This window comes from Eumetopias jubatus, unplaced genomic scaffold (assembly GCF_037043125.1).
Source record: "Eumetopias jubatus isolate StellerSeaLion01/CBP00866 unplaced genomic scaffold, mEumJub1_p1.0 scaffold_11, whole genome shotgun sequence".
NCBI lineage: Eukaryota > Metazoa > Chordata > Mammalia > Carnivora > Otariidae > Eumetopias > Eumetopias jubatus.
In genome coordinates, this window is record NW_028274817.1 from 27,680,609 (window position 1) to 27,752,697 (window position 72,089).

The window sequence follows — 72,089 nt, forward strand, 5'->3', positions numbered from 1 at the left end:
TGTTCACGTGCGTGCACGCTCTCTCTCAAATAAATAAATAAAATCTTTAAAAAAAAATAGAAGAGGGAACATTTCCCAACTCATTCTATGAGTCCCTTATTACACTGATACTAAAATCAGATGACAACATGATGTGAAAAAGTATCTACATACCAATATCTCTTAAAAATATAGACTCAAAACTCTTCAACAGAATACTAGCAAACCAAATCCATCAACATATAGAAAGAATTATACACCATGACTAGCTGCGATTTATCCCACAAACATAAGGATATATATTAAATTTAAAAAAAAAATCAATGAATATAATACACCATATGAATGGAATTAAAAAACAAAAAATACATGGATCATCTCAATAGATGCAGATAAAACATCCGACAACCTCCAGCACCTTTTCATGTCAGTAACACTCAAACTAGGAAGAGAAGGAAAACCTCAGTCTGATAAAAAGCATCTACAAAACACCCATAGCTACCATCCTACTTAGTGGTGAGAGATGGATGTTTTCCCTTTAAGACTGGTAACAAGAATGTCTGCTCTCACCACTTCTTTTTTTTTTCTCACCACTCCTATTCAAAATTTTTATTGGAGGTTCTAACCAGGACACTTAGGAAAATTAAATAAAAGGTATCTAGATTGGAAAGGATAAGGTACAACTATCTCTATTCACACATTACATGATCTGCTATGTAGAAAATCCTTAGGAATCCATTTTTTTCAGTAGGCTCCACACCCAATGTGGATGGGGCTTGAACTCACAACCCTGAGATCAAGAGTCACATGTCCTATTGACTGAACCAGCCAGGCATTCCAAAAGAATCCATTTTCTTATTCCTTTTTTTTTTTTTTTTAAGATTTTATTTATTTATTTGACAGAGAAATACAGCAAGAGAGGGAACACAAGCAGGGGGAGTGGGAGAGGGAGGAGCAGGCTTCCCGCGGAGCAGGGAGCCCGACTCGGGGCTCAATCCCAGCACCCTGGGATCATGACCTGAGCTGAAGGCAGCCGCTTAACGACTGAGCCACCCAGGCGCCCCTTATTCTTTTTTTTAAAGACTTTATTTATTTGTCAGAGAGAGAGCGCACAGAAGCAGGGGGATGGGTAGGCAGAGGGAGAAGCAGGCTCCTCGCTGAGCAAGGAGCCAGACGTGGGACTCGATCCCAGCACCCTGGGATCATGACCTGAGCCGAAGGCAGATGCTTAACCAACTGAGCCACCCAGACGTCCCGAAAAGAATCCATTTTTTTAAAAACTGTAAGAATAGGGGCGTCTGGGTGGCTCAATCAGTTAAGCGTCGCCTTTGGCTCACGTCATGGTCTCAGGGTCCTGGGATCAAGCCCTGCGCCAGGCTCCCTGCTCAACATGGATGAACCTTGAAAACATGCTAAGGAAAGGCAGTCACAAAAGATCACATATTATATGATCCCATTCATGAAATGCCCCCAAATAGGCATATATATATAGAGAGAGAGAGAGAGAGAAAGTGGTTGCTTAGAGGGTTACAAGGTTTCTTTTGGGGTGATAAAGATTGTGGTGGTGATTGCACAACTCAGTATACTAAAAACCATCGAATTATGTACTTTAAGTGGCTGAATTGTTTGGTATGTGACATATGTCTCAACAAAGCTGGAAAAAAATACACACAAATCAAAATGGAATTCTAAAGAAGGTAAATCAAAAGAATGAAGGAAAAATAAACACAAAAGTGAAGAACAGAGAGAATAGAAAACAAAAAATGTTACACTTAAGCCCTAACATATCAATAATTTCATTAAATGTATACAGTCTAAATACACAAATTAAAAGACATAGTGGTAGAATAGTTTCAAAATATGACACAATGATAAGCTTATAACAGAAACTTCAAATAACAATATATGTGGGTTGGAAGTAAAAGAATAGAAAAAGTTATATCATGAGAATATTAAACAAAGGAAAGCAAGGGTAGCTATATTAATGTCAAATAAAGTAGACCAGAGAAATGAAAATTATTAGAGATAATGAGGGAGAGAACATTATATAATGAAATGTGTCAGTCCACCAAGACGACATAACACAATTTCAATGTTTATGCCCCAAACAACAGAGCTGCAAAATATATGAAGCAAATACTGATAGAATGAAAGGAGAAACAGACAAAAAAAAGGGTAATTGAAGACTTCAACACACTTGTCTCAGAAACTGACAGAACTAGACAGAAAATCAGCAAGGATATAGAAGAATTCAACAGCACCATCAACCAACAGGATCTAATTGGCATTTATAGAACAGACCAGTCAACAACAGCAGAATACATTCTTTCACATGTACATGGAACATATATACCAAGATGAACCAAATCAATAACAGAAAGATAACAGGAAAATCTCCAAACAATTGGAAACAAATCAAAATCTAAATAATCCTTAAGGCAAAGAAAAAGTCTCAAAGAAAATAAAATAATACTTTGAATTAAATGAAAATAAAAATAAACACATCAAACTTTGAAGGATGTGGCTAAAGACGTGCTGAGAGGAAATTTATAGCACTAAATGCTTATATTAGAAAAAAGAAAATGTCTCAAATTAATAACCTAAAGTTCTGGCTTAAGAAAGTAGAAACAAAATAAACCCAAAGCAAACAAAGGGAAGGAAATAAAGAGTGGAAGTCAATGACATTGAAAACAGAAATGCTAGAAGTTGAGTTTATGAGTCTTGGGATGCCTGGCTGGCTCAGTTGGTAGAGCTTGTGACTCTTGATCTTGGAGTTGTGAGTTCGAGCCCCACACTGGGTGTAGAGTTCACTTATTTAAAAAAAGTTGAGTTTATGAGTCTATACTTCACAGAATTTACCTTCTTCCATTTTGAAAACCAGGACAATATCTGTTCCTCTCCCAGCTTCTTTATGGACCTAGTCCATTTTCATGATCCCTTAAAGATTCCTTCTATTTTTTTTTAATTTTTTACTTATTTCTTTGAGAAAGCACACAAGCATGAGGGGGCTGTGCAGAGGGAGAAGCAGACTCCCCACTGAGCAGCGACTCAATGCAGGGCTATATGCCAGCTCTCTGGGATCATGACCTGAGGCAAGGCAGGTTCTTAACCAGCTGAGCCACCCAGACACCCCCTCCTTAAAGATTCCTAAACAACAGTGCTATAATCCCATCTGTGATCAATCCCCTGGGATATAAACTATCATCTGTGCCAAGAGACTTGAGGTCACAAGCTCAACCTAACTTGACATTGGATTCATTCTTACCATGCTTAGTTCTACCTTTTGTGATGCAGGCAGAAGCCAAATCAAATCTGAATACTTCTCTCGTACAACAGTATCAGCCATAACCACCAGACCCTTGCTCTCAGTGGCCATCAGAGTAATTCTATAGAGCCCTAAGACAGTGGAAAACAGTTTGAAAGTCACTTGACTAAACTATGCTGCCTCTCCTATAGAAATAGAAAAACCAAATCTGCATAAACTCAATTTTCAGCCAGATTATAATCTCATTGCCTGACCATGGCTTATTAACCTGTGCCTAAGGTTTGCCCTCCTTTAAAAAATGTAGATATTATACTCATTCTTGCATGAACATGTTAATGAGAGAGTGACTCTGGAACCATCGTCTTATCTTAAACCTTGATAAGTATAATGTCATAATCACTAGGAAACCTTAATGCAACCTCTAGGTATACTTTGGTGCTGGGGTTTCTTTTCCAATAGCCTAGGAGTATACTATTTCAGCATACAGATAAAGCTCCTTCAAGAGCAACAAAACATGAAATACAACCCTGGATAAAAATTTGAAAACCACAGCACTGAATAAATTGATTCCTGAAATATTTACAAATAGCAGCCGGTATCCTGTAGTATATCACCGAATACCTTCTTGCCGCGAGAGATTCTGAGCCAAAGAGGTTTTTATCTTCAATGTATTTTTGGAACCTATATTTATGAACCAAATCTGAGTTGTTCATTGAAAAGTAGTTGTTTGGGAATTTGTTATGCTCTACTAAATGAGAATATAAAGGACAAGAAATATGCTCCATTATGAGCATAAACACTCTTTTCTGCCTCTTCCTGTTGTTTTTTTCTGCCTGCTCAGTACTGAGCAAGGCCTTTGGGAGATACCAAAAGGTAAAGGAATGGACCCTATCCTGAGGGAGTTTATGGTCTGGTTGAGATAACAGACATGTCTAAGAAGTACAGTAATGCAATAAACATGACAAGGTTGTTGATGAGTACTCTGGGAGTGTGAAGGCTATGGGCTGTTGGGTCAGAGAAGGCACCAAGAAAGAGACTAAACCTGAATTCGAACTTAAGGAATAGCAAAGATTTGGAGAGACAGTAAGGAGAGGAAGGGCATTTCAGCCAGACGGAGCAAAGTGATCAAAGGTTCTACAGAGTCAAGAAGGGGTAGAGCATGCTTAGGGAACAATGGCTAGAATGGAGGGTCTATGTTGAAGAATAACAAGGATGCGAGTAGGTCAAGATTATGGATGATATCCCCATATTAAGGAGCTTTGGCCTTAGCACATTAGCTACTACTAAAGTGTAGCCATCTGCATCAGAACCACCTGGAGAGACTGTGGTAAATGAATTACAGGCCCCAAGTCCAATGACTCTGGTTCAGTAGGTTTAGGGCTGGGGCCAGGGAACCTTCATTTTGAACAAGCATTTCCGCACCACCACCACACACGGCACACATAGCCCCTCAACTGATGCTGATGCCTGACAGAATATAAGAACGCCTTCAGGCAATGGAAAGCCAATGGGAGTCTTTTAAAAGAGGAGTGCCACAGTGATAGAGCAGTGATTTGGGAAAATAAATCATTTGTATGCCGGACAGATTGAAGAAAAGGAGCTAAGGGAAGTCAGAGAGAAGGCTTTCAATAGTCCAGGTGCTCAGGCTAATCACTGTGATTTATCCATCTTTTTGTTCCCAGGGCCTAGCATAGAGTCTGGTGCACAGTAATTTACTCAGAGGCCGAGTTACTTGTGAAGCTGATGGAGCTTATGCTTCGGAGTCCCTTACCTGAGGGATCCTTTCCCAGTTCCTTTTTTTTTTTTTTTTAATTAAAAAAAACTCACATATATACCTCTTTCTGAATTCTTTCACTTAAAGGTGGCCCCCAAAATTGTATAAAGCCTCAGATCCATAAGTACTAGATCCAGCCCTGTATTCAGTGTTTACCAAGTTGAACTCAAAAGATTTAATCTTTGGACAAATCACTTAATGTGTTCTTCCTCCTTGCTAGACCCCTTAACCCAAGCTGATTCTCAATATAATAGACTGATCCTGTTAAAACAGAAGTCATACCATATATCACTCCTCTGCCCAAACTCTCTCGTCCCAGAGTAAAAGCCAAATCTTCACAATGGCTCTAAGGCCCTATACAACCTGGATCCTTATTACCTCTCTCATCTCATCTCCTACTCTCCCTTCTGCTCACTCTGTTCCAGTTATATTAACCTCTTTATTGTTCCCTGACCATGCCAGGAATATTCCTGCATCGGGGCCTTTGAAATTTCTGTTCCTTTCGCATGGAATGCTCTTGCCTACAGATATTCTCATGGCTCACTCTCTCACCTCCCTCAGAGCTCTGCTCGAATGTCACCTTCTCAGTGATACCTTTTCTGACCACCTTCTCTAAACAGTCTTACATACATACTCCCTATACCCCTTCTCTGCTTTATATTTCTCCTTAACGCTTATCACTATATAACATATATTTCAGTTTTTGTCTTTTACCATTAGAAATGTAACCTCCATGAGGTCAGGGGTATTTGTCACTCTCTTGTTTTCTGGTATATCCCTACCACTTGGAACAGTTCTCCAGGCATAGAAATTGCTCAAAAAAATCCTTAATTGAATGAATGAGTGCCACATTTTAGCTGCATAACCTTGGATAAATCACTTAACATAAGCCTCGGTTTTCTCATCTATAAAATTAGATGATAGCAGCACCTACTTCATAGTCTTCTGAGGTTTGGAAGGAGATAATTTGTTAACATTTAGTACAGAATCTTGCACAAAGTAGTCAATAAATGTTAACACAAGCCCTTAATAACTTACTCCAAAGAATATCACTTCCTCTACTTCCATGGAAGACCAGCCCGAACCAGGCATAACTACTTAGCCAGTCCTGACCAAATTCATCGACAGAGCTGCAACTGCAGAAGCTATTTCCCTCCACTGACGAATGTCACTGACAAGTACAGAGGCAAACAGACACACACAGAGAGGCAGATGTGACACACCAGAAGCTCAGCCAGGACATGATCTCAGGCAAGAAGAATTGTAATCTGTCTTGTTTTACAGAGACATGAAAAGGGACCCAAGCTACATATGCACTCTTTGTGAGGAGTCAATCACAGCAGGAGCCCAGCGAAAAGATGCTCACCACCACCCAACACATACAAACATCCTGGTGTGCATATCAAATAAGCCCTCTCTTTATTCCTTGGGCATCATGGGAAGCCGAATCAAGAGCAAACCTACTTACACAGACAGCGACAGGAATCATAACTATTGGCATCCTATGGTCGTTACCTAATTTTGAGTCACGATTGACTGTTTAAGTGAGGGCCAAGCCCCTCTCACTCACACTTAAGCATGCTGAGCTCAGTCAGGACCTAATAGGGCCAGTGTTGCTTCCAACATCTGCTCCTGGATCCTACATCCGGACTCTTCGTTGTGTAACTATAGCCTATAGATGTGAGTCTTCCTGAAAGGAAAGGGGGCTAGGGAGAGAAAGAGTCCTTCCTACTGTCATGCTGCAATCTGCTCTTAACAAATGTGTGGGTCCAACTTTAAGATCATAACTCTTGTTTCCTCTACATCTACTTGGAGAGTAATTTTCTGTACACACTGAATAATAATGACAACGATTACTAGCTACCATTTAGCAATTACTATGTATGAGGCACCATACTATGACCTTTACATTCACTGTTCTTAAACCTTCAGTAACATGTTAGGTAGGTACTATTGTCCCCATTTTACAAAGGGGAAATCTGAACTGACTCAGAAAGATGGATATCATTTACATAAGGTCATATAGCTAGTCAGTGATAAAGTCAGGATTCAAACAGATCTGCCTTGCTTCAAATCCATACTTGCCACTATATAACACTGCCATTCTAGAAAAAGACAAATTTAACCATATGCACAAAACTAACTCAAAGATATAAAGTCCATATCAATTAGGCAATGTGAAATTGAGAGAGACTGAGAGCAGTTTCATCCAACTCAGAAAATTAAAGCAACAGCATTTGGTTTGGGATTATAAGTCTGCTCCTGATTCATCCTTCTGTAACTGTCAGAAAGGTCAATATTCACTTTCCGATTTTAGCTGGCTCCCTCTCGGTTGCTGAAGAAGAGTGTCTACTTGGTCCCCAGATATCCTAAGCAGCCAAGTTCAGTGTGCTGGTATACCAGTCTGGGTCCAATCAGGATAAATAAATGACATGGGCATTTGAACAGGGAAAGTTAAATATAAAAACTTATTAATTAGAACAGAAAATTGGAGTAACAAGGGATTGGTTAGGAAGAAGTAAAGACCATTCCAAATACAGACATAGCATATCTAAGGAGCAATCCCTATCCCGAAGGCTGAGATTGAATGCCCAAAGAAGAGTTCCTCCTTAGTCCCACAACCCTCCTCCAACAGGGCTGACACTGGTGGAGAGAACATAGCCATGGCTAACTGGATGGCAGAGAAACTGCCGTGGTGCCACACCAGTAAAACTGGCTAGAAATCTGCTCTTTGGGACTTCTCAGAAACTCATTCTCAAGGGCGTTCATGGGAAATGTTTTAGCAGACGCACTCTACTACAAAATCACCTAAGGGGGCGGTTACCAGGGAAAGCTTGGGGCAGCCAGGAGCTGCTGGATCCCAGGCACTGGAGAAGCCACCTACACTACAGAAGCTGGACAATGGGGAAGCTACTTGCCCTGCAGAAGCTTATTGTGAACGCACACTGGAACCAGAAAGCAAAATTTTTTTTTCTCCTTCTAACGTCACTTGAATCCCTGCTGACAAAATTTAATATTGCAACTAGAAAAGGAAAAGCATTTAAAAGGACCAGATTCATCTTCACAGATCAGTCAATAAGAATACATATGGAGCCGAAAAATCAAAAACTTAGGCTGTCAGATCTGTGAGACCTTGGTATACTCCCGAGCGGCCTCTTTCCTGGTTCTAGCTTCTACTCAATGCTACATATGCCTTTTCTCCATTTCTGTGCCTCCCATGTAGAAAAAAACTGATAAATTTGTTTTTATAATTTGTTCTGACTCCAGTTAGTAATAAATATGCATTACAGAAAAATTAGAAAAGTCATCCCTTTTATAGAAGAAAATTCAGAACACTCCCTAACTCAAGAGATAACCACAATTAACATTTTAAAATGTTAACATATATATAAAATATAGTGAGGTAGGTGTATATATGTGTGTGTATGTATCTCAAACACATGCACACATATGCACACATACCCGTGTGCACCTGCATATCTATGTAAATGTACACCGGCACATCTACATATATCCATTTATCTAAATAGATGTATATAGAGATACAAATATGGAAATATTTTATAAACAAAGGATACAAATATTAAGTATCCTTTTGACTTTTTATTCTGTAAGCCTAACAGCACTGCATATCTCCCATAGAAGAACAAGGAAAATACCTCTGTAACTCATGAATCATTAATCCTTAACAATATGACAATATTTCATAGTGGTTAAAGAGCAGAGTTCAACAAATAATAGCCCACAGGCTACGTACCTCTACCTGTTTTTGTAAATAAAGTTTTATTGGAACACAGCTACATCCATTAATTTATATATTATTTATGGCTGCTTTTATGCTACAACAGCAGAGTTGAGTAGTTGTAACAGAGACCATATGGCCTACAAAGCCTAAAAACATTTACTATCCAGCCCTTTACAGAAAAATTTGCCAGTTCCTGCTTAAGAGCATGGAATCTATAGTTTGCCTGCCTGTGCTAAAATTCCAGCTCCAACACTGACTAACTGTGTGCCCTGGGCAAGTCACTTCAACTCTCTGAGGCTCAGTTTCCTCATCTTTATAAAATGGAAATAATACACCTACTTCATAGGGCTATTGGAAAGATTAAAAATGAAATGTATGGTACTTGCAACTGTTACAACATTAAAACCTAATGAATGCTTGCTATTGTTATTTTTTATAAGCACACCAAATATAAACAAAAGCAATCACACACAGTATATCTTTGGCCCAATACCAAACCCTGGGGGAATGGACCTAATCAGCTGTATCTTTCTTTTGTTTTTCTTCAAAACACAAAATGGAGGCTTAGAGAAACAGAAAATCAGTCTATTTATATAAAAATGGAAGCATGCCATTTCTTTCCCTTAGGAGAAGCCCTAGCACAGGAGGCTGAATCCCTTACCCATTCAATTGGCAGAGCCAATGAGAGAGCAGCAAAAAAGGTTTGAAACAAACCTAGATCTGGACATAAATATATAATGTACTGCAAGAATACATACAAGCTGCAGGAATTTCCCTAATCTCATATCACAGTTCCATTTCAGCATTAGTGAGGAGGGTTTGTGTACATCAAGATGACACCTCCCCAGCAATATCATTATACCAACGGTGTGGTGACCCACTCTTCACCTACCAACTAATTTAAAAGCATCAAAAAAAAAAAAAAGTGGTAATAATGTCAGGTGATAAAGTAGTTTGATTTGGATTTAAACAAGAAATTATTACACCATAATCTCTTTTCTTAAGCCTATTTCTTAGATGATTTAAAATATTCTTTTCTTTTACAGAGGGAGTGTGTGTGTGCATGTAGGAGTGGGGAGGGGAGGAAGAGGGAGGGGGAGAGAGAAAGAATATTAAGCAGGCTCCATGCTCAGTACAGAGCCCAATGCAGGGCTCCATCTCATGACCCTGAGATCATGAACTGAGCTGAAATCAAGAGTCAGATGCTTAACCGACTGAGCCACCCAGGTGCCCCTAAACTATCATTTTTTTAAAACTTAGCATCTTTTCTGATGGTATTATCAAGCACTACAGAAATAGAAGGAAAGTTCATTTGGACAAACTGCTTCAGATGAACAAAGTAAAGCCAGGAAAACTAGAGACTGACTTTTTTCCATCCTCTGAAGTTTTGGGGTTTTTTGAGCAGCTAAGGAGAAAGGAACAGGAGTTTTCTTTTAACTTTAGTATTCATCCCCCTCCAACCCTTGACTGTTCTTGCTAACAGAAGAGATAGGCAGATGGGTGGAGGTGGCATGGAAAAGAATGGGACACAATATGATACTGTAGTAATTAGTCTCTCCATAAACTGACACACAATTTTCCTTGGTTTTTGGTTTCTAGTCCAGATAAAAATGCGTGCAACATTTTATACTATAACAAAACAAATAGGACAGTCCGTAGAGCATGCAACTCTTAATCTCTGGGTTGTGAATTTGAGTCCCATGTTGGGTATAGAAATTACTTAAAAACAAAATCTTTAAAAATAAAAATAATAATAATTAGAATTTATATGAGCACAGGGAACACTGAGATGGAGTTGCTGAGATAGAGGTGGAATGAGGGCTTTGGATTTTACATTGAATTTTTTCACCTGAGTTTGTTGATTTGAGTTCAAGTTGTTACAAAAGCTGTAAACTGAAAAACTAGCAGGGTCTGCTTAAGACTAGACTGTATCAGAACAACAGAGAATTACTCCCAAACTCTCACAATTAGCACTGCACAAGTAATAAGCAATAGCATTTTACCATTGTGGGAGGGGAAAGAACATGAAGAGAGACCCCCTCTTTGGTGCAGGCATCCAGGGATGACTTAAACATTGAGAAAAACCATCTGGCAATCCAGCCAGGAATCTAACTACAAAATAATAGCACCCATTGCTAGAAGAATTTGAAGACTGATGTCTTGAAGGTAAAAATAAACATGAAAAAATCCAAATTCACTTTAACTCCTGACTACATTGACTCAGCCATACATTAAAGGCTTGACAGAATAAGAAGAAGCCCATTCCCAGACACAAATAATATCTACTTCAGTCTCTCCTCTTCTAAGCATTTGATAAAAAATTATGAGACACACAGACGTGAAAACAGGCCATTGTCAACAGGCAAAGCAATCAACAGAGGTGGCTCAGATGCTGGAACGATCAGAGAGGGACTTAAAAGAACTTTGATTATTTTGTTATGTTAAAGAGCACATTATATCAAATGAATTATGATATATATGAAATGAGCTAGTGAAAAAAGTAGACAGCAAGCATGAACAGATAGGGAATTTCAGTAGAGATGGAAATTGAAAGAGTTAAGTAAAGAATCTTTTTTTTATTAACAAGAAACCTAAATAAGGACACCAATCATATTGGAATAGGACCTACCCTAATGCCCTCATTTTAACTTGATTACCTCTGTAAAAATTCTGTCAGACTTCTGGGTTTTGGTTTCACATGTAAGGAGCTTGGGAGTTACCACTCCATTCTAACAAGTAAAAAACTGAACAGACTGAAAAATCAACAACTCTTCTTGGATCTGTAAGAGACGGGAGGACACAAAGCAAATGCCAGCCCCCAATACATGAGACAGGCAAATATAGAAAGGGAGTCGAGGCTTACCTGAGTCTGTGCTCTAGAACAGAAACCATCATGGGGAACCACAGCCAGGATTGGAAAATCTGATCTATAACTGAGGAATTGCTGGAGGCTCAGTGTGGGCAACAATGTGAGCTAAAAATTCCAGGAGGCCCCAGTCATAGAAAGGGGCCCCAGCAATATTACAAGAGCTCAACCAGGTTCCCACAGAAAATATCAGGGAAAAGCTCACTTGGACTTCTGTCAGGAAAAATGGAACCATTTGAAATACCCAGAAAACTCTGTTCTTAACAATGCCTGCCCTCAGGGGAAACTAATTAACAAGAGCCTAACCTGCTGGGGTATTATCAGCTTAACTAACCTGGGGAAAGAAAATACCCAAGTTCAGCTCACTCTAGCCATCTTGACCCACCTAAAGAGGGACAAAAAAACCTGAGAAACACTTTCTATTTTCCCCAACCCCCAGCTATTGGAAAACAATAGGGCATAATATTTTTAAAGTAACTTTTTATAAGTTAAGGATGTATTTTCAGGGCACCTGGGTGGCTCAGTCATTAAGCGTCTGCCTTCGGCTCAGGTCATGATCCCAGGGTCCTGGGATCGAGCCCCGTGTCAGGCTCCCTGCTCGGCGGGAAGCCGGCTTCTCCCTCTCCCTCTGCCTGCCTTTCTGCCTACTTGTGCTCTCTCTCTCTCTGTCAAATAAATAAATAAAATCTTAAAAAAAAAAAAAAGGATGTATTTTCTAAACCCTAGAACCACCACCAGAAAATCTAAAAAGAATAATTGACAAATTAATAGAGGAAATAAATTAGGATCATGAACTAACATCAAAAAAGTATAACACTAAGATATAACTGGTCAGAACAGTGAATCCAACCTCATAGCCATCATATGTAGGCAAGAAAACTGGAACCCATTTCGCAGCTGGGAATTAGGAGAGAAAAAAGACAGGATGACTTCCAACCAGGTAACTGCATATATGGGGAAGTGGGGTTAAGTGGTGCTAACTGACTCTGAAGGAATTTTTCTCTGCTTCTTCAAAGAATAAGTCATTATCAAACTGTACGGTTAAGAGAGAGTTACAGAGGTTAGAGTGAATGGCCAACATAAGTGGTAAGGGAATGAGGCAGAGCTGCAAGTACCATGTGGTATGAGTTGGAACCATGAAGAGGGAATAAATGAGAGAGCTGGTATTTGGGCCCTAGGTTGCATGACCTAAAGCCCCTCCCCCTAATCACTAAACTATTAATACCTGTCTTATGTAGATGCTCAATAATAGTCGAATAAATCACTGCCTACTGTTGCCTCTTTTGGAATGCTCTTTCCCTTCTTTTTTTTTTTTAAGATTTTATTTATTTATTAGAGAGAGAGAGATCATGAGCAGGGGGATGGGCAGAGGGAGAGGGAGAAGCAGGCTCCCTGGTAGAGGGGCTTGATTCCAGGACCCAAGGAACAGGACCTGAGCCACCCAGGTGCCCTGCTCTTTCCCTTCTATGACCATCTATAAAAACCCTATTTTTCAGAGACCAGCTCAAATGCTAATATAAATACTCATACTAGTAATAGCAGCCTAGTACTTATTGAGTGCTTACTGTATACCAGGCAATAGGTTAAGAGTTTACATGGATTATCTTATAAAATCCTACACTAATCCTATGAAAAAGATACTATTATTTTTTTTAAAAGATACTATTATTATCCACATTTTGCAGATGAACACTTTCAGAGAGGTTTAAGAATGGCTCACTCTAGAGTATACAGTAGAAAACCAATATTCCAACACAAGTTTCGGCCTCTAAAGCCCATAGTATTAACCACTAAGCCATTTGGTTTCTCCTAAATTGGGGGCTGTGTCAGAGACTAATTGTCCCCTAGGATTTATCCTCTTCTTCTTTTAACAACAGGGACACCAAGGTTTATCTGGGCCCCTGAATGCCCTGATAGACACTATATTCCCCAGTTTCCATGTAAGTTAGTTGTGACTATGTGACTTAGTTGGGCCAATAGGATGAGAGTAGAAGCGAAGGGTGTAATTTCCATATCATCTCTGAGAAGAGGAAATCACTTGTTCTGTACTCTGTTTTTCCTTTTCCTAAAATCAGGAACATGAACTTGGAGGTGAACCAGTTTCAAACATGAAAACAAGGCGTACATCCTAGAAGATGGCAAAGCAACAAGATGGAAGAAACCTAATTCCATGAATGACTGTGTCAAGTAAAGCCACCCTGCCAGACCTGATCCACCCATCTCTGGGCTACCACATAAATGAAAAATAAACTTCTGTCTCATTTGAGCTGATGGAGTTTTTTTTGCTATGGTGTATTAGCCTTTACCCTAATACAAATCTTTTCCCCTACACTAGGAAGAAGAAACTAGACAACTACCCAATTGAGCATATGCAGCTGAGAGATGATTATCACACAAGATAGTATGGAATTGAAAGAACATGATAACATAAGAAAGACTGGATTAGAAGTACAGTTAGTGTGTGTCAAAGCTTGAATTTGAATTGAGATTCACCTGACTCTAAAGACCATGGTTTTAAATTCTAACCAATCGTTCTCAAACTCTTTATGCATCAAAATGACCTGCACCACTTGTTAAAATATAGATTCTCAGGACCAATGATTCTGATACTAGAAATCTGTATTTTTTTTCTTAAGATTTTATTTATTTATTCATGAGAGACAGAGGGAGAGAGAAGGGGAGAGAGAGAGAGAGAAGTAGAGGGAGAAGCAGGCTCCCAAGGAGCAGGGAGCCCGATGCGGGACTCGATCCCAGGACCCCGGGATCATGACCTGAGCCGAAGGCAGACGCTTAACCATCTGAGCCACCCAGGCGCCCTAGAAATCTGTATTTTTAACCAGTACCTCCGGTTGATTCTCATCCACAGCCATGTTGGAAAAACACTGGCCTATGGAAATGTTTCTCTTTCTAGATCACCCAAACTCTCAGATAGGTACAAGTGTTGAATGGCTATTGGTCACCGCAGGGAAGAAGAAAGAAAAAACAGCAGGAGCCTCACTGTTCCCTCTGGCAACATTTGCTTTGCTTTTTTCCTCACAGGCCTGAAATTTGCCTAACAGTATGGGAGCCCAAAAAGAGTACCTTTCAGTATACAAGAGCAGGAAACTCACCCACATTCAAACTGTGCAGACCAAAACCCTTAGCCTCAAAAACTTCTCCTTAGCAACTTATACTCTCTTCACTAAAGAGCACTCTCTTTCAAGGTGAATAGGTAAAGGCAAGAAAGGGCAATATCACTCCATTATTTTGCCAAAGCTCGTAAGAGCCAGGAAACCCAAATTCCAAATACTATCTGCTCTATGTGATTTACTCTTACAAATTATATGGGGTTCATACTTGCAGGAAAAAAAAAAAAAGACATGTCAGCCATAAGTTTGATCTTTTGTTGGAGAGTTTGGGATTCTCATGTTTGGCAATTAATCCATATTTCTTCCTATTTCATCTGAATTATTGTTAGTGATTTCATTAATGAGTTTTCAGAATTAAAAAGACAGACTTATATGTTTGTATGTATATTTATATTTATTAGATAACTTGACCTAGGCAACCTCTACATTAACTTCAAACACTCTAGAATTCTGAACTCTACTATAATGCAAATTTTGATCCAATTTAGGCAAAATCAGGTCTTACAGAGAAGCTCAATGCAAAACAACTTTCATTACAAAGTACTGTCTTGGCGCCTGGGTGACTCAGTCAGTTAAGTGTCCAACTCTTGATTTTGGCTCAGGTCATGATCTTAGGGTTGTGAGATCGAGCCCTGCATGGGGCTCCGTGCTGGGCATGGAGCCTGCTTAAGAATCTCTCTCCCTCTCCCTCCACCCCTCTCCCCACAAAAGAAAAAAAGTACTATCTTCCAATACCAACCTTAAAATGGAGACAGTTTGTGAAAGTACAAGGTAAATTTTAAAGGGATCAATTGTGATGACTACCAATTAAGGAAAGTAATTTATCATAAGAGTAGGGCACTTGGGGGAATTTTTTTTATACTATTTCATACTACCCCTGTTTTGAATGGTGGGATCTCAGTTTCTGGGCTAGAGTAAGCCAACGTCTCTTTGGCCCTAAAGTCTTAAGGCTATCAAGCAATGAAGTAGAGTAAAAAAGAACTTTCAAAAAGAATTAGTCATTCCAAGATCAAGTCCAGGCTCTGCTGGAAACACTGACCTTGGACAAGAATTTAATTATCAATGTCTGATTTCTCATATATTAAATGCAGGTACTGACACTTCTTCAAAGAGGCCATAATAATCTAGTAAAATGAGAGGGTATCTTTTTTTTTAAGATTTTATTTATTTGAGAGAGAGAGAGAGAGAGCACAAGTGTGAGCGGGCAGAGGGGCAGAGGGAGAAGAGAGAGAATCTCAAGCAGACTTCTTGCTGAGAGTGGAGCTCAATGTGGGGCTTGATCCCACGACTCTGAGATCATGACCTGATCCAAAACCACGTCAGATGCTCAACCGACTGAGCCACCCAGGTGCCCCAAGATGATATCTTTTTTTTTAATGAGATGATATCTTGTCCTTCTCCTAGTCCTCAACATGTAATAGAGTAAATAGCACATAGTAGGTACACAATACATACACGTTTCCTGAAGCGAATAAGCAAGTGAACACAGAAAAAAAGATGACAAAAGTAAAAGATGATCACGGTGAAAGTTCAAGGAAAAGCAAAAATGCATCATAAAAACATAAGTGAGTTCCACATTCAATAATAGCAACTAGGTAATCTGTATTAACCCTTCCATTGAGAATAATGAGAAAAGCTATGTAAAAAAATTTTTTTAATCTGTTAAGGCACTGAAGAACTACTCAAGACAACAAGGAATTAGAGGGCCAAGATTTGAGAACAGGAAACCTAGAAAAGAGAACCCAGTTTTAGAGACCATATTTCCCCTAGAAATACCTTCAATTCAAGAAGAGCCATCTGAGAGGATGAGAGGATAAACAGTGTATTCAAAAGACTCCCAATGCTGGGAGAATAAAACAGGGTCCCATAGAGAAAAGGAACCCTAGTAAACCTCCCAGAAAAAGTGATGTTTTAAGAGTAAGGGTGAACTAGAAATGCACCAGAGGTTGTTAGTGCTCGTAGCCTAGGCACCTACCTGAAACAAATATAGAAACATCACCTAGAACCTAACAATATCTCTACTACCCCCACCGCTGATAAAACGTCTGGTCTACAATCAAAATAGCAAAATATGAGAAGACAAGACAACATATCACAGAGACAGAAAGACACAGAGAGAAAATAAAATACATAAAAAATACATACAAATGGAGTGTTAGACATAAAATTTTAAGTCATTCTACTTAAAATGTTCAAGGAAGTAAAAAAATTGAGAAATTTGGCAAATAGGTGGAAACCATATAAAATAAACAAATGGAGGGGCACCTAGGTGGCTCAGTTGGTTAGCGTCTGCCTTCGGCTCAGGTCGTAATCTCAGGGTCCTGGGATCAAGCGCCACATTGGACTCCCGGAGTCTGCTTTTCCCTCTTCCTCTGCCTGTCCCCCCAACTTGTGCTCTCTCTGAAATAAACAAATAAAATCTTTAAAAAAATAAATAAATAAACAAGTGGAAATTCTAAAAATGAAAAACATAAAAACTGGAATTAAGAACTCAATGGACAAATATGACAGTAGAATATATGGATATAATATCATGAGATGTTATAGAGAGACAAAAGGATGGAAAGAAAATACAGAATTAGATATACACAAGATAAAGAGAAAGAAGGTAGTCAAACTTTGCCACTGTAAAAAATCATCAGTTCAAAAGGAAGACTGCAAGAAAGGAACAAAAGAACTAAAAAACAGCCAGAAAACAATTCACATATGGCAATAGTGAGTTCTTACCCATCAATAATTACTTCCAATGTAAATGGATTAAACTCTCCAATCAGGGGCACCTGGGTGCCTCAGTCGTTAAGCGTCTGCCTTCAGCTCAGGTCATGATCCCAAGGTCCTGGGATCGAGCCCCACATCGGGCTCCCTGCTCTGCGGGAAGCCTTCTCCCTCTCCCACTCCCCCTGCTTGTGTTCCCTCTCTTGCTGTGTCTCTCTCTCAAATAAATAAATAAAATCTTAAAAAAAAATAAAATAAAATAAAACCTTTAAAAAAAATTCTCCAATCAAAGGCATAGAATGTATAGAAAAACAAACTCCAACTATATGGTACTTACAAGAGATTCACTTCAGTTTCACAGACACAGGCTCAAAATGAAGGTATGGAAAAAGATTTTCCATGCAAATGGAAACCAAAAGCGAGAAGGAGAGTTATTCTTATATCAGACAAAATAGACTTTAAATAAAAAACTGTAGGGGTACCTGGATGGCTCAGTCAGAAGAATGTGTGACTCTTGCTCTCGGGGTTATGACTTCAGGACCCATACTGGGTACAGAAAGTACTTAAATAAATAAAAACTTAAAAAAAAATCAAAAACCGTAATAATAGACAAGGTCATTATTTAATGATAAATGGGATAATTCATCAAGAGGATATGACAATTATAAATATACATGCACCCAATATCAGAGAACCTAAATATATCAAGCAAATACTAACAGATCTGAAGGGAATAATAGACAACAATACAATAATGGGAACTTCAATACTCCCCTTTCAATAATGCATAGATCTCCAGACAGAAAATCAATAAGGTAACATTGGATTTGAACTATTCTTTAGACCAAATGGACCTGACAGACATATACAGAACATTCTAGTGAACAGCAACAGAATATACATTCCTTCTCAAGTGCATATGGAACATTCTCTAGGATAGATCATATGTTAGATCACAAAGCAAGTTTTAGCATATGTAAAAAGATTGAAAGGTACTTTTCTCCAACCACAGTGGTATGAAACTAGAAATCAATAATAGGAGGAAACCAGAAAATTCACAAATGTGTGGAAATTAAATAAGATACTCCTGAATAACCCATGGGTCAAAGATGAAATCAAAAGAAAAAAATATCTTGAAACAAATGAAAATGGAAAGACAACACAACAAATGTCAAAATTTATAAAAGAATAATTGACAGGACTAAAAGCAAAAATAGAAAATACCATAATGGTACAGGGAGATTTCAGCATATTTCTCTCAGCAACTTACTAAACAAAAACTCAATAAAGCTATAGAAGATATAAACAACACAACTGACAAACCGGACTTAACATATATAAAACACTTCACCCAATTTTGCAGAATATATGTATTTCAAGTGCTCAAAGAACATTTACCAAAATTGACCGCATGCATTACAAAGCAATAAGCTTGAAAGGACTGAAATCTCATCAGACTGAAGATAATCTAGAAATAATAATAATACAATAACTAGAAAGACCCCCACATTTGAAAGATAAAGAAAGAAAGAAAGAAAGAAATTCATTTCTAAATACTCCATGGATAAAAGGGAAAAAAATCACAGTGAAATTTTTAAAATATTTTGAACTGAATTAGAGAGAAAATATAATCTATCAAACTTTTGGGATGCCATGCTTGGAATGACATTCTTTTTTTTTTAAGATTTCATTTATTTATTTGACAAAGAGATAGAGCCAGAGAGCACAAGTGAAGGGAATGGCAGAGGGAGAGGGAGAAGCAGGCTTCCCACTGAGCAGGGAGCCCAACGCGGGGCTCGATCCCAGGACTCTGGGATCATGACCTGAGCTGAAGGCACAACGCTTAACCATCTGAGCCACCCGGGCGCCCCTTGGAATAACATTTAAGCAGGGCCGTCTACAAAATTTGCTAGGCCCAGTGCAAAATGAAATTGCATGGCCCTTTGTCCAAAAAGCTGGGCTGTGAGGGAAGTCCCATTAAAGACAATGTATAAAGCTTTCTCCTTTTCATCATAGTCTCTCTCTCAACTTGCCGTGGTGTTTTCTATTTGCTATTTATTTATTTATTTTTAGATTTTATTTATTTATTTGACAAAGAGAGACACAGCGAGAGAGGGAACACAAGCAGGGGGAGTGGGAGAGGGAGAAGCAGGCTTCCCGCAGAGCAGGGAGCCCGATGTGGGGCTCGATCCCAGGACCCTGGGATCATGACCTGAGGGGAAGGCAGATGCTTAACGACTGAGCCACCCAGGCGCCCCTCTATTCGCTATTTAAATGTAATTCTAAGGGGGCTGTCTCTGTACTATTTCAAGATAAAATAAAAAATTTTAAGATCGCAACAGCATAATCCAAGTCAGGGGAGGTGGCTTCTGAGTGTGGAACCTTGTGTGACTGCACAGGTGACACACCCATGAAGGTGGCCTTTGCCTTATGTGCAAATCTTAGAAAAGATAAAAGGCTGGTAAATCAATGCGAATCGAATATCCACCTCAAGAAGGTAGAAAAAGAACACAAAATTAAACTCAAAGAATGTAGAAGGAAGGGAATAAGAAAGAGCAGCAATGAAGTAGAAATCAAACATAAACATCAACAAAGCCAGAAGAAGCTGGTTCTTTGAAGAGAGAAAATTGAAAAAACCCCTAGCAATGTAATTCCCACATTAAAAGAACAATCTAATTATTATCTTAATACATGTAGAACAAGCATTTAATAAATCTCAAAGAACACTTTCCTTAATCTGATGAAGAGAATCTCACCTCTGGGCCCAATACCCTCCTGCCCTGCCCAGAGACACCTTTATAAACTGTAAACAAATAAGTAAAATATAGAGTAGGTTAGCAAGTGATACGATCTGGTAAGAAAAATAAAGCAGGAGAAGGTAAGTAAGAATATTGAGAGAGGGTTTCAAGTTAAAATAGGACAATCAGGGTAGGCGCCAGTAAGAAGATGACCTTTGATTGAAGAAGAAAAGAAGGTGAGGGAATGAGGCATACAGATCAGTGGAGGAAGGGGACTGCAGGCTGAGGAAGCAAGTGCCAAAGTCCTGAGGAAGAAAATGCCCAGCGTGTCAGAGGCACAGCTAGTGTGGCTGGAACAGAGTATTGGGGAGACAAGTCGGATATAACATCAGAGAAGTAATAAGGGTCCAGATCATGGAGGGCTCTATAAGGCTATCGGAATTACTTGGGTTTTACCTAACACGGTATGGGAGGTATTTTATTTTATTTATTTTATTTTTATTTTTTTAAGATTTTATTTATTTATTTGACAGAGAGAGACACAGCCAGAGAGGGAACAGAAGCAGGGGGAGTGAGAGAGGGAGAAGCAGGCTTCCCGCGGAGAAAGGCGCCCGATGTGGGACTCGATCCCAGGACCCTGGGATCATGACCTGAGCCAAAGGCAGATGCTTAACGACTGAGCCACCCAGGTGCCCAATATGGGAGGTATTTTAAAGAGGGTTTTGCACATGACTGGATTTATGAATTAACAGGATCACTCTGCTGGAGGAGCAGGAACAGACTGAAATGGAATGGAAGCAGGGAGACCAGTTAAGAGGCTACTGCAATAATCAAGGCAAGAATTCTCAAAGTTCGAACTAAGGAGGAAGCAACAGAGTTGAGAAGTGGATTAAGTTTTCTTCTCCACCTCATCATCAAATTCTGTACTATTTCTGAAAGGTATAACCAAGGAAAACAATTTTACAATAACCTTTATCTTCCAAAACAAAAGTCACACCACTGTTTAAATGCATGATCTTTTTATGCTCCCCATTATAAAATCTCTTTAGTCCTCTGTCAGGTATCACTTCCCTAATTAAACAGTGCATAAATGGCCCAATGTCTAAATATCAATAGCACATTTGTCAGTCAACAGTAATTCAGGCAAGAAGTCAAAGATTCAAAATATTTTTATAAAAGTGTTAGAGGTAAGGATAAAGACTGCAAGTTCTGCTGGGGCTGTTTCTGAGTTAAGATAAGGCTAAATGAGGGGCGCCTGGGTGGCTCAGTCGTTAAGCGTCTGCCTTTGGCTCAGGTCATGATCCCAGGGTCCTGAGATCGAGCCCTGCATCGGGCTCCCTTTCTCCCTCTCCCATTCCCCCTGCTTGTGTTCCCTCTCTCGCTGTGTGTCTCCCTGTCAAATAAATAAATAAAATCTTAAAAAAAAAAAAAAGATAAGGCTAAATGAAAGGAAGAGGCACTAGTATGCAATTACTACCCTGGTTTCCCTTAAAATCCTGCACACTTGAATCTCTTTCATTGCACTAAATCAATTATGGGCCTTGGATTTTCATCACTCCAGGAACCATAATAAGTAACCTGCCATGTATTAGTCCAACCCTAGATTACAAATCAAGTCAATAAAATCAGGGAACTATCAGAAATGGCATTAATGCCATAAACTAATACAGAAAATCTAATTCAACTGGTCTCTTACAAGAACACTAATACAAATTGCTCTGCTGGGTTATCTGGAGAAGAAAGAGAAAGAAAAAAATAAGAAACTGCTTCTCTTTTGACATGAGCTAGATGATCCATGTTCTGGATAGCTAGAATAGAAGTCATTTCTTTTAAGTAGGCTCCACGGTGGGCACTTGAACTTGCTAGGTTCCCTGGAGTGATGAAAAGGGGAAAAAAAGCCAACCATGACCCAAACTTCATATCATGTGCCAAAATAACTCCAGATGGGTAAGGGCATACATGGTAAAAATTCACAGCACAAAAATGAGAAGAAAATATATGCTTCAATTATGTTGTCATCAGATGGTAAAGAATTTTATAATTTGAAAGAGTATGGAAGAAATGGAAGAATATGGAAAAAAAGGAAAACACTGGGAACCTTCTACACAAAAAAGGGAAACCAATATACTTAGAAATATTAACAAACATAAGAAGCAAATGCGAAATGAGAAAAATACAACAAAAAGAACAAATGGTTTATGTCCTACCCTCAATTTGACAGCATTTACCTCGTTCAGTCTTTGACAAAAGGGAAGGAAGGGTATAAAGTCTTAGTAGCTAGTGGGGAAATGTTTAAGTTCATAGACCTAATAACCAACTGACTGTTCCACAACCAAATGAGAGGACTGTTTCTGAATGCTGAGGAATGGGAAAGCAAAGGACCTTCAAGCTCTGCTCAGGAGGCTCTTTTCTGCCAGGGAGGCTGTGGTGCTGGCATCACAAGGTACAACAAGAGTGGCCGGCCCCCTCGTGACTGAGGGCTGGAAGGAAGAAATCAATCGTAGAGAGGAGACAAATTCCTCCAGCCAAGGTAGCATCCCAAGAAAAATGTGATATATTTAGTTGGAGCATGTGTAAACTTCTTTCAGGACTTGCCTAATGTTGTTAAGCAGTGACTTACTGCTGTCAGGAAACTCCAGATAGAACAGGCAAAAATGAGATCTAAACATCATCATAAAGTAATTCATGGTACTGAGAGAAAATATGCCTGTCCCTATCAACCTCTGTTTGATAAGAGATACAAATCATCTTATGAGCCTACAGAAAATGAAAATAAGTGGAAACCAGGTATTAAGGAGACAGTTAAGGAAATAAAAAAAGAAGACAAAACTTGAGAAAACATCTGAAAGTAAAGTCTACCCTAAAAAATTCTTTATTTTGGTGTGAAAGTTTTAAAGAACACAGAGTTGCTCAGAAATGTGGTTCAGAAACCCAACGATCCTATTTTAGAGCACCTGAGAGAGACTTTGCTCACGTTCTCCAATGCTGCTGAGCCTATGAGTTTCACAGAATTTCTTTGAGCCCAGTGAGTATTTCTCAAATGAGGTGTTGTCTAAAACATATATAATGAGGTCATATCCAGATGATTCTGATCCCTTTTCTTTTTTTTAAGATTTTATTTATTTATTTCATTATTTACTTATTTTAGAGAGAGACAAAAAAACAAAACAACTTCCAAAGACTTATTCTTCGATTACTTTTGGAGTCCTGAAATGCCCAGCTTGGAAAGCTAAGTAGGGTTATTACAGCTATGATTCCTGAAGATCTTCAACTGTGGTTCTTTTTCCATGAGCATCTAGTCCCACGATCAGTATTATACTTGGCAGGACCAAGCACATAGAATGATGACTATGACAAATGGGAAGAACCAGGTGAGAAGAAGAAGAAAAAGACTAACCAGATGTAGAAGGAGAACCCTAAAGCAGACTCTACTTGGCAGAGTGCAAGTAGCAGTGAGCCGGGTATGCTATATATCATTAAAGGATAGCCTAAACATCTTCTGAATTGCTTAGAGCTTATTTAAAAAAATGTTCTAGGTAGCTAAATAAGAAGCTTTATAAAGGTTTTAAAACCAGTTTTCTTCTTAGAATTTCAATTGTCCCCTACTTTTGTGCCAGATACAGAATTCCCACTGTACTCTATGTACTTCCACAGTTTGGTTCTGGTGAAGCCCTTTTGTCATAGCTGTCAGACTACAGTTGTAAATATCAGAATACTCAGACACCAAGAGTGGTTTAGAAAACCTTCCTGAGAAACCAACTGAAGTAGTTTTCAAGCCGGCTCACGTGGCTTGTGCCTTCCTCCTTACATAGTAGAAATGTAGTCTCTTGTACTAACTAGTAAATGATACCCTTTTAACCTGACCATAGGTGTGGTAAAGGGTTCCAGTTAGACCATATTCAATAACTATTAGCTTTTTGAGTTTTTTTTTTAAAGAGATATATTTTATTTTATTTTTTAAGTAGGCTCCATGATGGGCACTTGAACTCTTGACCTTGAGATCAAGACCTGAGCTGAGGGGCGCCTGGGTGGCTCAGTCGTTAAGTGTTTGCCTTTGGCTCAGGTCATGATCTCGGGGTCCTGGGATCGAGCCCCGCATCCTGCTCCCTGCTCCTCGGGAAGCCTGCTTCTCCCTCTCCTACCTGCCCTGCTTATGTTCCCTCTCTCGCTGTGTCTCTCTCTGTCAAATAAATTTAAAAAATCTTAGAAAAGAAAAGAAAAAGATCTGAGCTGAGATCAGGAGTCAGACGCTTAACAAACTGAGTTGCCCAGGTGCCCCTTGTTTGAGGATTTCTGTATGACTGTTACATTAAAAGAAACTTAGTCACAGTCTGGTGATTAATCAGTGAGGTGTTAATAACGTCTTGTTTTCATTTTATACTTTGTCATGAAGTACATTTAAACTGTTAATAAAACAGTTTTTGAACCACTCTACCTACTAGGAATGCTATCTTTTCACCTTTTGGTAAGTTTGTATCAGACTATTTTGTGCAAGGGAGGCTAAAATATCCAGGGAAAAAGATGCTCCAGAGCAGTGGTTTTCAAAGTGTGGCTCCCAATGTGATGATCTAGGTCTGTATTTTGGCACAAGACAACAGGAGAAGGGGACCTTCACCTAAGGTAAAACCAACCTTAATCCACTGGCTGGAATATGCTGCCGGTAAACTGAATAGGTCAGCGAGGACTGGGCTGGGGGGTAGGACGGGAGCTTACGAGATCCTGAACCACATACTGCCCTGATGGTAATGATTAGGTGGTGGTAGTGGAGAAAAGAGTAAGGCACAAAGGTAGTTGCAGAAGAATACAAATACTGTGATGCCACTTATATAAAATTTTATAATATGCAAAAAATACTACATACTTGGGGATAAACGTGTGTATTTAACAACACATGTTTCATTCCAGTAAATGAAGGCAAAGAAAAAATGCGCATGGGAATGAAACACCAAATTCATGATACTGGTTACTACTTGAGGAAAAGATATGCAGAGCTTCAACTCCATTTCTACTGCTTTATTTCTAAAGCTAGAGAGCGGTTACATGGGCCCTGAGGAAGTTCATATCAGTATTGCTATAGTTTTATGTATGACTTTAAGTAGTAAATGGGCCTAATCTCTAGAATCTAGATAAGAAAGTGGGTAAAAGGGTAGTTGGTCAGAGAAAAGAAGGTGGCCCATGAGTTTGGTGAGGTCTTGTTTCTACATTCAATTAAGGTTACTTAGATACCTTATCTGGATGGCATTAATAACTTTCTCTCCCCTATGTTACAATAGCATACTTCATCATCTGTTTTATGTAAGCCTCCCTAAACTGTGAGGTCCTCACTAGTTGGAACCTCAAAGGGTCTTATTCATTTTCTGTCCTAAAGTATCAAGCACCTCCAGAGAGAAGTTAGTCTTAGGCAAAGCTATAAAAATGGGACATTTGCTTCTCTAGGTCCTTTGCCTCTTTTTCCAATGTCCTTCATGCTCAGGCAGTGACCTCTGTCCTCTCCAACCTCACCACTACTTCCAGGCACCTAAAATCAGGGTTACTCACTGTCATTCTCCATATAGACCTTCCTTCCCTGGGAGCACCCCATGTTCCAGGTGTTTTCTTCATTCCTCTACTCCTTGCCTCCTCAGAACTTCTATTCTACTTCCTCCAGACGGTGCCTTAAATAATGTTTGGTTAATGAATCTTTCAGTAGGTTGTGATACCATTTTAAGTTACAATGTACTTGTCTCTGAGAGCGCCTAAGAAATGATGCCAAGGTGGGGAATTTCAAACCTGTGGGAAAGCAGGGGAAGAAAGTTTTGGAAGATTTTAACTTACACCGTGTAAAGAGACAGCAAGTTGACTTCTGAGCATGTGACCTCTCTGACCTCCAAAAGTTGTAATTTATTGTGAGTTAACTACAAAGCAAACAAACTTTAACAATGGTGTAACCCCCTGCAATCTTCCACATGCTTTTAACTGTTAAATTAAGACATTTTCCCTATGAAGTTGCCCCCTCAATCTAAAGATGATCATACCCTCTGGTGATATGGGATATATTGATATCGGGAAATTACCAACACTTTACAGAAATTCCAGGCCCAATTTTAATCTCACTAACCTATCGAGGGCTCGCCCAATTCATAAATGTAATCCTACAACCCAGTAACATTTGGTTTTGTACCTTGTATAATTAACCAATATAGAGAAAGCAAGTTGCTTATACAATAGTCCCCCCATCTGTGTAGGGTACATTCCAAGTCCTCCAGTGGCTGCCTGAAACCACAGAGAGTATCAAGCCCTAGATATACTATGTTTTTTTTCCTATACATACATGCCTATGATAAAGTTTAATTTATAAATTAGGCAAAATAAGAGATGAGCAACAAGAGCTAATAATAAAATAGAACAATTATAATACTGTAATAGTTATGTGAATGTGGTTTCTCTCTCAAAATATCTTAACATCCTATACTCACCCTTCTTGTAATGATGGGAGATGATAAAATGCCTACCTGATGAGATAAAGTGAGGGGAATGACATAGGCATTGCAACATAGCATCAGGCTACTATTGACCTGACATACCAGAAGGAGGATCATCTGCTTCTGGACTGCACTTGACCATGGGTAGCTCAAACTGTGGAAGAGTGGGGACGAGTGTAGTCATTTCATGAATGTTTGAGTATTTACTATGTTCCAGGCATTGTTCTAGGTGTTTGGGGGACATAGTGAAGAAAACAGACAATAAGCCCTGCCTCTGTGGTGGGGGTACAACGGTGGGTAATGGGGATAGGGTTATAACAACAAAGATAAAAAGTGATTAAATGGGAAAATTTCTAAGCTATGAAAAAATAGAACAGGATAGGGATATGACAGTGACTGGGGTGGCACTGGATGACAGCTTTACTTAGGGTGATCAGGGAGGATCCCCTGTGAGTGCTCTTTGACTAAAACCTGAATTCTAAGAAAGAGGCAGCCATGGGATAACCTGGGAGGAAAAGTCCCATAAGAATGACTCAGATCATAAAAATGGAGGGGGGGGATCTGCAGGCATGCATTTCTAGTAATTTCTTCTATCCAGACAGCAAGCATTTAGTGGTTGAAGGTGGACAAGAGGATTAAATTAATATTCTGCTTCCTCTGCAATAACTGTGTGCTTAGAAAGTGAGGAAACCCTGGGGAGCCTGGGTGGCTCAGTCATTAAGCCTCTGCCTGGGGCTCAGGTCATGATCCCAGGGTCCAGAATCGAGCCCCGCATGGAGCCCCACATGGAGCCCCCACATCGGGCTCCCTGCTCCGCGGGAAGCCTGCTTCTCCCTCTCCCACTCCCCCTGCTTGTGTTCCCTCTCTCGCTGTGTCTCTCTCTGTCAAATAAATCTTAAAAAAAAAAAAAAGAAAGAAAGTGAGGAAACCCTGACAAACTTCACTAATAACCCTTAATTCTGATAATGGTCATTTTATATTATCACATTGAACATTCACAAAAATCCTGTGGGATGGTAACTATTACCTTCAAGAAATGAAACTGAGGACCAGAGAGACAACCTACCCTAAGCCACACAGCTGTTAATAATAGAGGAACAGGAAACTTTCTTAACATGATAAAGAACATCTATTTGCAATCAACAGCCAACCTCCTATTTAGAGTGGAAATCTCTAGTCAAAGAGGAGAGTTAAGAATTATAGTTTCTTACCAACCTGAAAAAATTAAACTGAATTATATACCAAATATCAGAGTGATTAGTTCTGGGTAAGGAGATTATTTTATTATTTTATTTTCTTAATTCAGGCTCTGCCCCTTACTGACTGTGTATCCTTGGGAAAGTTGCTAAACCTCTGTACGTTTTGGTTTCCTAATTTGCAAAAGATGGATAATAATAGTAGTCACATACCATAGCTTTGTTGCAAGGAGTAAATAAGATAATCTATGTAAGTGCTTAAAATAGTGCCCAACCTATAATGAGCACTTAATAAATGCTAGTGATTATCATTACCTCAATATAATTTTAATTTGCATTGAGTTTGAGCATATGTCCAAATGCTCAAAAGTCATTTGTCCATATGTTTAAAAATCATTTGTGTTTATCTATGATTTATCTATCCATGTCCTTTGCTCATTTATCTATGGTCTTATTATCTTATAATTTTTTCTTCTGATTCACTATGATTTATATTCTTAAACATTCTTGACAAACATAAACAAATTGAGGTATGTCTTTTAAATTTACAAAAAGTAAGACAAACCAAGAATTAACCAATTTTTACTCGATCTATCTATCCATCCATCCATCCATCCATCCATCTACCTTCTGATACCAACTATTTTAGTGTGGAACTCTCACTTTTCCAAGGATATTCCTATCCTAAAGCCATGTTAGCTTGCTCTGAATCACAAAAGTGATTTAAGGATTTCTAATTTGTATTTCAAAAAAACAAAAACAAAAACAAACTCTTACTCCTAAACCTGATAAACAGCAATAAATGTGTGATCCATGTCACTCATAAACTTATATTCTGAATCTAAATAAACTTTCTGTTGAAAGGAACACTGCTTGAAACATGTAAACAAACAAACAAAAAGATAGCAAGTTATTTGTGCATATCAGGAACACTAGTTAACAGGCCTTCCCAACAACAAAGCGAAGAATCTGCCTCAGCCCTGTCTAGGGACGAGAGGAGCGGCTGGACTTGGCCTGGGAACGTGCACCGGCCTTGGTAGTAGAGGCAGCCCCAGCTGCGGCTCAGGCTCGGGCTCGGGCTCGGGCTCGCTCTTCCTCATCTCGCAGAGCCTCTTCATAATGCGGCGGGAAGGCACTGGGGACGGTATCACGGATCTTGGCCAGAAACTCTAGGACTTTCATCTTGCTGGTCTCAGCGTGGGCCCTCGGGCCCCACAGGAACTCGTAGCGTGGAGGATCACTGTTGGCCACCTGGCGGTATTCCAGGTACTTTTCCCGCACCAAATCTTGGGTGATGAGCTTCCTGGGCTCCCCAAAGATGAAGTGCCTCCTTCCATCATAGATGCCCAAAATATTCAGGAATTCTCAGATATCTTCCTCAGAGGTGCATTTGCCACTCAAGAAGATCACACCGAGGAGAGGCATGAGAAGCCCATTCTTAGAAAAGCCGCAGGCGCTGCTCACACTGCCATCACTGGTGAGGTCTAGGCTGCTGACGAGGGTATAGGAGTGACCGCCTGGCTTGACTTCCTTTAATTCTAGGCCAAAGACCAGCTCCATGCGCTCAGAGGTTCTCCTGAGGATCTCGGGGAAGTGCTCCCTGTACCTTTTGTTGACGATCTTCAGCATGTCTGCCTTTTAATGGGCTCCTTCAATTTATACTTATACAGCAGGAACTGCACCAACATCCCCACCTTCCTGGTTAGAGGACCTTTGCGAGCACTCTCAGTAGAAGTTGAGGCCTGAGAGGAATTTTTATTTTCCTCAACCTGGCTCTTGGCACCTACGTTAGATCTCGGGCATGAAACACCTGCAGCAGCACTGGTGGTGGCCACACCTTCCTGGGGCTCCGGGGAAGTGCCAGGAACAGGGGAGCCTGAGGGAGCATCCCCAAAAACAGGAGAGGAGGAAGAAGTGGTCTCTTCCTCCTCTGCTGTGGTGGCCTGAGCACTCATAAGACCTCGGGTCTCATCTCTGTTACAGCGGCGTTTCTCACGAGCACGGAGCTTACTCTTCTGACCACGAGGCATAATGGCTGTGATCAGGGATGGCAGGTAAGGGTGTGAGCCAGTGGACAGGTGATTTGGGCCCCTTGACTTTAGACCGGTCCCAGGAACTGTCGTGCCCAGTGGTCGAGGTCCCGCCTTATTATCTTATAATTTTTTTAAAGATTTTATTTATTTGTCAGAGAGAGAGCTAGAGAGAGAAAACACAAGCAGGGGGAGTGGCAGAGGCAAAGGGAGAAGCAGGCTCTCCGCAGAGCAGGGAGCCTGATGCGGGGCTTGATCTCATGCCCCTGAGATCATGACCCGAGCTGAAACCAAGAGTCAGACACTCAACCGACTAAGCCACCCAGGTGCCCCATGATATGTGTGATTTCCGCTTCCTTGTTTTGGCTTATCTATTTTTTTGATCTATTATACAAAGAATATGTGTTATTTTTACAAAGAGAAAAAGTGTGGACACTAAAACTTGCTGGAAAGACTTTAAGGGACTTAGCAGACCTTTTCTTGGCTCTAATTGTTCCTAAATGCACCACAAATTATTCTGCTAATTCTGCTACCATCTCTGTGATTGTTTTAGAAGCAGAAGACCTACTTTTCAGGACAAAGGGCAAACTCCTTACTGAAGCATTCAAGGCCTGCACTCAGCTTTTTTTTTTTTTTTTTTAAACTGAGAGAGAGAGAGGGAGAGTGCGAGCAGGGGGAGGGGCAAAGGAAGAGGAGAATCTCAAGCAGACACTGTGCTCAGCTTAGAAGACTGATGTGGGGCTCAATCCCATGACCCAGAGATCATGACCTCAGCTGAAACCAAGAGTCTGGTACTCAACTGACTGAGCCACCCAGCCCTGTCCCCCACTCCTGCATCTTAGCTTTAAAGGCCCATCCGCCGTTCTGCCCAGTGCTCCAGCCATTTTCATTCCCTATCTCTGCCATTGCTCATGCTATTTCCTTTACCTTCACTAACCTCCCTCCCACCCACCTTTAGTGCCAATTGAACTCCTAGTTTTAGGACCCACCTGAAATGACTCCTCTTGAGCACCTTCCCGGGCACCAACCCACTTCCTTCACCTCTCCTCCCCCGCCAACTAATCATTTTCTCTCCCATGCTCCCACTTCATGCCAATCCCTGTTATAGCATTTGACACCCTGTGTCATCATTATTCAAATATCTGTCTAACCCTCTAGACCATGAACTAGGACAAGCCATGGGTCTTAGGTACCTGTGAGTCCCCAGCCCCTACCATAATTCCAGGTAGATAGTAGGTACTTAATACCCGCTCACTGAAGGATTGAATAACTAGGGTCTGGAGTGTTTGTCCTATCCGCTTCAAGTGGACAGCCCAGCTTTTCACGACCTGGAAAGACACCTGTATGGTTTTTGATTTGTGTTTTTTTTTGTTTTTGGTAACATGCTATCTTCTCTAAAGTGAACAGTGATGATCCTATTGAAAGTTTTGAAAAAAGAATGGATAGAGACAGGAAGGAGGTAAAGAAAGCAGAAATACTGATTTTTTTTAAAAGATTTTATTTATTTATCTGACAGAGAGAGACACAGCAAGAGAGGGAACACAAGCAGGGGGAGTGGGAGAGGGAGAAGCAGGCTTCCCACCGAGCAGAGAGCCCGATGTGGGGCTCGATCCCAGGACCCTGGGATCATGACCTGAGCCAAAGGCAGACGCTTAACGACTGAGCCACCCAGGTGCCCCAGAAATACTCTGATTTCATATGAAAAACCATCTACCTGGGAGGTTTGTTTTGCTAAGGAAGAGTGGGGGCAGCCCTGGTCAGAGCATGTGGTAGGAAATGGGAGTGTCCTATCTGGCACCTTCCTCACCTCAGGGCTTCGGTCACATGGAAGGTCATCTAAGTCTGCCCCCTGGCCAGGAGCAACATCTGTTTCCTTTCCCATACCCCGAGGCTCAGGCTCTTCTTATAGCCCATAACCCTCCGAGGTTGTGAGTGCATCTCAACAAGGGCCATGTGGAGACCATGTCCTGCCTTTACTGTCCTTCTCAGTCAGGACATCATGCCCATCTTTTGAATCCAAGTCCTCCCTCCTCTGGAAAGCTTTTTCTGAGAAAAGCCCACCAATTGTGAGGCCTCCTGACTCACTTGGCTGAGTCAATATATAAGTGTAAAGACAGAAATGTTTTACATCGTCAATATCCTCCAGCCTAAGACCAAAGGAACATACCAGTAGTTGAACAAGTTGGGTAAAGAACCTACTATAAGCATTGGGTTTGGGTTTGATTATTTGGGGAAGTTTTGAAGGAAACAGGGGTTTGTTCCAGATTAGATGCTATTACAAAGTAGGGACAGTTTTTTTTTTTAAAGAATTTATTCATTTATTCCTGAGAGACAGAGGGAGAGAGAGAGAGGGAGGGGGAGAGAGAGAGAGAGAGAAGCAGAGGGAGAAGCAGGCTCCCAAGGAGCAGGGAGCCCGATGCGGGACTCAATCCCAGGACCCTGGGATCGTGACCTGAGCCGAAGGCAGACGCTTAACCATCTGAGCCACCCAGGCGCCCAAAGTAGGGACAGTTCTATGATGGGTATTTCAAAAAATCTTATCTATAGGGAGGGGAGACTAGAATCAGGATAAAATTATAATTGGTAAAGAAGTGGTAGACACTCATTTTAGCCAAGAGAGGAAGATGTTTAGTATTTTGTGACCTTGTTTTTGTCCCTGCTTAAGTAAAATTACAAAGTGGCCTTGCTTTGCCTCCTTTCATCATGGTCGCTGAATGCCCTTGTCTGATGTTGGTGTTCTATGACATTGTTTATGTCCAATAGGAGAATAAAAAGGCCTAGCATGGGTGCCAGTCCAGCTCTGAATGTCAGGGGCTGCTCTTTTTTTTTTCTACCATGCAGTCCTTTCTCCCAACTAGACTATGATATGCCACCAGAGATGATGGCCCTTGCTTCTCCATCCCTGGCAAGGTCTTACATGGGACATTATATGTAGTTGTTTAGTAAATACTTGCTTATTGACTAGAGATCAGGAGTGCTGGTCTGGAACTTTCAGAGAGCCTCAACTCTTGGCCATTTACTTTGTGCCTGGTTAATTAACCTTCTGCTGTCAAGTTTCTCCTGAAGCAGCACATATAAGAAGTAGGCCTATTTCAACTTCAGATTGAAGGTCAGGAGACTGGTTTTAGTCCTGGCTCCTCCGTTAAGTTGCAAGACCTTGGGGAAGCTAGTTAGCTGCTCTGGGCCTTAGTTTCCACATTTAAAAAAGAATGGTTAGCTTCAATATCTAAAAGCCTTTCCAGCTCTGAAATTTTGGAAGAATATGCATTTTCTCTTGCATCTCTTCTACATTTATGGAAAGTGCTAAAGGATACATGGCCACACATCATTATAGAGTGGAGTAATTACTCAACAAATGGTGCTATAGGTGAGCTGTTTAAAATTAAAGATAACTGATATTTTAACCTTATACTATGTGTCAGTATTAATTCCAAATGGATTAAGGAGTTAAATGTAAACATTAAGAAGACCTCCAAAAGGAAGAAAATATAAAATTTATCTCTGGATGAGAAAAGATTTGCAAATTTATGATGTTAAAACCATGAAAATAATATTATTAGATTTTGTAACATAAAAATGAAAAACTACATACTTAGAAATATTAACCAACTTAGAAGACAAAATCAAACTAAGAACATATTTTCAACAAATGGTTAATATCCTAAATATAATCCCATCTCATTCCATCTACCTATTTTACTCAAATCTTTACTAAAGCCAGGTTATGATCTCAGCCAGGGAGGAAGTGTGTAAGTGCATTAGCTGGGAACAACGGATTCCTCCAAAACCAAATTAGATGATTCTCTCTGAAGACCTGAGAAACTACTCAATAGCTTCTCTCCAGTAGTTGAAGAATGGAAAGATTATTATTGATATAATAATACCTTATGTGTATATAACATATCACAGTATGAAAAAGAGCATTACCCCATTATCTTGTTTGATTCTTAGAGCAACACTGTAAGATAGCTAATTATTACTCTCCCTTCACAAATGATAAACTGAGGCATAGAAATGATAATTTTCCTACAATCACATCAGTGGCTAAATGTTAAAACCAACTCTAGACCTCAGATTGGGATTCTACCTCAGTTTTGCTCTCTTTATAGTGAGGATTACAAATTAGAGATTTTCTACATTGCCTTCCAGATTTAAACCGTCTTTTGATAGCACCATGCTCTATTATTGTGGTGGAAAAATAAAAAATAAAAACATTAAAATTTTGTTGGGTTGATGAAAGGAAAACATCCCTCCTCACTTTGACAGGATTTATTGGTATTAAATATCCAAATATTATTTGCTATGTATTTTCAAAAGACATTTTTAGTATTATAAAACTTTTTTTTAACAGAATGAGTATGAAATAGCAGTTAATTTCTGCATAATTTTCAGAATTACACTTGAGGTCTTGATTAAGTAGATTTTGAAATCAATAAAAAGACTTGGGGGGCACCTGGGTGGCTCAGTCCTTAAACGTCTGCCTTCGGCTGGGGTCATGATCCCGGGGTCCTGGGATCAAGCTCTGCATCGGGCTCCCTGCTTGGCGGGAGGCCTGTTTCTCCCTCTCCCACTCCTCCTGCTTGTGTTCCTGCTCTTGCTGTCTCTCTCTGTCAAATAAATAAATAAAATCTTAAAAAAAAAAAAAGACTTGGACTGTTGCCTCAGAAACATCCTAGGAAGCCTGCTCTTTTAAAGTCTGTCAGGCTTATTAGCTCTTAGGAGATGACCTGGTCCTTTAAAAGAAGTATCTCTTTTTTGTTCATTCTTTGAAGGCTTAAATTTTTTTTTTTTTTTTTTTTGAGAGAGAGAGAATGAGAGATAGAGAGCATGAGAGGGAAGAGGCTCAGGGGAAGAAGCAGACTCCCTGCTGAGCAGGGAGCCCGATGCGGGACTCGATCCCGGGACTCCAGGATCGTGACCTGAGCCGAAGGCAGTCGCTTAACCAACTGAGCCACCCAGGCGCCCTGAAGGCTTAAATTTGTCAGGGTTCATTATATACCTTCTAACTCCTCTCATTCACCACTTCTTCAATACTCAGTTCTGACTGCACCCATGTCAATTTTGTCTATTCTTTTCCAAGTAGCTTTAACCATGTTAAATTGTCCCACTTCTTTCTCTCTTCTTGGGAGATTTTTACTACTGCTGAAGTCTGAGCTGTACACCATTTTTATGACCCTGTCCCTAGTTGCATGAGCCATTACCAAGTGGAAATCGGGGAACACCTTGCAATTCACATGGCCCAAGGTGTCTCTGTATTGGACCACTATACTTTTTCAGACACTGGTAAAATTAAAGGGACAGGAGTCGTGTGGACCTGAGAGTCGTGGAGGACCCTCAGGCCTCGAAGAACAGGGAGGTAACCACGAGCAACCCTAGAACCTAAGGGCCTTGGTCACTCATTGGAGGCTGAGCATGTCAATCCTTGCTTCTCGACAAATGAGCCTGGAGGTCCAGCAGCGGGCCGCGGCCCATTGTTGAAGCTTCTGTCCCCGCCCCCAGTCACGGTTCTAGGGGGACCTTTGTAGTCCTGTCCACTGTCACCTCAGCGGAGGGCTGGGTGGGCCGCTGGTGACATCCACCCCCTTCCCTTCCCGTCGCGGGCCTCCTCAGGCACCGCCACAGACTGTCCTCCCCTCCGTGGCCGGCTCCTCGGCCGCCCAGTCCACCTCGCGTCGGGCCCCGCTGCCCACGGCCTCCAGTCTGCGGCAGCCCCCTCGGGGGCCACCATCTTTGCCGTTGGCGTCGCCTCGGCCTGGTCGCCGCCCCAGCGAGGTATTGCTCAGTGCCATGTCCGCCTCCGGGGATACAGGCGGGGCCCCAGGTGGCCAGGAGAGCCCCGTGCGCGTGGCGGGGGCGTGGGCCCCGGAGGCCGGAGGCGGCATCGGGGTGGCCGTCGAGTCTGGGCTCCCCCGGATGGAGGTGGTCGAAGTGGCGGGGCCCGTGGGAGGCCTCGGGGAGTTGCTGGTGGCCCTCGAGTCCGGGCCCCCTGGAATAGAGGTGGCCCTCGAGCCTGGGCCCCCCCAAATGGAGGTGGCCGTCGACTCCGGGCCCCCTCGAATGGAGGTGGCCCTCGAGACCGGGAGCCCCGGAACGGAGGCGGCCCTCGAGTCTGGGCCCCCCCAAATGGAGGTGGCCGTCGAGTCTGGGCCCCCTCGAATGGAGGTGGCCCTCGAGTCCGGGCCCCTCCCCCGAATGGAGGTGGCCCTCGAGTCTGGGCTCCCCCGGACTGAGGTGGTCGAAGTGGCGGGGCCCGTGGGAGGCCTCGGGGACGCTGCGCTGGCTCTGGGTCTGGCCCGCGGCCGGGAGGGCGGGAGCGCCGCGGCCGAGGAGGACGACTCGGACTTCGGGCCGGCGGAGGAGGATGGGGCAGAGCAGCCGCAGGAGGGCCTGGACAACCTGGTGGACGCCCACCAGTTCCCCATGGTGGGTTTCCGCTTCATGTTCCTGGAACTGGTGCACTCGCTGCTGCGCCGCGTCTACTACAACGACCACATCCTCGTGCGGCCCCCTGGCGGCCGCCTGACGCTCCGGCCCCGGGCCTGGCCGCCCCGCGGCCCCCGCGGGCACCCCGCGCCCCCCGCCGCCCCGCCGGCGCGGGCAGCACCGGCCATGGCCCGCGAGTCCGAGGGCTCGTCCGAGGAGGAGGCCGCCTGGGAGACGGCGGAGGAGTCCGACCAGGAGCCTGAGGAGGTCCGGGCGACCACCAAGGGTGAGGAGGGCCGGGCACGCCCGGGGGGCGGGGGCTGCGGGCGGCCCGGGCACCGAAGCCGGGGTCGGGCTTCCCCCAAACCCAAGGCCGAGGGCCCAAGCGGGAGCCCCACGCCCTAGGGACCTACGACTTTGAGAAGGAGGCGTGAGACCCCCTGGCAGCCTCGGCTGAGACGGCTGAGCGCCGCGGGACAGCGCGGGAGCCGCAGGCGGCTGTCCGCGCAGGGGGCCGGGGCCTGAAGGACTAGACCGAGCCAACGGCACACCTCGTTTCTGTGCGGGGCTTTTAAAACTGTCAAGAGTCTCCAAAAGTTCGTCCCCGATCATTAGGAACTGACCCGCGAGCGCCTGGTACAAGTGAAATATTCAGGGGTTGAGGAGCTAACGAGCTTCACCATAGAATGTGTCGTTGAGGCACAACATCTTTGCGAGAAATCTCTGACAAAAACTTACGGAAGGCAGCAGACCCTGATGATTCTGATCCCTTCTTCTCAGAAGGGCCCGAAATAGCAGCACAGGGTGGCAGGGTGACTGACTGTTAAGAATGTCACCGTGAGAGTAAGTGATCAAGCGGCAGAACGGTGAGGGCCATGGAGGGGTCGTATCAACCTATGGGAAGCTTCCCACCTCTCCTTTTCCGAGTTCCTTCGATCCTCCTGCTTGTCCTCTGGGTAGAGTACTGGGTGTCACTATTCATCACGCATCGGGATGGTTTTCCCTGTGAATGTCTGCTCCAAAGTCTGTATCATTCTTTACCAAAGGAACAACTAAATATCAGTATGAGAAGTCTGGGGCCCACGACTCTGAAAGGGACGAAGAAAAAGACAAGTTCAACAAAAAACAAGAAGGACCCGACTAAAAAGCATCTGCCCCAACAGAGAACAGGCCCAGAAAATCCAGGTATCGGTACAGCTTTGCACATCACCCCCCGCCCCATTCCTGGCATTTACCTGTTACTGACAGTCTTATTTTTTTTTTCAATTCTCCCAGTAAATTAAGCGTGTTTAAAATTAGTCTAAAAATTCAGTTTTACCTGCTTAGAACATTAATAGAATACTCACGTACCTAGTAATAGAAAGTACAGTATATTCTGAAATATATTTCATGGTTGCTCATTCGTTCTTGTGAGGTCTTTTGTCCTCTACCTGGAAGACTACTAACAAGTGGTAATTTGTATCAGCAACTGAGACCAATGTTTGTTTAGAGAACGGTTAGCAGAAGCAGCAGTGAAAGTGGCTGGGCTGTGCACTAGTTGGACATTCATTACTTGGCCATGGAAATGTACCCCCTTGTACTTACTAGGAGAGACAATGCCTTTGCGAAGGTGATTACATACAAAGAGCAAAAAGTCAAGAATTTCAAGGAGGACCACACTTAATGATTAATACCTAAGTATTCAGGTGTAGATTTTTGTATTTTATGTGACAGTCCAAGGAAACTTAGTCATAGTATGGTTATGACTTATCACTGAATTGGCAATTAAGTCTTGAGGTGTATCTTGTCTTTGAATGTATTGAAATGATTAACATTTTTTTTTTTTTTGCATTTTCACAGCTGTGTATTTCATAATCACAGCCTCATTCTTGTATGGTAGATAGGGAGACCGAGGGTCTGGGAGAGTAAGGGAGTATCATCTGTGGAATGAGCAGAGGATTTTAAGGTGAAGGGATTTCCGTAAATTCCAGAATGGCCTCTCAAGGTGGGGTGGGGGAAGCATTTACGGAGTTAGGTAAGAGGGAGACAAGGTCGGTATGATCACAGAATTGAAGCCATGGGTTGCCCGAGCACCCTATACACAAGGGCACAGGTGACAAGAGGAGAGTGTGCTGTCCTCCACTTGCTGAGATCCAGCACACAAAGGCAGCACATGTACACAGGGCTGTTTTCACAGGTTTAGAAAGTCACTGGTGCTGGTTAATGCTGCCTAACTGCTCATTTTCTCTCATTTCATCCCGCAGTTGGCACATAAGAAAGATGAAGAAAGAAGAAAGAATGTGTTGTTCATTATTTTTAGGTTTTTCATTTTTTAGAAGCCCACGGGAATTTCATTAACACCGATGTCATTCCAAACTGCATCACCCAAAAAGTGATATCCAATGAAATACGACTCTTCTCTTACGTTTGACAGATATATTTGACAGCATTTGTTCTAGTTAAAACTAAGTTTGTTTTAAATTAATACACTGGAATGTAGGCAGATTTTACTTAGTTAAATTATCTTGACTCAAATCTCTCTTTTTCCTCTTTGTTTTGGCCCACCGTACCTTCACTGAAAGGTATCACTTTCCACACCATTTGGTGAGCCTATTTTAAATTAGTTTATTACAGCCCCAAATAAAATAAAATGTCAAGTTTAAAACACTTTTTGTAAGGAGAGAGATGTAACTCAGGTCTTTAGAGCTACACTGTCCACGACATTAGTAACTACACCCACACGTGGCTATGAAATATGGCTAGTCTAATTTGATATGTGCTGTTAAGTATACAAATGTCACATTAACTCACTGATTATTTCATATGGATTACATGTTGAAACGATAATATATTGAGCTAAAATATACTATTAAAACTAATTTTGCCCATTTCGTTTTACTCTTTTTAAAAGATTTTATTTATTTACTTGACGGGGAGGGGTGAGAAGAAGAGGGAGAGGGACAAGCAGACTCTGTGCTAAGCGCAGAGTCCGACGCGGGGCTCAGTCCCATGACCCTGAGATCATGACCTGAGCCAAAAGCAAGAGTCAGATGCTTAACTGCCTGAGCCACCCAGGCACCCCTCTTTTTACTTTTTAATGTGGCTACTAGAAAACTTAAAATTACACATGTGACTTGCATTATATGTCTATTAGACAGTGCTGCTCTAGAGTATGGTTTTTTTTTAAGATTTTATTTATTTATTTGAGAAAGAGAGAAAGCCCGAGCAGGGGGTGGGGGGGGTGTTTTGGGTTTTTTTTTTTTTAAGATTTTATTTATTTATCTGAGAGAGAGAAAAAGCCCGAGCAGGGGGAAGGGCAGAGGGAAGGGCAGAGGGAGAAGCAGGCTCCCCACTAAGCAGGGAGCCAATGCGGGGCTCAATCCCAGGACCTCGAGATCATGACCTGAGCCAAAGGCAGACGCTTAACCTACTGAGCCACCCAGGTGCCCTAGAACATGGTTTTGAAGGAAACCTCCTGCATGGCTTAGCTGGCCTGGAGGCCAGATGGTGCTGCTGAGCCTGGGCCCAGACACTGCTTTAGAGCAGTGGTTGGTTCTCGAAGTTTGGTCCCCACAACAGCATCATCAGCATCACTCAGGAATTCTTAGGCTCTACCCAAGACCTACTGAATCAGAAACTCTGAGGATAAGCCCAGCACTCTTGTGTTTGAACAAGCCCTTCAGGGGATGCTGATGCAGCTCAGGTCTCAGAAGCGCTGGTTAAGAGCCACAGGGGAGGGCGCCTGGGTGGCTCAGTTGGTTAAACGACTGCCTTTGGCTCAGGTCATGATCCTGGAGTCCCGGGATCAAGTCCCACATCGGGCTCCCTGCTCAGTGGGGAGTCTGCTTCTCCCTCTGACCCTCTTCCCCCTCGTGCTCTCTATCCCTCATTCTCTCTCTCTCAAATAAATAAATAAAATCTTTAAAAAAAAAAAAAAAAAAGAGCCACAGGGGAAGAAGCTGAGACTCACCTGTGGTAGAAGCAGCCTTCATTCACTGGCTTGGGGCTTGCAGGTAAACTGGACAGGACGGCAAGCGCTGGCCTGGGGAGGAGACCAGAACTCACAGGGGGCTGAGACACACTGAGCGGCTCAGAGGGGGTGATGGCAGCAGAAAGCAGCATAAGGGAAAGAGCTGCTTCCAGAAGGATGCAAACACGATACCCTGTGTATGAAGTCTAAAAAACATGCAAAATGATCACCACGTATTGACTGCAGATACAGATGTCTGGGGTAAAACCTTGCGCAGGAGAGATGCATACAAATGCAGCATGTGTGACAGCATGCGCGGGGAAAGGTAAATAACTCCGTCAGGATGGGGGCTACTTCTTGGGGAAACAAAGGGAGGGGAATCCCACCGGGGAGGGCTCCGCAGTGGCTTCAGCTGTATTTGTAATGTTACGTTTCTTAAGCTGGGTGGTGGGTACACAGACTTTGATAGAGTATTCTATCCTGTGGAGATCTGAAATATTTCACGATAATGAAAATAAAAGAAGAAAGGGAGAGAATGTACTAAAGTTCTGGAATCTGTTTCAGGAAAAAGAAAAGATAAGGTCATACTTGACCCGAACAGAGGATCAGAGAAGGGGAAGGGCCCAGGGGTTTGAGACAAGAGGGCGTCATTTCTGCATTTCGTTAAGGTTTCCTGGGTGCCCCCTTGGTGGCATGAGACACCTTCTCTCACGTCCTGTGCTAACACAGCTCCGTTTCTCACACATATAGTCTACCATACGTGTACCCCCTACTCCACCACCACCGATCCCCGGGCTGACCTTGAAGGGTTTTATCTTTCTTTCCCAAAGCCCTAATTAGGTGTAATTCATGTCTGCTAAAATGAAGTACACGTTACACTCCCACAACTCCGTGTTTGGTCACCAGTGTTGACATTTTAAAATGTATTATCACGTAATATTCCTTATGGCTAGAAGCACATGGTGAAATAGAAGGCAGAGGGCTCTTTGTCACCATTATTTAAACTGAAAGAGCAGGCCGAGGTAGTGTGATTTGAGGGCCTTCGAACTGGTTCCGGTTAGTGTTTACGCCGTGGGAGCTGTTGTAGACTTATTGCTTTAAGACCCAAGCCAGAGGGACCGGTGTCCTGAGCTCCTGCTGTTGAGGCCCCACTTTGGTCCTCCTCTGGCCACGCCTCTCCCTACAGGACCGGGAGTCCCGTCCACGGGAACGAGGAGTGTGCCCCTGCTTGCCCACCCTCCAGGTCCCTGGCCCCCCGGAACCATCCCAAGCCCGTTGCCAGGGCCTGCGTGCTCCTCTTAGAGCTGACCTCGCGAGGGCTGACACGGCACTGCCGGTGTGCGTGCCCCCAGGCCTCAGGGGGAGGGGGTCGTGTGCCTGAAACAGGGGATGGGGCCTGGTCTAGGAGATGGGTTGGGGGGCAGCTCTTCCTACATCATCGGAGCAGGACTTAGAGGAGTCTGAGAATTCTAAATCCTTTCAGGTCATTATGAAGGTACATGTGTTGTGGAAGGAGATAAATCATTCAATAAAACATACTGTATTTGGTGATTCAAACATTTGAAATATTTAGACATAGGGTATGTAGATCCCCAACCCAACTCTTTTTCTGACCCCTGCAAATTTTATAAATGTTACAGGCAAGCCAGGTTAAGTATCTAATCTGTCACTCCTTTCCCTTCTTCACTCCATGTTACACTGTTACCTGAGCACAATGGGGCCCTTTCCTTTTGATAATGGCATGTTCCAGTAGCCCATCTTGCTGTTGGACTCAGATGTAGTCCCTGGGCCAGGCTGGAGTATGACCACCATCTTGCCCCCTCTACTCACCCCCATGTGCATTCTCTCTCCCATTCATCTCTTTGCTCTCCAGGTGTTTATACACATAAAAGCCTCCTCTTCAACACTACTTTCTCCCCCACACAAACACCCACCTAGAAGCTATCAGCTAGGTTAGGCACACTTGTGTGGAGGCCCTTTCTGCCGTACACGAACTCTCTTTTTTTAAAGTTTGTGTGTGTGTGTGTGTGTGTGTGTGTGGTGTGTGGGTTTTTTGTTTGTTTGTTTGTTTGTTTTTAGTAATCTCTGTATCCAACATGGGGCTCAAACTTACAAACCCCGAGATCAAACTTCGCATGCTCTTCCGACTGAGCCAGCCAGGCACCCCTGCCCTGCACAATCTCTTAAGATCATTTTGCTTCTCTGACAACCCCCAGGTCTGAGCTGTCAATATCCTATTTGATTTCCCTCCCTATCTGACAGACCGGATAGACTATAGAAGAGGTTCTGTTGTATTTGTTTTTCATATAGCAAAGATCAAAGAAACTGAATACTTGTAAGAATGTGCCTCTGAGCATTAAAAAACAACCTCTTGATTTAAAAACAGAGTTGTTAGCTGTGTGAAAAAATTATTAATGGAGAGCCCTGGGAGTAAGCATAACCTAAGAGAGGTCCACGCTGAGAAAAGAGAGAAGGGAGGTATAACAGCTGCCCTACCAGGATCACCTGGGTAAAGGGCATCTACCTAAATTAATGGTTCACTATCAGAATAACAAGGAAATAAATTTCATGCAATCAAAAAACCAAGCATTATCAAAAAGGCAAAGATACAGTATCAGGAACAATAGATGTTTTATAGAGAGAATGCAAAATCCAGCATATGGTCATGTAATGTCACAGGATACCATCACCAGCACAACCAAGCAGCCATTGATTTTTCTCAGCCAAACCACTCAGAACTTAAAAGGCATGGTCATGTTTAGGCCTCCATTTGCATTTAAGCAAAGTAGCCCCGAGGTGACAGGCAGACACGGGGGAAGTGTGAAGATGCTTCTGAGTCTCTTACGAAAATGAGTGAGCTACTGGCCAGGCATCCAAAGGGAGCTCTCAATGTTTGGTGGTGTTTGGGGTATGGAATAAAGGGAACAACTTGAAGAAGAAAATTTAACTTCCAGTGAACCTAGACAAAAATCCAGGGTGGTTTCTGCCTCAGAGAGCCAGACTATTAACCGACTGTTAAGGTAAAGATGGCTACATCTCTACTCCTCTGCCTGGAAGTTCTTAATGGAGGCGATGCTACAAAAGAAAAAGACTGCGTGGCACAATGGGAAGTGAGGAGTCAGAAATTGCGGGGCTACATGCCCAACCCTTCCCCTCACAGCTGACCATCCCTCTCATCCCTCTCATCCTGACTCTTCCTCTCCCATTCCCACTTTCGGCCTCCCCTCCTCTCTGTGCCTAGGGGTGAGTGGTTTGCTTAGGAGGTGGGGGCTGTCCAGCCTAGTAACTTGTTTTTTCCAAAAGTTTTTATTCAAATTCCAGTAGAGTTAACATACAGTGTAATATTAGTTTTAGGTGTACAATAGAGTGATTCAACAATTCTATACATGACTCAGTGCTTATTACAATAAGTGTACTCTTTAATCCCCATCACCTATTTCACCCATTCCCCCACCCACCTCCCCTCTGGTAACCATCAGTTTGTTCTCTAGAGTTATGAGTCCATCGGTTTGCCTCTGTCATTTTTCCCTTTGCTCGTTTGTTTAGTTTCTTAAATTCCACATGAGTGAAATCATATGGTATTTGTCTTTCTCTGACTGACTTATTTTGTTTAGCATAATACTCTCTAGCTCCATCCATGTCATTGCAAATGGCAAGATTTTCTTCTTTTTCTTGGCTAATATTCCATTATATGTATATGTGTGTGTATATATATATATATATATATATATATATATATATATGTATATACCACATTTTCTTTATCCATCCATCAGTCTATGGACACTTAGACTATTTCCATAATTTCAGTCTACTAACTTTTGAGGTGTGTGCCTCTACAAATGAAGGCAGGGTGATAATTGATTTAATCACTTAAAGCTTCCAGTTAGCAGAAAGTTAATTGTTCTGTGTTAATATGTTCTATGGCTTTGGGATTGCAGTTTTACTTTTGCCTAAAGCCTTGTGAAGCAGAAGCTACTGAGGGGAAAGGACTAGAAGTTTGGCTACATGGAGTTCTCCGCCTTAAATTTGGAGCCAGGGGCTAAGACAGATCTCCAGTGGCCCGACATCCTTCATGGTGGTGACCTTGCTCTCTGCCTGATTGAAAGTACAGTTTTCGGCATCTTTAAAACATTGAATTTCATCAGGTCTTAAGTGCTTCAACAATAGGATAGGTATGACATGCAATACATTTCTGGGCCATTTGGAAAGGGTCAACGTGGCACTGGGGCAAGAGGCCAAACACTAGTGGACTAACCATCAGGATACGATAATCCCCAAGAAAGATTCTGCCTCATAGGAAGGTCCTCATTGCTGCTAGACCTGGAACGGGTTAACATGGGGCAAGTGCAGAGAGCTCTGTATAATTGCTCTGTGTGTTACTATTACCCAAGTTGCAAATATTGGGGGCCCCCAGGGATGTGAGTAAGGTGTTCCAAGGGGTAAGTGGGCTGACTAGGGGACTGGTCTTATAAAGCTTAGAGTAGCAACCAAAAAGTGAAATGTTTATCTAAGCCCATAAAGCCTAAAAGACAATCCCTAGACCAAAGCCTCTGGACTTTTCCATCAGAAATACTTTATTTAGTCAAGGAAAATGACAACCTATTAGAAACTCCAAGGCAACATTTTTGCTTCCTCTCTTCTAAAGCACGCTGTCCAAAGATGAAGATTTTGTAATTAAGTCTACAACAGTGCATCCAGCATCAGGGTCCTTCCCTGAGAGCAGAGACCTCATAGGCCATGATGACGATTCGAATAAAAATAAGATGGGAAGGTCATATGTAGAGAGTCAAGACCTAATCAGGTTTAAAAAAAAAAAAACTATTAATGGTGATAGTTATACCAAATAGACCAAACAAGTCTTAACAAAGTCAAGAAGACTGAAATTATATCAAGTATCTTTTCTGGCCAAAACTAGAAATCAATAATAGGAGAAAAACTGAAAAATTCACAAATGCATGGAAATTAAACAATGCCCTCCCAAATACTTAATGGATCAAAGAAGAAATCAAAGGGAAATGAAATAATATCTTGATCAAATAAAATGGAAACACAACATACTACACCTTGTACAATGCAGCAAAAGCAGTTTTAAGAGGAAAGTTACAGTGATAAATGCCTACATTAATAAAAAGAAAGATCTCAAACATCCTTACATTACACCTCAAAGAACTAGAAGAAGGAGAACAAACTAAGCCTAAAGTTAGCAGAAGGAAGGCATAAAACCAGACACACAGACCAACAGAACAGAACTGAGAGCCCAGAAATAAGCCCATGTGTGTGTGGTCAACTAATATTTGACAAGGGAGCCAAGAATACTCAAAGGGGAAAAAAATGATCTCTTCAATAAATGGTGTTGGGGAAACTGGCTATCCACATGCAGAAGAATGGACCCCTATCTTATACCACTCACAAAAATTAACTTAAAGGAGTTAAAGACTTAAATGTAAAACCTGAAACCATGGAACTCCTAGAAGAAAAGTTTCTCTATGATGAGCTCCTTGACATGGGTTTTGACAAAGATTTCTTTAATATGACATCAAAAGCACAGGGAACAAAAGCAAAAATGGACAAATGGGACTACATCAAACAAAAAAGCTTCTGCACAGCCAAGGAAATAATCAACAAAATGAAAGGGCAACCTATTGAATGGAAGAAAATATTTGCAAATCATATATCTGATAAGGGGTTACTATCCAAAATATATAAGGAACTCATAAAACTCAGTGCCCCCCAAATTTTTTTCAAAGATTTTATTTATTTCTTTGACAGAGAGAGACACAGCGAGAGAGGGAACACAAGCAGGGGGAGTGGGAGAGGGAGAAGCAGGTTTCCTGCTGAGCAGGGAGCCCGATGTGGGGCTCGATCCCAGGACCCTGGGATCACGACCCGAGCTGAAGGCAGACGCTTAATGACTGAGCCACCCAGGCGCCCTCAGTGCCCCCAAAATACAAATAATCCAATTTAAAAATGGGCAAAGTTCCTGAATAGACATTTTTCCAAAATTGACATACAAATAGCCAATAGGTACAGAAAAAGGTGCTCAACATCTTTTTTTTAAAAAAGGTTTTATTTATTTATTTGACAGAGAGAGAGCACAAGCAGGGGGAACGGCAGGCAGAGGGAGGGGGAGAAGGAGGCTCCCCATGGAGCAGGCAGCCTGATGTGGGCATCTGAGCCAAAGACAGACCCTTAACCAACTGAGCCACCCAAGGACCCAGTGCTCAACATGTTTAATCATCAGGAAAATGCAACTCAAAACCACATTGAGATATCTCCTCTCACCTGTTCAGATGGGTATTATCAAAAAGTCAAGAGATAACAAGTGTTGGTGAGGATATGGAGAAAAGAGAACCTTTGTGCACAATTGGTGAAACTATAAATTGGCATAGCTACTATAGAAAACAATGGAAATTCCTTGAAAAATTAAAAATAGAACTACGACATGATCCAGAAATCCCACTTCTGGGTATACAGCCAAAGGAAATGAAATCAGGATCTCACAGAGATATCTGGACTCCCATGTTCACTGCAGCATTATTCACAGTAGCCAAGACATGGAAACAATCTAAATGTCTGTGGATGGACGAATGGATAAAGAAAATGTATGTATATAAATGGAATATTATTCAGCCATAAAAGAGGGGGAAATCCTAACTTTTGTGACAACATTCATGGATCATGAGGCCATTATGCTAACTGAAATAAGTCAGACAAATACTATACAATATCACTTATATGTAGAATCTAAAAAAGCCAAACTCATAGAAATGGAGAGTAGAATGGTAGTTGCCAGGGGCTGTGAGGGAGATGAGGGGAGATGCTGGTCAAAGGGCACAAATTTCCAATTATAAGTTGAACAGATTCTGGGGATCTAATGTACAACATGGTGACTATAGTTAATACTATATTATAGCCTTCTGAGTTTCTAAGAGAATAAATCTTAAATGTTCTCATAACAACAAAACAACAATGGTAACTATAGATGTATTAACTAACTTTATTATGGTAATCATTCCACAACATATATATACATCAAATCATCACATTGTGTACCTTAAACTTGCACAGTGTTATACATCAATGATAGCTCAATAAAGATGGGGGGAAATATTAATGAGCTACCACATCATGAAAAGACATGGAAGAACCTTAAGTCATAGTACTAAGTGAAGGAAGCCAATTTCAAAAGTATATATATACTGTAAAATCCCAACTATATGACATTCTAAAAAACGCAAACCTAGGTAGACTAAAAAGATCAGCGTCTTCCAGGGGTTGAAGAGAGAAAGAGATGAGTATGTGAAGCACAAGGAACCTATTCTGTATGATGTGTCACAGAGGATACGTGTCATTACACATTTCCCAAAATCTATAGAATGTACAACACCAAGAGTGAAGCCTACTGTAACCTATGAACTTTATGTGATAATTACCTGCCAGCGGAGGTTAATTGATTGAAACAAATGTACCACCCTGGTGCGGGACATTGATAGGGAGGCTGTGCATGTGTGGGAGTAGGGGTATATGAAAAATCTTGGTACCTTCTGCTCAGTTATGCTGCGAACCTAAAACTGCTCTAAAGAATAAAGTCTATTAAAAAAAATCCTTGGACTCCCACATGCCAATGTATAAATCCATGAGCTTATTCTATTTTCCCTTCCCTCTCTTCCACATTTTTTAAAGACTTTATTTTTTTTAAGTCATCTTTACACTCAATGTGGGGCTTGAACTTACAACCCCAAGATCAAAAGTCGCAGGCTCTACCGACTGAGCCAGCCAGGTGCCTCCCCATTTTAAATTGGGTTGTTTATAATTTGTCAATATGTATTTCAGTTATGAATTATCACCTTTGTCCCAAACTTTTAGTCTTTGATCTATAATTATATTCAATGTAAAAAAAAAAAAAAAAGGATGGAAAGAGAAGAAGCGGGTGAAATGAGGAGTGCTCTCTCTCCATCTTCTTTTTTTTTTTTTAAAGATCTTATTTATTTATTTGACAGAGAGAGAGAGCACGCGAGAGCAGGAACACAAGTAGGGGGGAGTGGGAAAGGGAGAAGCAGGCCCCCTGCTGAGCAGGGAGCCCGATGCGGGACTCAATCCAGGGACTCCAGGATCATGACCTGAGCCGAAGGCAGCCGCTTAACAACTGAGCCACCCAGGCGCCCCTCTCTCTCTCTCAATCTACCTAGGAGTAGTTGTTTCTGCTAAGGACAGGTAGAGGCAGCTCTGATCATAGCATGCAATAGGAAATGGGGGTGTCCTAGTAAGAACCTTCCCCACCAAAGGACTTCCATCACATACTCATCCCTTTCTCTCCTCAACCCCTGGCAATAAGACCTTCAGATAATTCCTGGCCAGAGGCAATATCTCTTTCCTACCACCATCCCTCGGGTGAGGCTTTATAAGCCAAGGACACTCTTCAGCTTTGCGTAAATTTTAACACAGGGCTTGTGGAGACAATTTATTGCCTTTACTGCCCTTCCAAGGTAGGGGATGCTGCCATATTTTGAATTCCACGCTCCCCCTCCTCTAGGAAACCTTTCCTGAGAAAAGCCCACACAATGGAGGTCTTCCGGACTCGCTCTGCTGCAGTTGAGCGAGTCAATAAATGAGAATGTAAAGATGGAAATATTTCACATGCTGTCTTTCTCCCAATTAGACTTGAGTCCTTGTCACCAGAGAAAGTGACTTACTTCTCTGTCCCCAGCAATGTCCCACACAAGTCACTGAACACACGTGGGCAGTAAATATTTACTGATTTATCTGGGATAGGTGAGGCAGGCTGGTCTAAATCTTTCAGAGACCCTAGGTCATATTCATTTAATTTGTGGCTGGTTGGTAAACCTTCTGTTGTCAAATGTCCCTGGAGCTGGAAAAGACAAGAAGCAGACTTATCTCAAATTCAGGTAAGAAGCCAGAGGTCTTGGTTTTAGTTGTGCTTTCTCCATTAACTAACAGGACCTTAGGAAAACCATTAGCTACTCTGGGTCTCAGTGCCTCCATTTGAAAAAGAATGGGCTGGGACTCAACTCTCCCTTCCATTGAGTCTACCTTCCTAGAAGTTTTAAAGAATGCCAAGCACACACGAAGGGAGAGAAACGGGATTACTCAACAAATGATGCCAGAGATAAACTGTTTAGAAACAAAACAAAACAAAACAAACCCTAGATCTGAACGTCGTATCATGTGCCAATATAACTCCAAATAGGTAAGGGTAAAGATAGTAAAAGTTCATACTGAAAAATGAAAAGAAACTACAGATGGCTCCCAACTTATGATGGTTCGACTTATGATTTAAGGTAGGCTAGGCTAACCTACAATGTTTGGTAAGTTAGGTGTATTACATGCTATTTTCCACTTATGATGGGCTTATGGGGACATAACCCCATTGTGAGTCCAGGAAGATCTGTATATACCTGACTGGTCTTATCAGATGGTAAAGAATTTTGTAAATTTAAAGAATATGGAAGAAATAGAAAAGGAAAACATTGGGAAATTTTCTACATGGAGAAGAAAACTCACCAGCATTACCTTGATCCCAAAACCAGACAAAGACCCCACCAAAAAGGAGAATTACAGACCAATATCCCTGATGAATATGGAAGCAAAAACTCTCACCAAAATACTAGCCAATAGGATCCAACAGTACATTAAAAGGATTATTCACCACGACCAAGTGGGATTTATTCCTGGGCTGCAAGGTTGGCTCAACGTCCACAAATCAATGTGATATACTACATTAATAAAAGAAAGGACAAGAACCATATGATCCTCTCAATAGATGCAGAAGAAACATTTGACAAAGTACAGCATTCTTTCTTGATGAAAACTCTTCACAGTGTAGGGATAGAGGGTACATGCCTCAATATCATAAAAGCCATCTATGAAAAACCCACAGCAAATATCACTCTCAATGGGGAAAAACTGAGAGCTTTTCCCCTAAGGTCAGGAACACGGCAGGGATGTCCACTATCACCACTGCTCTTCAACATAGTACTAGAAGTCCTAGCCTCAGCGATCAGACAACAAAAAGAAGTAAGAGGCATCTGGATCGGCAAAAAAGAAGTCAAACTGTCACTCTTTGCAGATGATATGACACTTTATGTGGAAAACCCAAAAGACTCCACCTCAAAACTGCTAGGACTCACACAGGAATTCAGTAAAGTGGCAGGATATAAAATCAATGCACAGAAATCAGTTGCATTTCTATACACCAACAAAGAGACAGAAGAAAGAGAAATTAAGGAGTCAATCCCATTTACAACTGCACTGCAAACCATAAGATACCTAGGAATAAATCTAACCAAAGAGGCAAAGGACCTGTACTCAGAAAACTACAGAATGGTCATGAAAGAAATTGAGAAAGACACAAAGAAATGGAAAAACATTCCATGCTTATACATTGGAAGAATGAGTATTGTGAAAATGTCTATGCTACCTAGAGCAATCTACACATTCAGTGTAATCCCTATCAAAATATCATCCACTTTTTTCACAGAACTGGAACAAATAACCCTAAAATTTGTATGGAACCAGAAGAGACTCCGAATAGCCAGAGGAATGTTGAAAAAGAAAACCAAAGCTGGTGGCATCACAATTCTGGACTTCAAGCTCTATTACAAAGCTGTAGTCATCAAGACAGCATGGTACTGGCACAAAAACTGACATAGATCAATGGAACAGAATAGAGAACCCAGAAATGGACCCTCAACTCTATGGTCAACTAATTTTTGACAAAGCAGGAAAGAATATCCAATGGAAAAAAGAGAGTCTCTTCAACAAATAGTTTTGGGAAAATTGGACAGCCACATGCAGAGAATGAAACTGGACCATTTCCTTACACCACACACAAAAATAGACTCAAAATGGATGAAAGACCTAAATTTGAGAAAGGAATCCATCAAAATCCTTGAGGAGAACACAGGCAGCAACCTCTTCGACCTCGGCCGCAGCAACGTCTTCCTGGACACATCGCCAAAGGCAAGTGAAATAAAGGCAAAAATGAACTAGTGGGACTTCATCCAGATAAAAAGCTTTTGCACAGCAAAGGAAACAGTCAACAAAACCAGAAGACAACCAACAGAATGGGAGATGATATTTGCAAAAGACATATCAAATAAAGGGGGAGTATCCAAAAATCTATAAAGATCTTATCAAACTCAACACCCAAAGAACAAATAATCCAATCAAGAAATGGGCAGAACACATGAACAGACATTTCTGCAAAGAAGACATCCAAATGGGGGCGCCTGGGTGGCTCAGTCGTTAAGCATCTGCCTTTGGCTCAGGTCATGATCCGGGGGTACTGGGATAGAGCCCTGTATCGGGCTCCCTGCTCAGCAGGAAGCCTGCTTCTCCCCCCCCACTCCCCCTGCTTGTGTTCCCTCTCTCTCTGTCAAATAAATAAATAAAATCTAAAAAAAAAAAAAAAAGAAGACATCCAAATGGCCAACAGACACATGAAAAAGTGCTCCACATTACTCGGCATCAGGGAAATACACATCAAAACCTCACTGAGATACCACCTCACACCAGTCAGAATGGCTAAAAGTAACAAGTCAGGAAACGACAGATGTTGGCGGGGATGCGGAGAAAGGGTATCCCTCCTACACTGTTGATGGGAATGCAAGCTGGTGCAGCCACTCTGGAAAATGGTATGGAGGTTCCTCAGAAAGTTGAAAATAGAGCTACCCTATGACCCAGCAATTGCACTACTGGCTATTTACCCCAAAGATACAAATGTAGTGATCCAAAGGGGCACGTGCACCCCAATGTTTATAGCGGCAATGTCCACAATAGCCAAACTATGGAAAGAGTCCAGATGTCCATCGACAGATGAATGAATCAAGAAGATGTGGTATAGATATACAATGGAATATTATGCAGCCATCAAAAAATGAAATCTTTTTTTTTTTTAAAGATTTTATTTATTTATTGGACAGAGAGAGACAGCGAGAGCAGGAACACAAGCAGGGGGAGTGGGAGAGGGAGAAGCAGGCTTCCTGCTGAGCAGGGAGCCCGATGTGGGACTCGATCCCAGGACCCTGGGATCATGACCTGAGCCGAAGGCAGACGCCCAACGACTGAGCCACCCAGGCGCCCAAAAAATGAAATCTTGCCATTTGCAACGTTGTAGCTGGAACTAGAAGGTATTATGCTAAGCAAAATAAGTCAATCAGAGAAAGACAATTATCATAGGATCTCACTGATATGTGGAATTTAAGAAACAAGGCAGAGGATCCTAGGGGAAGAGAGGAAAAAAAGGAAACAAGATGAAACCAGAGAGGGAGACAAACCATAAGAGACTCTTAATCTCAGGAAACAAACTGAGGGTTGCTGGAGTGGAGGGGGGTGGGAGGGATGGGGTGGCTGGGTGATGGACATTGGGGAGGGTATGTGCTATGGTGAGCGCTGTGAATTGTGTGAGACTGTCGAATCACACACCTGTACCTCTGAAACAAATAATACATTATATGTTAATAATAAAAAAAAATTTTTAGTTATTGGTGAAAAAAAAGAAAACTAATATGCTTAGAAATATTAATGAAGGTAAGAGGCAAGCACTAGTTAAAAAATTACAACAAAAAGAACAAATAGTTTATATCCTACCCCCAATTTGACAGCATCTCCCTGTCTTGGTCCTTGACAAAAGTGAAAGCAGGAGTAAACTCTAATACAGTAGCCAGGGAGAAATGTTTAAGTAATTAGAGGGATGTTGCTAAATGCCTGAGTAACTAGCCAATAGCAGCCACCTTGTATATTAGACAACTCCGTGTGGGAGGCAGGACGGGGGCTGTTAACTCTAATTTTGTAGATGACAAAACTGAGGCACAGAGAAGCTAAATGAGACTGCAAAGGCATAACAACTGATAAGGGTTAACCCAGCCGGGGTTCTGCCTCAGTTGACCCAGTCATCTGTGAAATTAGGAAGTTAGATTAGAACCCTGGTTCTCAAAGTGCAGTGCTTCCACCAGCAGCAGCAGCCTCCCATGGGAAATTGCTGGAAATGCAAATTCTCAGATCACCCCAGACCCTGGAATCCTGATCTCCGCAGTGGGGCCCAGCAATCTGTGGTCCAACGAACCCTTCAAGGGATCCCTATGCACACTCAAGTTTGGAGAACCACTGGATTCCATGATTTCTAAGGTCTCTTCCAACCTAAAACGTCTTCATTAATATTGGACCATTAAGCTCCAGGGCATTTTGCACAAAACCATGTTGTCTTCTTGATCTGGAACCAAAAGGTAAAGAGGAGAGAAGAGAAGAGAACAGGAAGGGAAAGGGAAAGAAGGAAGGAAGAAAAGAAAAAGGGAGAGGAGAGGAGAGGAAGGGGAAGGGGAAGGGAAAAGGAAAGAAGGAAGGAAGGAAGGAAGGAAGGAAGGAAGGAAGGAAGGAGGAAGGAAGGAAGGAAGGAAGGAAAGAAAGAAAAGAAAAGAAAAGAAAAGAAAAGAAAAGAAAAGAAAAGAAAAGAAAAGAAAAGAAAAGAAAAGAAAAGAAAAAGAAAAGAAAAGAAAAAAGCAGCAGCTTCACTGGAGTTTGTGTTAGTGGGAGGAAACACTCCTGCCCCTTGGTCGAATTTGTACCTACTGTGTCAAAGCTACCTGTTTCATTCGGGGCACCTGACTGGCTCAGTTGGCAGTGCATGCAACTCTTGATTGCGGGGTTGTGAGTCTGAGCCCCACGTTGGGAGAACAGTCTACCTTAAAAAAAATAAAACTGCATTTTAAAAAGAGCTACTTATCTTAAATCATTTGCATAGGACATATTGGCAATTGTGAACTAGCCTTTCTTCCTGGGGTCTGCATGGAGAGGGGAGCAATGAGCCCCTCCTCACAAAAGCAAACTGGAGGCAAGGTGGTGGGCATGGTGGCAAAGAGACAGCCTGGCAATCACGCCTTCTCAGCAAACGAGCTTAGACCTAGAGGCCTCCAGGGCCAGCAGGAGAAACTTGCTGGAGGGAACAGCAGGTTGACCTTTCCTGAGCTCTTCCTTAACTTGCCCTGACTGTGGCCAGATGTAAATGCCAACTCAAGGCCGACAGGGAATGCACTAGGCAAGGTTCTCCAGTAGTCGTGGCCATCATGCCAACCTCAGCCCATCGTCCTCACCCCAGCAGCACAGCTACAGCCACCTTCCTCGTTTGCTCTCACCTGTGTCCTCGCTTCCCAGCCATAGCCAGTGAGGAGGCACCTGGGTTCCCCCAGCATGGCTGATGAAAGCAACATAAAACCAGCTCCGGTTGCCCAACTGGAAGCAGCTGTTGTGAAGGATGGGGGGGGAGGAGGGGCAAGGGGTGCTGTCCAGGGACTGTTGAAGACGTTAACCCCTCACACTATGGAGGCAGCTCACCAAGGCCAAGAGGATCGGGATCTGGCCACATGACACCAGAAAGATCGAATATGGCGCTGAGGGACTGCCCAACATCTTTCCCCAGCTGTGCCCTCCTGAGCCTCCTGTCTTCATTAGGGGATGGAGGACACTTGACCAGTTTATTTTTTTTTTAAAGATTTTATTTATTTATTTGAGAGAGAGAATGAGAGAGAGAGAGAGAGAGAGCACGAGAGGGGGGAGGGTCAGAGGGAGAAGCAGACTCCCCGCTGAGTGGGGAGCCCGATGTGGGACTCGATCCCGGGACTCCAGGATCATGACCTGAGCCGAAGGCAGTCGCTTAACCAACTGAGCCACCCAGGCGCCCGACACTTGACCAGTTTAGTCTCAACATAACGGTGGGGAAGAAAAAGGCACGGAGATGGGAAAGCAAAGGACCCTCAAGCTCTGCTCAGGAGGCTCTTTTCGGCCAGGGAGGCTGTGGTGCTGGCATCACAAGGTACAACAAGAATGGCCGGCCCCCTCGTGACTGAGGGCTGGAAGGAAGAAAAAACTGTTCAGTAAAAGCAAGTCTCTCATGCTCACGAATGTTCTCAAGAAAGATATGAAAGAACACACACAGCCCACCTAGAATACAGCCAGTACTTCTAGCAGCTGAGGCCCTCAAAAATGTTGAATTTGAAATTGCTCAAACAAAAGCCAAATTTCATAGAGAAATCATGATACTTAAAAAAAAAGCTTGTCTCTATCATCCTCCATTTGATAAGAGTTACAAAATCATCAATGCAACGTATGAGGCAAGAGAGAGTAAAAGCTAATGGAAAACAGGTTTTGAGGAGGCAGTCTGTGAAGAAATGCAGAGACACCTCGAGGAAGTGACACAGCCTGAAGATAAAAGCTATGCTAAAGGAATTCCCCATGTTTGGTGAATGTTTAGGAATACACGGATGCTCGGAAACAGTTCAGAAACAAGATGAGCCATTCTAGAGCACCTAAAAGATACGACACCAACTTTTCAGAGACTGCTGAGATTGAGTTTCACAGAGTTTCTCTTTGAACCCAAAGAATATTTCTCAAATGAGGTGTTGACTAAAACATATATATTTAGCTTAGGCTCAGATGATTCTGGTACTCATCTCTCTTGGGAACTCGAGATTCCAGGCTGCATAGGATGCTGAATACATTGGAAGAAAGGGGAAAATGTCACCCAGGAAACCATTAAGCTTCAGAAAAACAAGCTGTCAGACTACAGTTGTAAATATCAGAATACTCAGACACCAAGAGTGGTTAAGAAAACCTTCCTGAGAAACCAACCGAAGCAGTTTTCAAGCCAGTATCCATAACTTGTACCTTCCTCCTTACATAGTGGAAATGTAGTCTTTAACTCAGGTTAAAAGGGCATTTTAACCTGCCCTTTTAACCTGACCATGGGTGTGGTTAAGAGTTCTAGTGAGGGGGCGCCTGGGTGGCTCAGCCAGTTAAGCATCTGCCTGTGGCTCAGGTCATGATTCTGGGGTCCTGGGATCAGGCTCCCCGCTGAGCAGGGAATCTGCTTCTCCCTCTCTCTCTGTTCCTCCCCCTGCTGGTGCGCACACTCGGGCTCTCCTCTCCGTCTCTGTCTCTGTTTCAAATAAATAAATAAAATCTTCAAAAAAAAAAAAAGAGGTCCAGTCAGAACATATTTTGTTGGAGGATTTTTGTCTTGACTATTAAAAGAAACATAGTCACAGTCAAGTGATTAACCACTGGGATGTTAATAAAGTCATCTTATATTTTGTCATCACATACATTTAAACTGTTAAAGCGGTTTTGTATCACCCTACCTGGTAGGAATGCTACCTTTTCAACATTTCCGAAGGCTTTTTCTAGCTCAAGTTTTTTTTATGATAGCCTAAAGTATCAAGAAAATCTTGGTAATTTCACTGAGGGGGACCACAAGGACTCATCCGAAGTATCCTCGCCCACCAGCTAGTCACTGGGTCCTGACATTCCACCCAATGGGCTAGTTCTTGGAGTTGAGACATTGTGTGTTGATGTAATAAGTAGTTCAGAACAGCATCTGCACATGTTAAAAACTACGTAAATACTAGTAATTGTTTATTAGTGTCTTTTTACTGGGGTTAGAGACTTAGAGACACCAATGAATAGGGACAGGAACATAAGGTGATGCTAAGTGGTTGTAGATTTTGCTGAAAATCACCTGAGCAAAAAAAAGAAAAAAGTGTGAAATAAATCCTCTTCTCCTTCATGGTGATAATGATTGATGGCTTTATCTTCCCTCACAATGTCCGTCAGCCACTCTAAATAAACATATAATCTATAATCTAAAGCAGTCCTTGCAAAGAGTCACAACAAATTATAACCAAATCACCCACCCAAGCTCCATTTTTTTTAAAACTTTTCATTTATTTACTTGAGAGAGAGTGAGCAAGAGAGAGCACAAGCAGGGGAGAGGGGCAGAGAGAGAGGGAGAAGCAGACTCTTCGCTGAGCAGGGAGCCCTATAGAGGGCTCGATCCCAGGACTGAGAGATCATGACCTGAGCTGAAGTCAGATTCAACTGACTGAGCCCCCCAGGCACCCCAAGCTCTTTTTTTTTTTTAAGATTTTATTTATTTATTTGACAGGGAGAGAGACAGAGAGAGAGAGCACAAGCAGGAGGAGCAGCAGAGGGAGAGGGAGAAGCAGGCTCTCAGCTGAGCAGGGAGCCCAATGCGGGGCTCGATCCCACAACCCTGGGATCACGACCTGAGCCGAAGGCAGACGCTTAACGGACTGAGCCACCCAGATGCCCCACCCCAAGCTCTTTTTATAAGTAAATTGTGGAGCCATTTCTTTTCTCTCTCCTCAGCTACTTTCATCACTACTTATCTGAGGCTAAATCTAATGAAGAGATGCCATCCAAGTAAGAACACAGCCCATGGTCTCAAGAAACACCCATATTTCTAATACTCAGGAATTCTACCTTGGAGATTGACTTACTAAATAATGTCAGGTCCTCGAAGGCTTCCTTGCCATTGACTCTTCGACAGAGCCCCAGGGGTAAGAAGATGACTTCTGGATAGATAGGCTAGACCAGTGTCCCCAAACTTCGTTGAACATTGCACTCACCTGGGACCTCAAAAAAATAAAAAAGCCTGGCTCCCACCCCCAAACATTTAGATTTAATCACAGTGGGGTGCAACCTGAGTATCAGGAGTTTTTAAGTCTCCCCAGGTGATTCTAATATGCAGCACAGTTTGAGAACCACTAGGGCAAATCTTCAAGGTTACTAGGGTTTTGTCCTGTGTATTTTCTGAAAGTTTCCTGCTTCATTTTTTTTTAAGATTTTATTTATTTATTTGAGAGAGAGCGAGAGAATGAGAGAGAAAGCACATGAGATGGGGGGAGGGTCAGAGGGAGAAGCAGACTCCCTGCCGAGCAGGGAGCCCGATGCAGGACTCGATCCCGGGACTCCAGGATCATGACCTGAGCCGAAGGCAGTCGCTTAACCAACTGAGCCACCCAGGCGCCCTCCTGCTTCATTTTTGGTAGTCATGTGCAGTTTGGGTGTATGTTTGCAGACACACAATTTCAGCCCCCCCTTTTTTTAGATAGTGTGGGGGGCATAGGGGCAGAGGGAAAGGGAGAGGGAGAATCCCAAGCAGGCTCCACACCCAGTGCAGAGCCCGACGTGGGGCTCAATCTCACCACCCTGAGACCATGACCTGAGCCAAAATCAAGAAGTCGGACGCTTCACCGACTGAGTCACCCAGGTGCCCCAATTTCAGCTTTTTTGATAGGGGTATAGTTTTTCATTCTTTGCAGTGTGATTAGCTTTACGTTACTCCTCTATTCCTTTGCATTTATTTTCATTATTAACGTTAATAATTATTCTCCCTGCCCCCCAAAACCAGATACACCTGTGAGCAAATTATCTGTCCAAAAACAGACATTTGCAAGCCACAATAGCTTTCACATAACCTGGGAAGACAACTTGGAATTCTCTTTCCAGTGCCCTGCTCCTCCTTGAGGATATAAACATCAGGGAAAACCTCTGGGATAGGATGGGCTGCAATGAAGCCCTCTTTTAAATCAGTCATCCTAAGGAGCCACTCTGCTCAGAGACTTTCGCTGCCAGAAATATTCAATTATTCTCAGATAAAAGTAAGTCAGGCAGCTCCTTATTCTTTTATCTCCTCATTAGTGTTAGCCCTAATGCTGGTTTATAGAAGGACTGCTGCGGGGAGTGGGGTGGTGAATGAATGCGTCTATTTATGTAATACAATGACCTTGTTTTAATTCAGTGTATACAGTAGAATTTGGGGGGGAAAGAGATTTTTGAGCTTATGTAGATCAGCCCCTCCCAGTCAGCTCGGCCACTTCTCTCTGTGTGTGTGACTTTGGACAAATCACCTAACCTCCCTGTACCTGTTTCTTCATTTATAAAATGGAGATAGTACCTACCTCACAGGGTTGTTGTGAGCGTGTTCAAACGAGGTAATACTTAGTACAGCACTTAGAACAGTTCCTAACTCAGAAATTGTTTGGTTAGCTATCCTTATTAGGTCAGACCCTATGGTAAAGCTTTATATGCATCTATCTATTTATCTAGGGATCCAGCAAGGAAGTTGTCATTGTACCATTTCATGAATGAGCAAACAACTGAAGCTCAGAGAAGTTAGCAACATACCAGGTAGTTCAGCCACTAATGTGTGGAGTTGTGAGATGAACCCAACTCCATGGGTCTAATTCCAAAGTTCACACATGCTCTTTCTACTCCACCCTGCTGTTCCTAATTGTATGTGGAAGGAATTCAGCTTGCATCATCGTCTCTATGCATGAGGCTCAGGCATGTAGGGCATGTTTTGCAAACTGGTCAAGCGCGGTCTGGTCTGAAGAAAGTGTGTCTGCATAGTGCCTGGGGGAACCCTGGCATGAGAAGTCCGGTTGTGTCCCCTGCAGGGTGCGATAGGATGGCTCACCAGAAACCTAATCTTTTTTTTAAAGATTTCATTTACTTATTCGACAGAGACAGAGTACGAGTGGGGGCCGGGGCAGAGGGAGAGGGAGAAGCAGACTCCCCACCAAGCAGGGAGCCCGATGTGGACTCCATCCCAGGACCCTGGGACCATCATGACCTGAGCTGAAGGCTGACACTTAATTGACTAAGCCACCCAGGCATCCCAACAGAAACCTAGTTTTAAGAAATGCTGAGGGAAAAAACTCATCCTAAGGGAAGAGGGGTACGGGAATGAAGAGTTTGGGTTAGTAAGCCATCAGAGTGACATAACGTTTGAGAGTAGCACGGTCTCTTACTTGCATGACTATGTCCTAGTGAAAAGGAAAGAGTTTTTTCACTAACCTCAAACATCAGTGGTCCCAGCAACCCTATTTGGGGCTCCTCCGACAGAGAGTAACATGATTCAGGACAAGCCCCCCCCCGCACCTACACACATCTTCAACTTTGTTATAGGCAACTCCAGTAATGTAAGATGAATTATCAGAACAATGGTACCTATCAACAAGGAACTGCCCTATTCCATAAAGCAGCAGCTGAGACCCACTGTGCCGATGCCCATCAGGGCTGCAGAGGCTATGGGGCCTGATGAAACAGGGCTAGGATATGAACTGACACCACCATGCCAGTAGATCTGTGAAAAATACGACACCCAGAGAGAACCGCTTGATCTAGTGAATCAAAAGAGTGCCATCAGGTACAGAATAAAAGATAGACACACATCTTTTGGGTGGCCCAAACACATACCAGATAAGAGATTGTTTGTTTTCAAGCCCCCCTCTCCACCATATAAAATACACAAGTTAGACCACAGGGAAATACATTCATTCATTCATTGATTCAACAAATTCTGATTTTGTAACTTCTGTAAGGATTCCAAGTACTCTGGATGCCATGGATATAATGATGGAGCTTCCAATTTTGCATGGCAAAATTATGTTATTTAAGTAATTATGCAAATACAAAATTGCGCTTATGACAAATGCTATGATAGAGATGGATGTAGTTGTATAAACATAATAGGAGGATTTCTACCTACTCAATGAAAATGAGATCTGAGGGATGAATAGGCATTCATGAGATAAAAAGGGAAGGGAAGAGCATTTCAGGCCAAGGAAATAGCATAGGCAAAGGCTCTGCAGCAAGATAAAGATTGGTGAGTACAAAGACTTGAGGGCATAATACAATATGAGGCTGAAGACTCAGATGGAGTAAGACCATACTGGGCTTTGTAGATCATAGTAAGAAATTTGGTCTTTACCCCAAAATTCATGGGAAGATTTTAAAAGCTTTTAAGTAGGAGAAGGGATGTCATATGATTAATTATGAGAAATCACTCAGTCGTGCCACTCCTCTGCTTAAAATCTTCTAAAGGCTTTCAATTACACTTGGGAGAAATTCAAATCCTTTTACCATGATCTGCAAAGCTCGGGCCCCCAGACACTTCTCCTATTCTGCCTTTGTTACCTCTGCTCCAACCACATTGGTTTCCATGCTATTCCTAAAAATGCCAACCTTGTTCCCACCCAAGAGCCATTGGACTTACTGTTTATCTTACCTAGAATGTTCTTTCCCCAGACACTTGCATGTATCACCTCCTCTCTTGTTCAGGTGTCTGTGCTCAAACAACAACTACTCAGGGGTGCTGGGGTGGCTCAGTTGGTTAAACCTCTGTCTTCAGCTTGGGTCATGATCCCAAGGTCCTGGGATCAAGTCCCACATCAGGCTCTCTGCTCCGCAGGGAGTCTGCTTCTCCCTCTGCCCCTCCCCCCACTCGTTCTCTCAATCTGTCTCTCTCGCTCTCTCTCTCAAATAAATAAAATCTTTAAAAAAAAAAATCTACTCGGAGAAGCCTTCTCTGCCAAGCCTATCTAAAATGCACCCCCTAACATCATTCCCTTGCCTGTTTAATTTTTCTTCATGACATTATCCTTACCTAACATTATATTAAATATTTGCTTATTGCCCATCTCTCACAATAGTAATGTAACTCTATAAGGGCAGGGGCTCTGTTTTGCTCACTGCCATATAACCAACACGTAGAATGGTACCTGACATATAATGGATACTTAATAAACATATTTTGATTGAATGAATAAATTAATCAATGACTACAATGTGAGGAATATATTGGAAGGGGGCCAAGCTGGATATAAGGAGACTAGTTAGGAGACAATTATAGTATTCCAGATGAGAGCTGATGACAGCTTAGACTGGGATGGTAAGGAGGAAGGGGTGGGAATGAATAACTTAGATATTTGGGTTGGTAAAATTGATCATACTTGATTATGGATTAGATATAGCAGGTAATAAAGGGGGAAGAATGTTAAGGATAACTCCCAGGTTATATACTAGATTCTACTTGTACAGTATTTTGCAACAACTTACCAGCAAGCATACTATTTCAAATATTCTTTGTTAAGGACTCAAAAATGGCATTTCCATATAATGGAATCATACCTGCAGAGGTTACCACAGAGCCACCATCAGAAAGACTAGACTTGGCCTTGTTCTAGCCAGAAAGAAAGCTCTAAAATAATTGTGTTATCTGGCAGAGGATCAGCATTCCCCTCCTCCTTAAGACACCATCCATCATGGCTAACCATACACATTTGCAGTCAAGTACAGTTTGTCCCTGGAACAAAAGCAGATCAACCAGGCCATGTGAGGATGGCATCTTCATTCCACATTCCACTCCATCCACATTCCATATCTCCCAAAACTACATTAACTATTAAAAAGAAAAACTACAAATTGAAGGAACTTTACTCCTTAAAACTGTCAAGTTGCCACCCCAAAATATGCCTCTTTGGCATAAGGATTATCTTGAGCTGGTTATTTTTAAGAAACAGCTGACAAAGGAGAAGCTCTGAAAAGCAGAAGTTACCCTTTTGTACAAAACACTTACATATAGAAGGGAAATCTCCATCTGTAAGGGTGTCTCCCTCTCTGTACCAGGAAGAGGAGGAGGACTAAATCTCCAGAAACTCTTGTCAACGGAGAACGCGAGGACTTAAACCTGCATAACAACCATACCCTTCTTCACTGTGCTTTGCCTAAAAACCTCCCATAACTGGCCTTGTCCACCCCTCCACGACCACCAGCATCTTTTGTCTTTGGCTGGATATGGTATGTAAGGTGATGGCTTGGGCCATTTCTGGAAGTTACTCAGTTTTCCTGAGTATCTCCATGTACGTAGGAGGCATACATGTTATTAAACTTCTCTTTATTTTTCTCCTGTTAATCTGTCTTTTATTATGGGGTGGGGGGGGTCTCAGCCAAGAACCCAGAAGGATTAAGAGAAAATTATTTTTCCTCCCCTGTGAAGTCATCAAAAACAAGGAAAGTCTGAGAAACTCACAAGCCACAAGGAGCCTAAGGAGACATGATGACTAAGTGTAATGTGGTATTCTGGATGGGATCCTAGAATAGAGAAAGGATTTAATGTAAAAACTAAGAACATCTGAATAAAGTATGGACTTTGGTGATAGCAGTATGTCAGTATTGGTTAATAAATTGTGACCAATGTGCCACACTAATGAAAGATGTTAATGGGAGGGTACCTGGGTGGCTCAGCTGGTTAAGCGTCTGCCTTCGGCTCAGGTCATGATCCCAGGGTTCTGGGATCGAGTCCCGCATTGGGCCCCCTGCTCAGCGGGGAGTCTACTTCTCCCTCGACCCTTCCCTCCTGCTCGTGATCTCTCCCTCACTCTCAAAAAAAAGGAAGATGTTAATGTGAAACTAGGCATTGTGTATATAGGAACTCTTCATACTATCTCTGCAATTTTTCTGTAGGTCTAAAACTATTCTAAAATAGGGCGCCTGGGTGGCTCACATGGTTAAGCGTCTGCCTTTGGCTCAGGTCATGATCCCAGGGTCCTGGGATCGAGTCCCACGTCGGGCTCCCTGCTCATCGGGGAGCCTGCTTTTCCCTCTGCCTCTCATGAATAAATACAAATCTTTAAAAAAAAAAAAACTACTCTAAAATAAAAAGATGTTTAAGCTACACAAAGACACAAACACACACACACAATGCACGATCTCATTCCATTACTTTACTCCCCATGTGTAAATGGGAATTCTCTCTTTTGGGTGATTTCTTACAGGTGCTAGTTTTTGTAAAGACTTGATATTTTCAGATAAAATACTTTCAAATGCTGAGAATGTGAAGGGAAAAGCTATGAGAACTCTCTCTACTGGTAGGAGAAGAAAAATAGAAGGAAAAAATGAATATAAGACAATTCCTACTTATCCATCCAGAATTACTAGAATAGTGAGCAGCATTGGGGGTTCTATATGGTTTCGCTTTGTTTTGAGGAGATAGTTCATGAATTACTGCTTGTCTAATATTTGTTCACTTATCACCACATTTGTCCTCCAGAAAATAGCCTTCTTAATAAAAGAGTCACTCAGAATTTTTAGAGACTTTGCTGTTAAATTGTGATAAACATAGATAAGCAACTCAGAACAGTAATTTCATTAAGTTATTCCTTCATTCCCTACACACACACACACACACACACACACACACACACACACACACACACACATTTAATGTAAGGGAAGTATGATGCAGCAAGGGAGAATTAAAAGCTTAGAAGAAAATACCAAGGCAGCACAAATCACAAAAGCACAAAATTTCAGATCTAGGCTAAACCCTAAAGATCCCAAATCGTGCAGAGGGGAGCCCAAGACCCAGAGATTAACTGATTCGTTTAGGATCACAATCCTTCAATGCCCTTTCAACAACACTAGGCAGGCTCACTCCTTTCATACTCTTTAGTTTTGTCTATACACAGATCCAATAAATTATTTAAAAGGTCAGTAAAAAAGCTCATAAAGATCACTTGACTAGTATTTATTAAACAAATTAGGACTAATATTCTATATAGAAGGTTCTATAAAACTATTTTTATACCCTGCTTATGACCAGCTGTGGTATCTGGTTCTTTTAATAAAACCCAACTTTACCACAAGAATCAGAAATGGATCCATGAATGAAACACAAGAGTCAAGAAATATAAGTTCTAATTCAGACTTCGAATTTTACTCTGTGACTTGGACTTCAGTACAACTGAGCCTGTTTCCTCCTTAGTTAAATGGGAACAACAATTTCCTATCTTACCCAGGGGTCATGAGAATTATTAGAGCTTGATATCCTCTCTTATCTTTCCCATCAAGTGATGAGACTCTCCTTAATGTTGTGAACTCCTTAGTTTGCTACTCTGAGAAGCCCAAGCTACTATCTGCTCTTGTTACTAACTTATCACCCGTCATTCCAGGGGTCACACACTCTTATAGCACTTGGTTTCCCCTAAAAGTCTTTGGAAAGTATAGTAGAAAGAGCAAAGGACAGACAGGAAGTCAGAAGAAAGTGTTCTATGCTCAGAGCTGACACCGACTTTCATATGATCTTCAAGTCAATTCCTCCATTTGTATAATGGAGAGATCAGGCCCCCATCTAAGTTTCTCCATGGATGTGAGGATTCCCCCCCCGAGCCCTTTCAGCTTGGACAAACGATTCTAGAATTCCATATTCGGGCAACACCAGGTAGGCTGAAAGTATAGATGACTGTGGCCTTCTGAGTCCATACCAAGTTTTCAAATCAGCTGCAAACGCTCATCTCAGCATGGGGGCTTCTGGTGCCTTTGGCCACTCTCTGACCCACACGGGGGTTGCTGAGATGACTTGGGGGGAGGGAGGTGAAAGGCACCCAAGTCCGGAGGCAATTAATTAACCTTGAAGGAATTAAGTTAGCTCTGTCCCATACTCTGTATTCCCTTAAATAGAAGGAAGGGAAAGCCAATAATGACACTGTCTGCAATGAAAGCTGATAATTACAAAATGAAATTTTTCAGTTGAGAGAGAAGGGACATTCACCCCTACTCATATTTATAAGCCTGCTATTTCTGAATCTCATTATGTCTGATATTTCACAGGCAAGGAAGAAAATAAAAATAAACATTCATTTACCATCAACTCTGATGAATACTAGCCACCTCTTTCAATAAACACATACCAACATCCATTAGCGTGTGGCCCTTGAACACTCTAGCAGACACAGAGCTGGAGCTATTACTTGTCAGAATGAGAAACTGCTTGTGAAGAGAGTTAAATTAGAGGGGGTGCTGGAGGCACACCTGCCTTACTCTAGTACTTTCTCATTTTTCGTACCTCAGCTACTGGCCCTATCCAATGCCCACTCTGTTGAGAATATGGTGCCCCTTTCATTCTAATCTCAACACAGATATATAAAGCTGCTTTCAACAGAGACCCCAACTAGAGGCTCTCAGCTAGGAGAAGCCCTCTAGTTCAGGTTCAAGGCATGGGAAAGTCATCTCCTAACACCCAGAAAGAATGGAATAAATCCCATTTTTCTGTTCTCTCTTTTTTCTTTTTTCTTTTCTCTTTTCTATTCTTTTGTTTTGTCTTGCCTTTGTTCTCTCATACCCAAGACCCCAGGCAATTCCATAAGGAAGGCAGCAGGGGCAGCAACAATGGGGGACCCAGGGGCAGCTAAACACTGAGGGAAGGTCACAGGAGCAGTGGTCCCAAGAGACTGGAGAAAACGTCACTGTTACTCCTCTCTCTTCCTCCTATCACTTGGCCCCACATGCGAGCACAGTTGCAGGAAATGCACAGCAGAATGAACTAATGAAGACCAGTTTACTGGCCAAAGGACCAAAAAGGAAGCCTCAAAAAACCAGAAAGTACAGGGAATATGGGAGAGAAGGGGAGCCTGGCAAAGTGGCCTAGCCCCGAAACTTGTTGTTTATAAATTCCTGGGCTCACTACTAAGCTGTACATATATGGATAAGACCCAAATGTGCATCTCAAAGAGGAACTCCAGAGTAGACCCCTGCCCAATTTCATGGTGGCCACTGGGCAGGATAGATACAAATAACATTGCAAAGGCTTTGAAAATGGAACTAACACTGAAAGCAAAATCCACAGATATCTGATCAAAACTTGCAACCCCAAATCCAAATGAGTAGATGGTCTGCTACAACAAAAATATCAACATTCTCCATGGATTTCAACAGGACCCAGACACCCATAATATTTAAAATTTGCATGACAGAATTCAAAATTATCCAGCATATGAAGAACTAGGAAAAATCTCAACTTGTATGCAAAAAGGCAAGTTTTGAAATGAATAGAACTATACAGCAACTCAAAAAAAAAAAATAGAAAATAGAAAGAAAAACAAAATAGAAATTTTGGAACTGAAAAAAAAAACAAAACAGAAGGAAAAAAGGTTTTTAAAGCTCACTAGATGGACTCAATAGTATAGTAGGGTGGAAAACAAACATCTAAAGAAATAATGAAAACTTCCAAAACTGGCAAAAGATATAAACCTACAGATTCGAGAAGCCCAGTAAAACACAAACAAGGTAAGTCCAAAGAAATCCATGCCCAGACACATCATAATTAAATTCCTGAGAACTGCCTTATGCGGGCATACAGGCATACCTCATTTTATTGTGCATTGCTTCGTGGAGCTTCACAGAGCATTTTTTTTTTTTTTTACACACTGAAGATTAGGGCCAACCCTGCATCAAGCAAGTCTATCGGCACCGTTTTTCCAACAGCATTTGCTCACTTCATGTCTCTGTGTCACATTTTGGTAATTCTCGCAATACTTCAAACTTTTTAGTTATTATTCTATTTGTTATGGTGATCTGTGAGCAGTGACTTGTGTATTAAATTAGGAACTCACTGACAGCTCAGATGATGGTTAGAACTTTTTAGCAATATTTTTTAATTAAAGTAGGTGCATTGTTTATTTAGACATAACACTATTGCACACTTAACTGACTACAGTATAGTGTAAACGTAACTTTTACATGCACCGGGAAACCAAAAACTTCATCTGACTCGCTTTACTGTGATATAACTTCGTTGCAGTGGTCTGGAAGCAAACTCATATCTCCAAGGTATGCCTGCAGTAAGTCTTAAAATTGGGTACTGTAACTTTATTCTTTATTTTCAAAATTATTTGGCTATTCTATTTCCTTTGCTTTCCATATAAAGTTTAGAATCAGCTTGTCTACATATACAAACATACCTCTAGAATTTTGATTGGAAATGCATTAAATCTATACATTGGTTTGGATAAAATTGACAACTTTACTATGTTTAGTCTTCCAATATATGATCATGGTATAGCTCTCGATTTATTTAGGTCTTTGATTTCTTTAATTGGCAGTTTGTAGATTTCAGAATATAGATCAATGCATGTTTTATTAGATTTATACATAATTACTTCATTTTTAGAGCTATTGTAAATGGCATGTTTTTAAAATTTTGGTTTCTAATTATCAATGCTAGTATATACAGACACAATTGATTTTTATGTGTCTTGTATCCTGTGACCTTGCTAAAGTCTCCTACTGGTCCTAGGAGTTTTACTATAGATTTGCTGGGATTTTCTACATAGAAAATCATGTTTTAAGTAGGGACAATTTTATTGCCTCCTTTTTAATGTGAATGCCTTTTATATCTTTTTCTTTCCTTATTGTGCTGGCTAGGATTTCCAGTACAGTACATGGGTGAATAGGACTGGTGAGAGTGAAAATCTATGCTTTGTTCCCCATCTTAAGAGGAAAGCATTTGATCTTTTACCATTAAGTGGGATGTTAGCTGAAGGTTTTTTTGATAGACACATTTCATCAGATTGAGGAAGTTCCCTCTATTCCTAGTGCACTGAGAATTTTTACCATGAATGGATGCTGGATGTTGTAAAAAAAAAAAAATCAATTGATAAACCCATGTGGAGTCTCTCTTTTAGACTGTTGATATAGTAGATTAAATTGATTTGATTTTTCAATATTAAATCAGTCTTGCATTGCTGGAACAACCCCACTTGGTCATGCTGTATTATTATTTTTATACTGCTGGATTAAATTTGCTAATATTTTGTTGAGGATTTTTGCATCTATGTTCATGGATAATATTATAATGTCTGTAGTATTCTTATCTGGATTGACAGGATAATATTGCTCTCAGAAAATGTGTCAGAAAGCATTCCCTCTTCTATTTTCTGGAAGAGATTGCATAGAATTGGTGTCATTTCTTTGTTAAATGGTTGGTAGACTTCTCCAGTGAAACCATCCAAATCCGGGGGTTTATGCTTAGCCAACTGAGCCACCCAGGCATCCCTCAAAATATTTTCTAAATTTTCTTGATGTTTCCTCTTTGACCTATGAATTATTTAGGAATATGTTATTTACTTTCTGAGTGACTGGAGATTTTCCTGCTAATCAATCTTTCTGTTACTGATTTATAGTTTAATTTCATTATAGTCAAATAATATACTTTGTGTAATTTAATTACTTTAATTTGTTAAGGTGTGTTTTTATGGCCCAGCATATGGCTTATCTTTGTGAATGTTGATTTCAAAGTGCTTTTCAGCTTATGGATTCAAAAATCTTGCAGGAACTGCAAAGTAGTACCTTTACTAATATAGGGTCAGAAGAGCAAAAATTTAAGAATTTAGACAAAATGCAAACAATGAGAGAACCGCTGTCTTAACACGAAAGAAAAGTCTTTGGAGCCATATCTATGAAAAGTTATCAGACATACCTTAAAAACCCCTTTAGGAGACAACTGGCACACTTCATGTGAACCCTATTTAGCTATATTACCATGCCTAAGCACCATCATATTCTGTTTTTCATATACGGTTGCAAATTACATACGGTCTTGTGGAGCTTTCAGTCAAAAGTCCTCATCATCCAGGCCCAATGATACTTGATTCCAAAGAGAAATCAAGAGTACATCTGACAATGTATATAACCCACAAAAAAACTTCTGAATCGCCTTTTTTCCATTTTGGTAAATAGACATGGTTAATTCTATCTCCTGTGTGTATCTTTGGAATAAAATAAGTTATACCTTCTATCGAAGGCTCTCTAGAGAGACAGTAAAGCATAATGGCTAAAAGCAAAGACTCAAGCATCAGACCTAAGTTCAAATTCTGGTTGTAGCCCTTACTGGCTGTGTGAAATTGAGCAAGCTCCTTGACCTCTCCAAATCTCCGCTTCCTCTTCTATAAAATGGGATAACAGCAGAACCTATAAGATATGGCTTTTGTGAGGAGTAAATGAGATAATAAACATAAAGGTCCTGAAACAGTGCCTAACACATAAATGCTCAGTAAATGTTGATGATGATATTCATGATGTCACCCATACCATAGAAGTCCAGAAGCCATAACAAGGGCTCCCAATCTTTGGTTTGAAGATTTATACACGTCTGAAGCATGCCTCAAAAGTTCAAAGGGCAAGAACAGGACTGGAAATAGGAGTAAAAGATGATGATCAGGAATCAAAAGAATAGAAACCTGAGAGATTGCTGAGGTGTCATCAGCTCATAGTGCATGGGTAGCTCAGAGCAATTTCAAAGTTTAATGTCAAGGCATAAAATACACACAAAAATGCCTTTGTCTATAAAAATAAAAGGAAAAGGCACCACTAATACTCCTCTTGCAAGGAAACTCACGGTTGGACATGAAGAGGAACATCTTGACTATAGAGATGAAACAGGACTAAATGATCAAAACAGTCTTTTTTTTAAAGATTTTATTTATTCATTTGATAGAGCACAAGCAGGCAGAGTGGCAGGCAGAGGGAGAGGGAGAAGCAGACTCCCTGCTGAGCAGAGAGCCCGATGCGGGGCTCAATCCCAGGACCCCAAGATCATGACCTGAGCCGAAGGCAGACGCTTAACTGACTGAGCCACCCAGGTGCCCCATGATAAAAATAGTCTTGAAAGAAGATCTAAGAGAACTACTTATTTGAGTAGGCTAAATATTTACCTGTGTAAATGCAGAGGCTTTGTCAGAGGATATCTATAGGTCCCATCAGCTTCATGACTCCATCATTTTTTTATTATAGAATAATTGATATATAACATTTTATTAGTTTCAGGTATACAACAGAATGATTTGATATTTGTATATATTTCAAAATGATCTCCATAGTAAGTCTGGTTAGCATCTGTCACCACAACACAATTACAAAAAAAATTTTTTTCTTGTGATAAGGACTTTTTAAATTTTTTTATTTTATTTATTTATTTATTTATTTATTTATTTATTTATTTATTTGAGAGAGAGGGACAAAGCATGCATGAGCAGGGGGGAGAGCAGAGGGAGAGGGACAAGCAGACTCCGCACTGAATGTGGAGACTGATGCAGGGCTCAATCCCAGGACGTCAAGATCATGACCTGAGCCAAAATCAAGAGTTGGGCGCTTAACTGACTGAGCCACCCAGGCACACTGTGATAAGGACTTTTAAGATCTACTCTCTTAGCAACTTTCGAGTATGTGATATGGTATTATTAACTATAGTCACCATGCTCTACATTACATTCCCATGACCTATTTCATTTATAATGGGAAGTTTGTAATGATTCCATCATTTTTTATTACTGAAGTACATACAATGTTATATTAGTTTCAGATATACAACAGAGTGATTTGACAATTCTATACCTTACTGAATGCTCACCATGGTAAGTATGGTCACCCATCTGTCACCATACAATATTATTACAATATTATTGACTATATTCCCTATGCTGTACTTTGTATCCCTGTGACTTATTCATTTTATAACTGGAAGTCTGTACATCAGTCCCCTTCACTTATTTTGCCCATTGCCCCACCCGGCTCCCTTCTGGTAATCACCAGTTTGTTCTCTGTATTTAAGTCTGCTTTTTGTTTGTTCACTTGTTTTGTCTTTTAGATTCCATATATAAGTGAAATCATATGGTATTTGTCTTTCTCTGTCTGACTTATTTCACAGCATAATATTCACTAGGTCCATTCACATTGTCACAAATGGCAAGATCTTATTCTTTTCTTTTTTTTTAAATTTATTTATTTGAGAGAGAGAGAATGAGAGATAGAGAGCACGAGAGGAAAGAGGGTCAGAGGGAGAAGCAGACTCCCTGCTGAGTAGGGAGCCCGATGCGGGACTCGATCCTGGGACTCCAGGATCATGACCTGAGCCAAAGGCAGTCGCTTAACCAACTGAGCCACCCAGGCGCCCCAGATCTTATTCTTTTCTTATGATTTATTTATTTATTTTGAGAGAGAGAGCGAGTATATGAGTGAGTGAGCAGGGGGAGGGGCAGAGGGACAGAGAGAGGAGAATCTCAAGCAGACTCCCCGCTGAGCACGGAGCCTGACACCGGGCTTGATCTCATGACCTGAGCCCAAAGCAAGAGTTGGACACTTAACCAACTGAGATGCCCAGGTGCCCCCAAGAGCTCATTCTTTTTGATGGCTGCATAATATTCCATCGTATACTTCTACCACATCTTCTTATCCATTCATCTATCAATGGACACTTGGGTTGCTTCCATATCTTGCCTATTAATGCTGAAATAAACATAGGGGTGTATATATCATTTCAAATTAGTGTTTTCATTTTGTTTGGGTAAATATCCAATAGTGGAATTACTGGATCATATGGTATTCAT

General features: G+C 41.7%; 1 protein-coding gene and 1 pseudogene across 1 annotated transcript; one reads left to right on the top strand and one right to left on the bottom strand.

Moving 5' to 3' along the window:
• Positions 1-28,851: 28,851 nt before the first annotated feature.
• On the bottom strand, positions 28,852-29,897 carry LOC114196994 (melanoma-associated antigen B4-like; annotated as a pseudogene).
• Position 29,898: 1 nt separating this feature from the next.
• LOC148162985 (uncharacterized) lies at positions 29,899-37,464 on the top strand. Its single transcript, XM_088028529.1, has 4 exons — positions 29,899-29,921; positions 35,444-35,783; positions 36,096-36,669; positions 37,367-37,464. The coding sequence occupies exons 1-4, from the start codon at positions 29,899-29,901 to the stop codon at positions 37,462-37,464; spliced, it is 1,035 nt and encodes a 344-aa protein (XP_087884655.1).
• The last annotated feature ends 34,625 nt before the right edge of the window (positions 37,465-72,089 follow it).

Coding starts and splice junctions, on each gene's coding strand:
- LOC148162985 (XM_088028529.1), top strand. CDS start 29,899: ATGGCTGTGATCAGGGATGGCAG. Junction 35,784..36,095: donor AGGCCGGAGGCGGCATCGGG/GTGGCCGTCGAG, acceptor CCCCGAATGGAG/GTGGCCCTCGAGTCTGGGCT. Junction 36,670..37,366: donor GCCCGGGCACCGAAGCCGGG/GTCGGGCTTCCC, acceptor TCTTTACCAAAG/GAACAACTAAATATCAGTAT.